This window comes from Tamandua tetradactyla, chromosome 2 (assembly GCF_023851605.1).
Source record: "Tamandua tetradactyla isolate mTamTet1 chromosome 2, mTamTet1.pri, whole genome shotgun sequence".
Taxonomy (NCBI): domain Eukaryota; kingdom Metazoa; phylum Chordata; class Mammalia; order Pilosa; family Myrmecophagidae; genus Tamandua; species Tamandua tetradactyla.
Genome location: NC_135328.1, coordinates 123,314,316 through 123,365,318, shown reverse-complemented (window position 1 = coordinate 123,365,318; position 51,003 = coordinate 123,314,316). Strand labels below are relative to the sequence as shown.

General features: G+C 40.1%; 1 protein-coding gene across 1 annotated transcript; it reads left to right on the top strand.

Annotated features, from left to right (window-relative positions):
- The first annotated feature begins 692 nt into the window (after positions 1–692).
- On the top strand, positions 693–38,574 carry HSD17B3 (hydroxysteroid 17-beta dehydrogenase 3). The gene is made up of 11 exons (XM_077148719.1): positions 693–971; positions 4,567–4,613; positions 19,770–19,845; positions 22,311–22,418; positions 23,897–23,964; positions 25,296–25,331; positions 28,195–28,229; positions 29,243–29,324; positions 30,017–30,082; positions 31,848–31,997; positions 38,309–38,574. The coding sequence occupies exons 1-11, from the start codon at positions 815–817 to the stop codon at positions 38,414–38,416; spliced, it is 933 nt and encodes a 310-aa protein (XP_077004834.1). The 5' UTR covers positions 693–814; the 3' UTR covers positions 38,417–38,574.
- The last annotated feature ends 12,429 nt before the right edge of the window (positions 38,575–51,003 follow it).

Genomic DNA, 51,003 nt, shown 5'->3' with positions numbered 1-51,003 from the left:
CCCATCCCTTTGCCTTGGTCTTACTCCTTCCCTCCTTTGCTCTTTCCAGACCCATCCCTCTCCTGTGCAGTTCTATTTATTCCTCAAGTACATTGATGATTTCCATCCCAGGGCTTTTGTACTAGCTATTCCCTCTCCCCCCCTCATCATCTCAGTGCTGGCTCCTTTTCATTCAAATTTCAGCTCAAAATACCATTCCTTCACAGAATCTTTGCTGAACACCTTCTGTAACATATTTAGTGACTAGTCCCTCTGAAGAGATCCCTCCATAGAACTCGTTTTCATAGCATTTAGATCTGACACTTATTTATTTGTTTACAGTCTGTCTTCTCCACTAGAATCTAAGCTCCATCATGACACTGACCCTGTCTTGTTCACTTCTATTTTTCCAGTTAGGTGAACAGTAGCTATCACCTAGCAGGTGCTCAATAAATACTTGTTGAAAATTGAATGAATGACCTCGATTTCATGTTCTCTGTAGTTTCCAAATTGTGGAGGAGGGAATCATTGGGCCGCCTATTTTCTTTGTCCGGGCTTTCTTTATCTTTCTTCATTTTCACGTTTTACTTCTTCATTAGCTCCCCTACAGTAACAAAAGCTCAACAGTGTTATAGAGATAGGAGAAAGAATACTTCATTCAAAAGCCCATGAATCAGAAGATTGTGCAAGGAAGTTACTCTAATCTAAACACCCCCAACTTAATGGAATGCAGCCAATGACTCAAGAGTGGTGCTAAGACAGGCCTCCGGAGCAGCTATGATCTAGAAGGTATTTGAAGGGTGGCCAGGACAAAGCTTGACACAGCAGTCTAGTCATGGGGGAAGTTATACCTGCACAGCTCTTCATTTTTGTAGGGGTGTTGGTGTGCCTGGTCTACCTGGTGAGGTTTGTGAGATTCTCCAAATGCATTTTCCTGCACTTCTGGAAAGTTGTGCCAAGTTCTTTCTTGCAATCAATGGGACAGTGGGCAGGTAAAGAAAATTTCTATTTCTTCTTTGCTCTTGTTCCTGGCTTCTTACTTATGTCTAAAAATTTATATTTCATCTTTTCCCATGGAAATCAAAGATGCAATTCCCTTTGATGGTTATATTTGTGGGAACAAAAGTATGAGTGAAATTAGAATTGTCAGGAGAACAAAAAGTGGGGCAGGAAGGACATAACTAGGTGGGAATGCTATTCAAATTCTCATCTATATGTTTGTCTTTTAAAACTGACAAGCTGGCTTTCTCTCTTTCTGTAGTTCTCTGATGCTACAAATAATATTTAATGCAGACATTTTTGTAACTTCTCTAAATTTACAAAACCTCGGTGCACTCATTTTATTAAAAAGCATTTAAAAATACTCAAATCTAAATAATTCACTTTATTAAAAAGAAACACCTGCAAACCCTTTTATGAAGTGAGGATGTTACAAAATCAAGGCAGCAAAGATCTATATGAAGTCACATTTTCACGATTGCTAGATATGGAATTGGGTCTGGTATGTGTCTCAAATCTGTTAAATATTTCCCGAAGACAGTTTATCTACTAGAACCAGCAGGCTATATTTCAGAACCCATAACTGGGCTAAAGGTAAAGGAGATGAGGATGTGGTTTAAAAATCTTGAATGAAGTGTGAAGGTCTTTGCAGGGGCTTACAATTCCTGATTGGACACCAAGAAAACCAGTGACTTAGGGAAAAAAACAAGAATTTAAGCTGCTTTAAAAAAATACCACCCCATACCAAGTAGGAGAGATTGTAAACACCTTTATAGGGCTTCCCAAAACAACAACAACAGCAAAAGAAAACACAGAACAGCCAGTTAAATTTGCATTTCAGATAAGCAATGAACTTTTTTTTAGTAAATTATATCACCGATATTCTGTGGGACATACATATACCCAAGGTTAATGGTTGTTTATATGAAATGCAAATTTAACCAGGCATCCTGTATATTTAATTTGTCAAATATAACAACCCTACAACCTTAGCAAAGGAAATTAAAACATTACTGCATGAGAAATAGTTTGGAATGAAAAAATGAATTTTTTTTGTATGCTGTATGGCAGGGGTCACACTACCTTCTTCTTCCGTGTAAACATCCTGTTATTGCAGCACCATTTGTTGAATGTTTGTTTGCTTGATTTTTCTTTCTTTGCTTGCTTGTTTGTTTTCTGGGAAGTGCATGGGCCAGGAATTGAACCCAGGTCTCCCGCATGGCAGGCAAGAATTCTACCACGGAACTACCCTCACACTCCCTGAAAAAATGGATTTTTAATTGTCACATTTGCAGTGTGTGTGTTTGAATCCCCCAAATAGGTGTTTTCAGTGAACTTGCTTAATAGCTTGAGTGTTCTAGCTCCAAACATCCCGCTCCACCAGCATTCAAATAATCACATATTGCGTGGACATAAAACTTTGCAAAACTGCTGCCTAACAGGTAGGGCAAAAAGTACCCACATTCCAAAAGAACTTAAATGGGGCCAGAGATTGAGAATTTGTTGACTCAAATTAAGGAAACAAACAAACAAACATAACCTTAACTTGTTTTTCAGTCAGTATTGAATAGAGTTATTATTGACAAGAGTAAAATGTGTTTGGGCATAAGCACATTTCAGAGAGAAAATATGTTTGAGTGGGGAGCAAGAAGAAAATCTGATAATTAGAGTCTAAATCTATAACCACCCGAGAGAGAATACCCTGAGCTCTGTGGTCAACTTCCTAATTATTTCATTAGTGTTTCTTTGCAGACTTGGGATCTCAAAGTCTGGGTTCAAGTCTTGTTGTCATCATTTTTTTAAGACCATTTTTATTGTGAAATATAACATATACACACAAAAGCAATACATTTCAAAGTACATTGTAACAAATACTTATAGAAGAGATTTCAGAGTTTGGTATGGGTTGCATCTATGATTTTAGGTTTTTCCTTCTAGCTGCTTCAAGACACTGGAGACTGAAAGAGATATCAATATAATGATTCAGCACTCACACTCATTTGTTAAACCCTATCTTCTCTGTATAACTCCTGCATCTCCTTTGAACTTTCTCCCAATCTTTAGGGGATATTAGGGCTATGCCCATTTTAACTTTTTCATGTTGGAAAGGGGTGTCCGTAATATGGAATAGGGGGATGGAACTGGTTGATGTTCTTGGAGAGACTGGGCCCTCTGGGTTTCAGGACTTGTCTGGCCTAGGAAGCCATCTGGAGGTTGTAGGTTTCTGGAAAGTAATCTTAGTGCATGAAACTTTTGTAGAATCTCAGATAAAGCCCTAAGTGTTCTTTAGGGTTGACAGGAATGGTTTTGGGTGGGATTTGGCAAACTGTGGTAATTAGCAATATCTAGCTAAAGCTAGCATAAGAGTAGCCTCCAGAATTGTTATCATTTTTAGCAATTTGACCTTGATCAAGTTAAGAACTTTCTCTCCTTTGATTTCCTTTCTATAAAATAAGGATAAGGATGGTTTCTGTGTTAAAGGATTGCTTGGACTTTAAATGAGATGATGGATATAAAACATTTAAAACTGTATGAAAAAAAACAGTGTATGGTAGAAAAGTAATTACTTAATAGTGGTCAGCCATTATCATGGATATTATTATCTTAACTATAGTACAGGCAGCATATTGGATGCTTGTGAGGATTCCCCATAATGCAGGGGAAAGTGAGCTGGAAAATAACCCAGAAACAATAGTATTCAAGGATCAATTTATAAGCACATAAATAAACAGCTAAAAATCATTAACAGTTGATATAACAAGGGTGTTTCTGATATTGCTTAAAGCTTGTACAACTTGACCTGCACTTATTCTTAAGTAAGCTTATTGCATTGTTTGTTCACAGTTTTTCAAAGCACACCCTTTAGTTGTTGGTGCAAAGGTAAATTGCAGCTTCATATATAATGGATTGTAGGGAATTTTGAAATTGTTCAATTCACACAGATGACACTTATATTAGGCTCTGAACCATTATATATGTATGTAATGTTGGATGTACAAGGACTGGGAGACAGATTTGATTGCTATGTAGCAACTGATCGATGTAGCAAGTAGAAATTTTTTATGTTCCTCCATTTCATCACATTCCTTGTTTGCATTTCTTCATTTTCCTCTTGGCTGACTTTCCTATCTCCATAGGCTGTGATTGCTGCAGGTCCCTGGGGGTGGGAACAGGAAGGAGGCCTAACATGACTTTTAGATGGAACCTTGAAATGTCCCAGCAATGATGGTGTATGCCCAGGGAGAGGGATAATAAAGTACACTCCTTGCCCTTGAGGAATTAAGACTGACAACTGTCTAAATCTTTACGGGGTCTCAGTGAAATGTTTCCTGGCTGTGGTATCATTTTGGTGTGTCTTTTCCATGTCCTAACCAATTCCTCAAAAAAAAAAAAAATGCTTAGGAAGGGGTTGTCAAGAGCCAGTAGGTTCACTAGTTCAGTGGAGTGAGGCATGAGAAAGGAGCATGGCTTTATAATATCACGTGTCTTGGACCCTGTATCCGCAAGAAAATGTGGCCAGTGAGAAAGAGAAGTTTAAAGATCAATCCCAGCATTTAACACCATTAAGAACATTTCTTCTTTTTGCAGTGATTACTGGAGCAGGAGATGGGATTGGGAAAGCTTATTCCTTGGAGGTAAGTTTTGTTCTTGGAGACCTTGTACCCCCATTGTATTAAACACACCATAGCCATTGTAACATGTACCCCCAAAACTGGTTTTCTTATTATAAAAGTAATATATACCCCATTACAGAAGAAAACCTTTTTCTAAAAAAAAAAAAAAAAAAAAGACAGTTAAAAAACATCATAATCTCAACTCCCTGGACACCACTGATTAATATAGGGATATTCAAATGGCACGGTCCCTAGGGACTGTTTTAGGAATTTTTTGGGGGGGAGGTGCATTGCTATTTCTAGTGTCATTGTGCTATATGCTTACACATAATATTAAAAACATTATAAGTTACTGTTCTTATATTTCTATTTTACACTATAGTGAGGTATATAGTGATTAAAAAAATGATTTGGGTAGGCAGGACATTTTATCTGTGACTTTCATTTCAAGAAGGTTAATAAGTATTGCAAAATATTATATTATAAAAACTGTCTGACAGAGCTGAGAGTTACTGGAATATGTTTAGTATCTTTGGGTATTTCTCTGCAGGCATGATCCACTGCATATCTAGAAATAGGCAGATGGTGTTATGGGTTGAATTGTGTAACCCTCCCAAAAGACATGTTGAAGTGCTATTCCCATGTCGTGCAAAATGACACAGGGCAACCCACATGGTAGACACTTGGCAGAACCATTTTGGATGTTAACAAACCTGAACCATGACAGCAAAGAACTCTTTAGCTTAAAAAAAAAAAAGCAAAGTTGAAGCAGGATGTCAGTGCCAAAATATTATCAGAGGGTAGAGGATGGTTGACAGACCTGAAATACCAGCACTGAGAGCTTTGTTAACTGGCATGGTTCAGGTTTGTTAACATCCAGAATGGTTTGCAGCTAGTTCCAAAGCAATATGTCTTTCATAACAAAGCAATATCTCTTCAAAAGAAGGAGATCTTTTCTAGCTGCTTGCATTGAAACTGCAAGAGCCTTTTTTCCCACCTTAGATTGAGTTTCTGGAAAGGACCTAATACCTCATCCTAAAGGTCATGACCTAAGTTCTCTGGATTGCTGAGCAATTCAAGTTCCTTCCAATTATCCAGATTCATTCTTCAGATTCATGCTGACCCCTTGATAACGCAAGCCTCAGCTACTTTTCTATTTAGAGAAGATCCCCATGTGGATGTTCTCCTTAGCTAGTCATTTCTTTATTTTTCTTTTTCCTTAGGAAAGCAATGACCTGGGAATCAGGAAATGTGGGTTTCAGTTAATAATTTAAACCACTCTGACACAAACTGTCTGGAGATTTTGGACAGGTTATGTGTCCTTTTTGGGCTTCAGAGTCTTTACCAACACAAAAGATACTGCCTAACAGCCTTCATGTTCTAAACTTCTATTTCTGTTCCAAACTAATTCTTGCTTGGTTTTTCTCTTTATAGAATCTTCTTTTCTTTTTGTTTTTTTCCAAGACTGTGTTAAACAATTTTATGAGTTTGTTGTTAGACAAAGGTTCGTGGATTCTTTTGTCTAATGTGCTCGATAATCAATTCCCGAGACACAGGGGTTCAAAGAGAGAAAGAATCTATTACTGCATGCATTGTGGGAGAGCAGATGGCCTGGTGGCCCAAATGGGTCTCCCTGAACTGCAGTAATTTGGTTAGTTTTATTCGAGAAAAGATGGGCAGGGTTTAGGATCACGAGCACAGTGGCCCCAGATGATGTAATTAGAGGTGATCTGATTATTGAGCATGCGCGGATTGATTACATGCCTAATCACAGAATGTATGAAAGAAAACGGTGGATTGAGGTGTAGGTGACTTGTAGGTTAAAGTCTAAGCTACTGCGCATGTCAGGTGGGCCCATTTTTTGCTCGATCTAGTCTCAGTTATCAAGATAACTTTAGATTTGGGTGGGTTAGTTCTGAGCAGACCCAGAACCCATCATTAATAAACATTAGGTGTTGTCTTAAGCGATCACAAGATTCTAAAGTCGGAAAACTGGGTAACTAGGTACAAATGAAGGTTAGTCATGAGGTTTTTACAGTCACAGGGGCAGAAGATGAGGGGTGTACAATCATTGTCAGAGATCAAGCATCTCATTACCATTTAGAAATTTCAGGAGTTTCCCTCTATCTACTCCAATATGTCAGAAAGCAAAAAGGAATATCTATATAATGATTCAGTAATCAAAATCATCCCTTAAATCCTGATTTCTCAGTTACAGTTTCCCAACCTCTCCTTTATACAGACTTTCCTCCCTCCCAGAGGGCCTGTTCTTTTCTCCCTGCTAATGGCTGCTACAAGGGGAGCAGTTCAGACTTTGGGAGGCTGTGAACTGTGACGTTGGGGGTCAGACATATGTTTGTTCAAATCCTGTCTTGGATGCTCACTGGCTCAATTTCCACATCAAAAAACTGGAGACAATGATAATTCCACTTGGGATGTATAAGGACAAATGGGATGATGGCTGTAGAGTAAGAATTTGGCCTCCAAAATGAGATTCGGCCTTTGTCCTGACGCCTTAGGTATACTTTCCACATCCTTGGGATTTCCTGAGTGATAGATTTGTCTTCGTTATTCATGACATGCACAGACTACAACTGATGGTTTGTGCTAATGAGGCTACTCAAAGTGGGATCTCGTCGCACTGTCAGTCATAGGGTGGGGGCCGGCCACACTAGAAAGGTCAGCCATGTAATTAAAGGATTGGGGTTTGACCCTGACCTCTGGGTAGGGGAGAGGGCCTGGAGACTGAGTTCAGTCACATTGGCATTAATTCAATCAATCGTGCGTACATAATGAAACTCCAATAAAAACTTTGAACACCAAAGCTTGAGTGAGCTTCCCTGATTGATAAGACACATTAATGTGCCTGTTGGGAAGGCATCCTGACTTTGCAGGGAGAAGACACTGAAGCTTCATACTTGAAACCCTCTTAGACCTCGCTCTCTGTGTCTTTTTTTTTTTGGTTCTGTGGAAGGTTGAATTATGCACTCCAGAAAAACAAAACGAAAGAAACCGTGTTCTTAAGATCTTAATCCCATTCCTGTGGGTGTGAACTCATTGTAACGAGGGTCTTTTGAAGATGTCATTTTTAGTTAAGATGCAATCAATCGAATAAGATGGGTCTTACTCCTATTCCTGGAGGTCTTATGGAGAGGAAGCCACCAGGAGGAGTCGCAAGCTGGAAGACAAAGGAGAGAACACCACCCTGTGATGGGAAAGCCAAGGAACCCAAGGATTGTTGGTCAGCCAGAAGGCTACAAACTCTGAAACCATGAGCCATTGCTATCCATTGTGGCTGGGAGGGTCAGGAGTGACTCAATATTGCTCCCCAGAAGTCCTCCAAGGACACTCAGGTGATGGGAGGGCTGTAGCCTCGTTGTTACAGTTGATGAAAGTCTTGACTCTCCACTAGGCCTTCTCTGTTATCATGGGGTGGTGGTGGTGGTGGAAGAAGTAAGAACAGGGAAGGGTGCCTTGTTCCAGCCAAGGGAGGGGGTTTAGATCTCCATTGACATAGGAGGGGAGTGGCAGGGATGACCCAGCTCTCTCCTTGGTCTTCTTGGACACCATTCTAGCAGGATTTGGGGCTCATTATTGTGTGAGGAGAGAAGGAAGGAAAGAAGTCCAGGCTCCCCCCTCAGCCTTTGCTGCTGGAGTCAAGTAGGAGACCCGACTTTTTCTGAGATGCTTGACTAGAGTAGTGTAGTCATTGTCTAAAACTTTTTTATCTTGTTAGGTTGACCCTTTCCTGGTTCTTTGATTAGTGAGAGCAGGCTTTACTGGGACTTTTTGCTTTTTGGTACCTGTTGTAGTTTTTGGTTTGGTGGCTTCTCCAGCACAAGTCTGAGAGATATGATTTCAAAAGAAAATTCAGGGAACTCTGTCATCGTTTAGGTCTTGACACCATCCACCTTTTTCTCTCTGCCTCTCAGGGTTTCCTTATGTCTGTTTTCTATATAGTGTCCAAGTGTTTATTTGCACTTATTGGAAGGAATAGGGAAAAGAAGTACTTCTATAAAGCATTTTAAAGCTAATCTATATTTATCATCAGAGTTGCAAAGAGGCTTTGCCTCCCGATAAAGGAATTTCAAGCATTACTCAAAGCAAGTGGAAAAAAGTGTGGAGAGAGGTGGGTGGGCAGAAAGAACAAGAATGGGCCTGGCCTTCCAACCTCTGAAAACACTGCTCAAACCCCACCCTCTTTCCCACTTCCTTTCCCCTCCTTTTAGCACCTGAATTCAAGTACTTTCTTTTATTCACTGCTGAGCAATGAAAGCCCTGTCTCCTCTCCTGTTCCCACCACCCATTAGCAGCCACAGGGACCTTCCTTGACCGAACAGCTAAAGGACAAACAAGACCTATTCATGACAACAGCCGTCCTTCTTCTTTAGATGGAGGCTGCTAGTGAATTCTGGGAAAGGGAGTGCTTCTGTAGGCTTAAGTATTTGGAAAGGGGGGGATGGAAATGTGTATGAAACCTCTCAGCTTGGACATTCTGTATATAAAATTGAGTCCTGCCCAAACAGACAAAAGGAACAGTGGCCACCCAGACAGTCAAGGGTTGGCCATTCCCCTCTTTTTGCCCATACCACTTCATGTGGAAACTTTGAAATGTCTATGGCTCAATTAAAAAGAAGAGGCTAGAAGCCCACTAGGCAGAGAACATCCTTTGTGCTGAAAATGCAAATTGAATTGTGAGACAAATGTGCCTACTTCTTTAGCCATCCTTTTGCTTGACTCCAAATGAGGGCTGGCTGCATGGGTAGGGAATTTTCCATAGAGAGAGAGAAAGTGAACGAAAGAGAATGAGAGAGAGAGAGAGAGAGAGAGAGACAGAGAGAGACAGAGAGAGAGAGAGAGATAGGACTGGGCAGGGTTCAGCCTTGAGATGGAGCAGCCCTTGATTATTATTATTATTTTGTGTGTGTGTGTGGTGGTTGTTTTTCAGATGAAAATGTGAGACAGGCAAAACTGAAGGTGTCTTGCTTTTAGGGAAATTACTTCCCACCACCCCCTCCTTTTCTTAGTCTGGTCAGAATGAAAGTTATCTCGGGTGTTAGGAAAAATAGCGTACACCAGGACGCAGAGACATGACTGCAGGCGGGAAGTTTATTGAAAAGCTCTCTGGGCAGAGGAGGTCTGAAGAATAAACTTCAACCCACCCCTGGGAGGGTCATACAGCATTATATATACTGTGTTATGTGGGGCAAGAAGGAGTTAGTATAGCTGATGGGTTATATTATGATTGGTGGGGAATTAGGTAAGGAAAAGTGGCCTTTTAGGATAGGTAGCAGTACTTGGTTTTAGACGGGGGTTGGGTGGGGTGGGTTTGGGGCCAACAGAGAACCATAGTTTTCTTTCTTCATTTCTTTGTTCACTGATGGGTTACATTCAAGCACGTGGGCTGTGGTTTGCTCAGGCAGCCTTGTAGGTCAGTGGATGGGGGTTGTTGTCATGGGGGGATAAGTCACAGCTTGTTAGTCATTGCCAACTTTGTGAGGAGGTACCTCTAAGATTCCTAACTCTTTGATAAATACATATATATGATGGAAGACCTGAGTATTGAAAGCATAAGGTGTTGGGCTGGATGGGAGGGTAAAGGGATTCAGGTGCGAGGTGTGGCTTTGGTGGGCATGGAAAGTTGGGGATTTAGCAATTCTTATCGGCAGCCGCTATAGTGTTGGCAGGCACGGATCCAGAATTAACACAGGAATGCAATTGCCAAAGGGTGAATGCTGGGTCAAAGGGTTATTGCAGGAATGCAGTCTGCAACTGCTGTGTGGAGACATATCTTAAGGGCTAGCTACATCATGAGAGTGGGGGGTGGGGGGCTGAGGGTCCTGGGGAATTCTAACAAGGGTCAATCAAATTGACATGCAAATCTTTGAGAGATTTTTCTGTGGGCTCATTTTCATTTGAAATCATAGCTGGGTACCAGCTAAACTGTCAGTAGATAGACTTTTTTATATGTCATGTTTAAATACACTTAGAAAATCAGCTATTGAAAAGGAACAACAGATGTAGAGTATCACCCCCAATTATATCTTCTATGTGTCTGGATATTTTTTTATTGTCTTTTTATAAAGTGAAACCTCATTGCACAGATTCCAAGCCAGGGGTGGAACTTGTCATTGTCATAGGCAATGTCATAAGCAGTCCCAAGTTGTAGCTGAAGATTACTATAGTGAATGAAATTTACTTTAAAATACCTCAGCCTAGATGGTATGGTACACATGTGGGTTAACTTTATGTCGAACAACTTTATTGGGGTATAATTTACACATCATAAAATTCACCCATTTTAAGTGGTTCAGAATGTTTTTGTGTTTTTAGTTAAATTCAAATAACTGAGTTGTTTACCCTCAGCCAGGTGAGTTAATGCCTAGTCCCATTCTTAGCCCCAGGCTACCACTAGAGGTTTCTGGATATGTCAGGTAAGAGTACCATACAAGGTGACCTCTAAGTCTAGCTTCTTTCACTTAGTGTAATATTTTTGAGGTTCATTCAGACTAGAGCGCGAATCAGTACCTCTTTCATTTTTATTGTGGAATAATATTCCATTGCATGGATATACCACATTTTGTTGATTCATTCACCAGCTGATGGATAGTTGGGTTGTTTTCTTCCTTATGGCTGTCATGAATCATGCTGCTATGAATATTCCCGCATGAGTCTTTGTTTGGAAGTAAGTTTCTACTTGTCTTGGGTAGATTCCTTAAAGAGTGGAATTACTGGGTCAGTGATAAATTTATCACTTTTTATTTCTTTGCTTTGCAGATATGTTATACTGTACAATAAAAAAGTCAAAAACAAAAAAACTCCCATCCAGCAATACTGAATGAGGATTAAAGGATATGTCTTTTTCTGGGGTCCACAAATTCAAACCAGCACACTTGCTCATATTGTAAGAGCATCTGGTGGCTGGGTTCTGGGGAAGGAAACCTGAAGGTCTCATCTACCTCTAGGTACTGTAGGCTACAAGAGAAAACCCAATAATTATGGACAACCAAATAGTATTAGGTCAGGAAAAGGTGTCATCAAATTTATGGCCTTGCCACTTAGGTCTCCCGGTCAGTTCTGCCCAGTCTTAGGCAGAACTTCCTAAGGGAGGATGTGCCACTGTTCTGGCCTGTGGGCAAAGAAGCCCAGTAGGCTACAGGCAAAGTCGGTTCCACAGCCCTCCCAAAGCTGGGCTTCCATTCACCCTGGCTAAGCCCCATGCCATGCCTACCTGTTCCACCCACATTCCCCCAACCCCCTTTTAAAACCACTGTCATCTAATTTCTATGGGTTTATTATTTTTTTTTAACTTTTGTTTATGGTTATACTTTTTATTTTGAGATAATTTGTAGATTCACAGGCAGTTGTAAGAAATAATTGGAAATCACCAGTTTCCCCCAGTGGTACAACTTATAAAACCATAGTACAATGTCACAGCCAGGATATTGACATTGATTCACTCAAGACACAGAACATCCTGTTGCCACAGGGATCCCTCAGGCTGCCCTTTTATAGCTACATCCACTTCCCCCTGCCCACCCCTTTTTCCACATCTGGCAAACAATAAGCTGTTCTCCAATTCTCCAATTTTGTCATTTTAAAAATGTCATGTGAATAAAGTCATATAGTGTATAATCTTTTGGGATTGGATTTTTCTACTCAGCATAATTCTCTGGAGATTCATCTAAGTTGTTGCCTCTATCAATAGTACATATGTATATATTTTTTTGCAGAGTGGTATTATATGGTGTGGATGCACCACAGTTTGTATAACCATTCATCTACTGAAGGACATCTGGGTTTTTTCCAGTTTTTGACATTATGAATAAAGTTGCTATAAATATTTATGTATAGGTTTTTGTGTGAACCTTAGAGTTATGGTTAGGTTCATGTGTCAACTTGGCCAGGTGATGGTGCCCATTTGTCTGGTCAAGCAAGTACTGTCCTAACTGTTATTGAGAGGACACCCTATGGGTGGTTAATAAAAGAGAAGGCTGGTTTATTAAATTGACAGCATGTTGATTGCATCCATGGCTGATTACATATGCAGTCATCAAGGGGAATGTCTTTCCCAATTGGTGTCATTTAATCTAATCAGTTGAAAGCGTTAAACGAAAAGTCAGAAGAGAGAATCTCTCTCTCCACTTCAACCAGCCAGCAAACACCAGAAGCTAGAAGAAGCAAGGAAGGATTCTCTTCTACAGGTTTCAGAGAGAACATGACCCCGCTGATGCCGTGATTTTGCACTTCTAGCCTCAAAACTGTGAAACAATAAATTTCCATTGTTTTAAGTACCTCCTGGTTTGTGGCACTTTGTTACAGCAGTTCCAGGAAATGGAGATATCCTCCATCTGTGAACAGGACAGACACAGGCCCCTTGTTCTCATAGACCTTATATGCCAAGAAAGGAGGTGACACCTCTACAACTGATGCCTAATGAGCTACTTGATTCTTCACCAAGAACCTCTCTGTTCCCCTTTAAGGTTGACCTCAGAGAATCCTTCATTTTCCAAGCCTGAACAGCTCTCTCCTATATATTCCCCAGTGGTTTCATAACTTCCCATGCTTCCTCATTTATTCCTGAGTCCTTACGAATCATATTTTGATTATTTATTTTTGCCTTTCTCCTCATCTGGTCTTTGGGGCCTTCCATTCTAGTGTTTTTACTGCCCCAAAGGTGTGCCCTTAGATGCTTGTATTAGACTGAAGATGGTGGCAAGTTCTTTGCTACTTCTTCCACTTGAGAAGTGAAGTGGAATAGTTCTTCTGCGAATTTGGATTGGTCTTGGTGACTTGCAAGAAAAAAAGTATTGGTGAGTACAAGATTCCGAAAGAGCTTCCGTGCACATCACTTGGACCATCCACAAGAGCCCTGGGCTGTCACATACAGTATGACTATCCCAAGATCACCATGCTGAAGAGGTCACGTAGAGGTGCTCTGGTTGAGTTCCCAATAGGCTGCTTTCCAAACCAGCATGTGAAGTCTTCATTTCTCTAGGGTAAAAGTCCAGGAGAGTTATTGGGCTGAATGGTTGTTGCATGTTTAGGTTTTGTTTTTTTAAAGAAGTTTTCCACTATTTTAAATTCCTACAAGCAGTGTTATGAGTGGTTCAGTTTCTCTGCATTCTTACCAGCATTTGGTATCACCGCTATTTTTCTTTAGCCATTTTGAGAGTTGTGCGGTAATATTTCATGACAGTTTTAATTTGCATTTCCTTAATGGCTAATGGTATTTATTCACATATTTTTAATTCAAGCAGTATAAAGAAGAAAACAATGAGGAAGCCACCATCTCATTGCTCAGATAATTCCTATTAAAGTTAAAAATAATGAGGGTATAAAATTAGAAAATCTAAACAGTGCAGAAAGGCACACACACACAAAAAAGAGAAATAAAGGCCTCTTTTTATCCCTGCCCTTAACGTATCTGTCTCTGTCTTGAGATTCCTTGCAGAAGAGATAAAGAAAAACCAAGGCTATACTTCACTCACACATATTGCTATAGACATCAGAAGTTGATGGTACGGTGTGGCTCGCTTGTAGTAACAGAGTCCTAACGATGATGCAAGGACTTCAGAGGACATGAAAGTTTTTCTGGTTGGTGGGCAGCTATGCCCAGGTTCCTTCTTTGTTTCTCATTCATCATGCAGGTCTTTGCTCTCTTCGTCATGGTTGAAGCCGGTTATAAGCATGTCTCTGTTTTGACTTGTGAGAAGGGGAAAAATGGAAAGGAAACATGGCGCACCCAGGATTCCCATGTGGGCTCACTGACCTTCAGCTGGACAGGACTCAGTCCCGTGGCCAAACTGAGTCAAGCAAAGCCGGGCAATGTCATCTAGTCATGTGCCCATGAAGGAGGGGAGAAAGAATGTTAGTGGCCCACTTGCAATCTCTATCACAGTATACCTACATATTTGATTTTTGCCACACTAGCACAAATGGGGTCCTACTTTATACAGTCACTAGCCTAGTTCTAAACTTCCCTTCATTTATTTAATAATCCAGCATGGAGAGCTCACCATGGCAAAGGCATACAAAGACCTTCATTCTATCCCATTGTTTCAGGGTAATCCAGCCCATGGGTGCACTATGCCTCTGTCTCTGAACCATGAAAACTTAAGGTTGACTTCCATTTTTGCTATTACAAATCACATTGTAAGGAACGCCTTTGAATATATATTTGCGCATATGTCCAAGTGTTAGTCTCTATTAATGAGACTGCTGGCTCAGTGGGAATGCGCATTTTTACTATCTGATACTATTGCTAAATTGGTCTCCATATTACTGAACCAATTTGTAACCTCCCAAGAGGATTTGAGACTGTCTTATTCACTAAACACTTGTCAGCTGGAACTTTGAAAAATTTTACTTTTTGCTACTTGGATGCATGTAAATACATATTGTTGGCTGCTAACACCCAGAAAATGCTAGACCCTAAATCCATGACTAACGGCTCTCTGATTCCATTCATTCACATCTGGGCAGTTTTAGTGCCACCCCCCAAAGTCTTGGATGGCCTGGATGCAGCCCTGCCCTCCACCCCAAGCACAGGCCAGGACAGCTAGGCTCCTTCTCAGGGTCATTCTCCTGGCAGCAGCAAGTCAGAACACAGAATCAGTCTTTGGATTAACATCCCTTTGCTAGCTTTGCCTCAGACCAACCCAAGAAAAGTAACTGCCTTGAACTATTCTGAAATATCATTACCCACTTACTTGGCAATACATGGAAATGTCTTGTGCCAGTTTCAGCAAGGAAATTCCACTTCCTAATGTCTCATGTGTATTATTCTAGCTGCACTCAAAGCTTGCTCTCTTTCATCTTGCCTTAAATTATTTTTATGTTCCTGCGGATTTATGTTTTGTCCCTGTGCTGCTTGGCTTCCATCCTACAATTTCTGATCCAGACTTTGAATATCTTAGATTCATTGTAGCATGCTGTAGTTGTGTGTGTGTGTGTGTGTGTGTGTGTGAGAGAGAGAGAGAGAGAGAGAGAGAGAGAGAGAGTGAGAATGAGAGAGAGAGATAGTGTATATTTATATATACATATATATATACACACACACACATATATATATACATATATACTGGGTCCTTTCTCACCCAGCTTAAGGGTTAGAATGTCATGGTGTAATTGAAACTGCTGGCATGCCATGCCTTATGGCTTTAAATTTTCTCTCCCTCCCCCAATGAAATCAAGCAGGAGTGATATGTATCACTTCTGCGTAAAGGTGGTTGCATTTATGTCTGGGTAAAGGTGGTTAATCTTTGAGCTGGCTGGATGTAAGCGCCTAGGGCAGTCTTAGAAGCCAACTGTTGAAGATGGCAAAACTTCTTTCAGTTGTGGGCCCCAAAGGACTATAGAATAGTCTTCAGATAAGATGATAAGCAAACATCCATTTTATTAAGCCACTGGAATTTTATTTACTACAGCAGCTAATGTTATCCTAACTAATGCAAATCTAAGAAGACGTGTCCAAACTTCATATAAAGAAACTTTTAGAAGGTTTTAGGAAGACATATGAGATCTGAATAAATGGGTAGCATTTTTATGGACGAGACAATCAATTACTACAACGAGGTAAGTTTTCCCCTAAATATCTCTGATTTCAATCTAATACTCGATGAATAATTTTTGTCATTTGTTTGGAAGAGTCAATGAATAAAATAAAACAAAAATATTTTGAAAGAAAATACTAAATGGTAGGGCTTGCTCTATCAGATATCAAAACCCATTATAAAGTTATGATGATCAGATCAGAAGAAACAGTGGTACAGAATTTGACACATAAGTCAATGGAACAGAAGAGATAAACCAGAAACAAACCTGTGTATAAATGATAATTTAGCATATGATGAGTTTAACATTTCAAATCACTGAGGAAAGAAAAGACATTGAAAAATATTGTCAAGACAATATTAGCTGCCTATTTTGAAAAGTAATATTTGATAATTTCAAATATTCTAAAAAAAAAGAAACAGATGAGCAAACCAAAGAGGGTTAGATGAAAGCATAGACAAATGTATTTATTTATATCTTTGAAGTTTGGAAGGAAAAATACCCACAAATTTTTGATAACAAAAGTAATATATAATGTATGATTAAGGACACCATAAACAAAGGAGAAAATACTTGCTATATACATAGTAAGCAAATAATGAGTACACAGAATAATTTTTTAAAACTCATTAATTTATAGGAAAATGATAAAAAAAAAAAAAGCCAGTAGGAAAATGAGCAATGGGCGTGTACTGGTAATTCATGCATAAACATACAAAAAAAGATGCACAGCTCCACTGATATTTGGAGAAATGCAAATCAAAAGACAAAGAGGATATCATTTCTTGATCATCAGGTTGGAAAATTTTTTTAAAGTTTGCTAATATCAGACATCGATGACAGTGTCGCAGTTACTCAGAAAGTTAAGTATAGAATTATCATGTGACCTGGCTGCTCCACTTATAGGACTACACCCCAAAAAATTGAAAGCAGAGACTTGTACAGTCTCATACTTATGTTCATAGAGGAATTTTTCACAATTGCCAAGAGATGGAACCACCCCAGTGTCCATCACCAGAGGAATGGATAAACAAAATATGGTGTACACATACAATGGGATATTATTCAGTTGTAAAAAAAGGAATGAAGTTCTGATACATGTGACAACATAGGTAAACCTTGGAGGCCACATGTTGAGTGAAACAAGGTAGATAGATCTTACTGATATGAAATAATTAGAATAAGCAAACTCATAGTGTCAGAACCTATAAAATAGGTTGCCAGGGAATGAAATGGGATGGGGTAGGGAATAGGGAGTTAAGGCTTAAAGTGTACTGGAGTTTCTATTTGGGTCAATGGAAAAGTTTTGGTAATGGAGGTAGTTAAAAGGGGGAAATTATAGGTTGCATATATGTTACTAGAATAAAATTTAAAAAAAAAAACCATATAATTGCACAACACAGAGAGTGAACCCGAAGTTAAACCATGACTCTAGTTAATGCTACAATTATATGCACTTTCATGAATTGTAACAAATGTACCACACCAGCACAAGGTGTTAAGAATAGGGTGGTAAATGGGAACCTGTATTTTTAGGCATGATTGCTCTGTGAACCCATAAGTTCTCTGAAAAAAAAAGAGTATTGCAAGATGATACTTTTAATGACGTTTATATGGGATAAGTAGAAAGAAATCTCACATATTTCTATATATGCTTACACCTGTGTGAAAGTGCAGCGAGAGAGTTGGGGGGAGGTACAAACACTGAAGGCAGCAGAAAAGTGTGGGGCATTTGATATTGGGAATATTTTTTCCCTTGGTATTGTTCAAATATAATGAAAATGTACTTGTCTACTGGGTCATGTAACTTCATAAATCAAAATTAAAAAAATATATAAATGGAGGCTTCAACCTCAGAGATTTTTATTTGGATGTTTTGATGGGGAAGGGGTTCCTGGGAATCAGTGCTTTTTGAAACACAGCCCTGTTTGAGACTGAAGAGTGAATGATTGGCCATTGGGGACCATAAATTACAGTCCATAATTCAACTTCTTATGTATTTTTGTAATATATAACTTCCGATTAAAATAACAGTATAAATCATTTAACTAAAACCACAGAGAAAGAGTTCAATAAGCCTTTTTCCTGAACTCAAATGTCATCAATCTGTCTAAATACATGCTGGGTTTTCCTTTGGTCTTTCAGGGAAAGCTTTCCTTTTTCTCCCCTGTAACATTGCTGGGAGTAAACAAGTCTCAGCCTGTCCCTGACCTCCCAGCACACTTGGGGTTTGTTCTTCCCTTGTAGAATTGCTTCTGTCACCGTGTTGATTCAGCCAGACTTCTCCACACTGTCGCTGAGTCCCCAGAAATCTAGATGTTTGGGTTTGCTAAAGCTGTTGCAATGCAATATACCAGCAATGGGTTGGCTTTTACAATGAGGATATATTAGCTTACAATTTTAGAGTTCTAAAGCTGTGAAAATGTCCCAATTAAGGCATCAGCAGAAGACACCTCTGAAGATGGGTTGCTGGCATTGGAGGTCCTCTGGCAGATAGCAAGGCACACAGCTGTCCTTTGCTCTCAGGTCTTGTTGCTTTCAGCTCCTGATTCCAGTGGCCTCCTCTCTGAGCTTCTGTGGGTCTTCTCTTCGCATCTCCCAGGTTTTTCTCTTTTTAAGGCCTCCTCAAGCTTCTCTGGGTGTTTCTCTCTGAGCTCTCTCAGCTTTTCTGTCCTTTATCCTCTCATAAAGGACTCCAGTAAAAGCATTAAGAGTCACCTTGAATGGGGTGGGTCAGGTCTCCACTGAAATGACCTCATCAGATGACTCCACCCACAGTAGGTCTGCACCCGCAGAATGGATTAAAAGAACATGGCCCTTTCTGGGGCACATAACAGCTTCAAACCAGCACACTTGGCATTATCCATTTTGAAGACGTCAGGGAAAGCATCTAACTCTGTTTTCCTTGTTCTTCTTATTCCGTTTTCTTCCCTGTCAAGAGTCAGAAGACAGGGTGGGGGACTGAGACCCACGACCATGTCCAAGTCAGTTGACCCACAGGAATAACCAATGTCCTTGCGAATACGAAGTAACATACAAGTTGCTTGAAACACTGTTTTTATTATTATTATTATTATTATTATTATTATTATTATGGGGTGTTGTCCATACCCCGTTGAGGCTGCTCCCTAATATATGGGATAAGCAACACACTATTTTTCTAAAATCCAGAAAATTCTGCATTCTGACACACCCCAGACCCCAAGCATTTCTGATAAACCAGCTTTCAGATTGTGAACCTATATAAGGACCTCAGAATAGTTCCTGGCACATAACAAACACACTGAAGTATTAGCTACTATTATCATGTCACATGTTACTTGGTCCACATGGGAGTTTTGGGATGGGAGATGGATGTGGGAGGTGTGGGGCTGTTCAAGCACAATGTGCTCTTTTGCTTGTTGCCCAGAAACCTTTGTCCCATTGTCCTCATTTCAACCCAGGTGAAGATTGTCTCATCACTGTGCGAGTTCAAATGTGTACTGCCCCGATTGGCCTTTAAAGTGCAAGCAACTTGGTTCGATTCCCAGCCCATGCACTCCACCCCACCCTTCCCCCCAAAAATGCAAGAATTTGCTCTTTTGTTGGTTCTCCCCCCACCACCCCCACCCCCAACCACAGCTGGCAAAACGTGGACTCAACGTTGTACTCATCAGCCGGACCCTGGAAAAGCTACAGGCCGTTGCTGTGGAGATCGGTGAGTAAACCCAAGAGATGAGACAGGTGCTTGTACAGCCCACTGGTCAAATCTGCTCCTGTCTGGCCTGCTGATGCTGGTCAACAATCCTACACTTGTTCTCTGGAGCTGGAGCACCAACCCCAGCGAAGATTACAAAATTAAGAGCGGGATGGGTGTCAGTTTTGGTTCACCAGGAGTTCTTCAGATTAGGGGAAGCAGGAATTAGGGAGGCCCACTTTCTTCTCTGGGCTGGTGTTCTCAGCTCCCCCCGCCCCCAATCCAGAGACCCCAGCTGCCTGGCTGTTTCTGCTACTCTCTTCCAAAGAAGGCTCTGTGATTGGGACTTCACATCCCTAAGTCTCTGCTCCTTGCAAGAATATGAGGGGGCTGCTCACTGGTTTTGCAAAAAAAAAAGATACCCAGGGCTGCCATAGAAGGTTGTACACTGTCCATTACGAGTCATGATTATGATCCCCTCTGATTTGTGATAATGATCATAATATCCTTTTTGGGGGGCTTTAACTTCAAGTTCGACTCCTTGATTTCAAGGAATATATTTTCAATTATGAAGACCCATGAAGATGCGGACAGTCTGCCTGGGGGACTTGGTTTCCCTGGGGAGTTTCGGGATGGGAGATGGATGTGGGGGGTGTGGGCTGTCTGAGCGCTCTGTGCAGGCTCAGTGCCCTTGGTCTGGTGAATTCTGCCTTTGTTCCGTATCTGGTTATCAGAAGAAACTGACTTCTAGGACCAGGACATTCTTCGGGGGGTTCCTTCCACCTCTAAAATGTGCTTTTTATCACCCTCTTGGAAAGCAAGTAGTGTCCTTGGAGTGAAAGCATCCTCCTTCCAACTCTGCCTCAAGATCACCTGACCTAGCAATATTGGGTCTAACTGCAAACTTAGGCAGGCAGCAGCTATTGAAATCTGCTTGTGGCCTGTATATTTGCCTGGGAAGAGCTGCAGAAGGCAGGTTAACAGAAAAGTGGAAAGAGCTTGGAGTGAGCAGATCTGGTGGAGGCTGTGTGTGGGTGTCCTTGGACGAGCCAGTTAGCATTTTTGAGCCTTAACTTTCTCTTTTGTAAAAGAGCAATAACAAAACCTACTTTCCCAGGTAGTAGAAAAGATTAAAGTAATAAGACCATTTATGAAATTGCTTTATGAACTGTAAAGTATTGTACAGAGAGTTGTTTTATCTCTGACAAAGGGAACCTGACATTTATTGAGCAGAGGTTGCATCAGACTGTGTTTTTTCATCGTCAATCCACATGACCTTAAAGTTGAGCCTGCATCAGAGCCACCCAGAGGGCACGTTAAAAAAGGATCACTGGTGACAAATACTGTATGGTCCCACTGATGTGAACCGACATTCGAGAATAAACTTGGAATATGTCATTGGTAACAGTCCAGCAGGAGTTAGAAACAGGGTAAGATAATGGGTAATTGGAGCTGAAGGGATACAGACTGTGCAACAGGACTGGATACAAAAACTCAAAAATGGACAGCACAATAATACCTAATTGTAAAGTAATCATGTTAAAACACTGAATGAAGCTGCATCTGAGCTATAGGTTTTTTTTTTTTTTTACTATTATTATTACTTTTATTTTTTTCTCTATATTAACATTCTATATCTTTTTCTGTTGTGTTGCTAGTTCTTCTAAACCGATGCAAATGTACTAAGAAATGATGATCATGCATCTATGTGATGATGTTAAGATTTACTGATTGCATATGTAGAATGGTATGATTTCTAAATGTTGGGTTAATTTCTTTTTTTCCATTAATTAATAAAAAAATAAAATAAAATAAAATAAAATCAGAAGAGACAAGATAAAAAAAAAAAGGCTCACTGGGGGGGAAAAAGGGATCACTGAGGAGAAGCCTGAGAATGTGCATTTCTAACAAGTTCCCAGGTGATGCTGATGCAGCTGGAGTGGGGACCTGACTTTGAGAACCAATGCTTTCCTCTATCTCAATGCATACACTTGCTACCAAAGTAGCTCTTAGAAGCACATAGAAACCATCATTCACAATCCTTTAGCGCCTCCTTTAGCATTTACACAGGACTATTCCTTATTTGTAATTGGGGCCACAGGCTTGTCCTCTTCAGTGTTTGCTTGGGTAGAACAGGGATATTGTGGGAGCTCCGTGGGAAGGCAGGATTTGGATGCTTGCACGTTAAAAAGCAACCGTTGATAAATTCAGTTTGAAATAGTGGTAGGTGAAGGTGAGGGGTAAGGGGTATGGTACGTATAGTTTTTTTTTTTCTCTATATTATCGTTTTATTTCTTTTTCTGTTGTCTTTTTATTTCTTTTTCTAAATCGATGCAAATGTACTAAGAAATGATGAATATGCAACTATGTGATGATATTAAGAATTACTGATTGTATATGTAGAATGGAATGATTTCTAAATGTTTCGTTAGTTAATTTTTTTTAATTAATAATAAAAAAAAAAGCAACCATTTTCTGTTATGCAGAGCAGACCACAGGGAGTGCTGTGAAGATTATACAAGCAGATTTTACCAAAGATGACATTTATGAGTATATTCAAGAAAACCTGGAAGGCTTAGAAATTGGAATTTTAGGTAAGCAAATTGTGGAATGCAGAGTTTGTTGTCATACATTCGACGTTTGATTATTTCATGGCAGCTTTAACTTAATCCATGTCTGCTTTAAATTGTGGCATTAAACTGAATATTAAAGCTCAGTGTTTTGTCAAAAGGCAATACTGTCTTTAAAAATGTATCTATGGCTTTGGAATGTATCAAACTTGCATATTTTGGCCTTTCCAGATGTATTTTCTAATATTAAAATGAATTGACATTTGGCAGGAAATCTTGGCCTAAAGGAATTCGTTTAGCATAAAAGCATGGCTATGGTTGATCCAGGAAATAGGACGCAAGTGTGGTTATTTGAGAACTGACCCTCTTTCTTATTCAGAAAACAATATAATATTTTTTGTGTGGTGATGTATAGACAAGATTTTTTATACCCTAATATACTGGGTAGTATTTGCATTGATGTGGAAGGAAGTAAGTTTTGATTTATAAACTTCCTGCTGAATTTTAAAAATAATTACATTCTTTACTAATAAAAATGTCAGACATCATTGCAGAAAATTGAAGGAATAGATGAACACATAAAAGAAACCCAAATTTCTTAAAATTTATTGCTGCCTATCTTTGAAGACACATACAATCACATATACATATTTTCAAATCTGAGATTAATCTTATAGTTTTTTTAATTGAAAATTTTATTATGGTTATATATATATGTGTGTGTGTGTGTGTGTGTAAAACACAGAACTTGCCATTTTAACCATTTTCAGTTTACAATTCCATGGCCTTAATTACATTTACAATGTTGTACTACCTTCCCCTACCACCCATTTACTAAACTTTCCCATCACCCAAAATAGAAACTCTGAACCCATTAAGCAATAACTCCCCATTCCTCCTTTCCCCAGCCGGTGTTAACCTCTAATCTGTGTTCTGCTTCTGTGAATTCGCATATTTCTAGCTATTTTGTATAAGTGGTCTTACAGTATTTGCACCTTTGTGTCTGGTTATTCCATTCAACATAATGTTTTCCAGGTTCATGCATGATGTAGCAACTTACATACTGTTTTGTGACTTTTTAATGAATTTACAATGCAAATGTTTTCCCATGTCTTCCAATTTCTTGGCAGTACTAATTTTTAATGATTGCATTGCACTCCACAGTATGGATGCACCCAGACTCATTTAATCTGCCTCCTGTTATTGAACAATATTTTCCCTCCAATTTCGTCACTGTTAACAAACTGCGTTATAGAGAACAATCTTGTAGACAAAACTATTTGTTGCTGAACAGCTTTTGGTGTGAGGCAAGTACATATACAAACTCTACAGTTTGGGGTATTGTAAATTCAGCAACCTTGAAAATAAATCTATTTGTACATATTTCCTTAGGCGAACTTCCTGAGAGAGTTTCTGGGTTGACTGTGAACATTGTTAAGCCTTTCAAAAAACATTTGCCGACTTCTCATCTGATATATTTTTGTTTTACTTCTCTCTGCCAGTCAACAATGTTGGAATGCTTCCAAACCTTCTGCCAAGCCATTTCCTTAATGCATCGTTTGAAATCCAGGTAGGACAGCGTTCTTAAGTACGTAGTCTCCTCTCATCCAGGTACCAGCCTAGTTACTGCATCCCCTGGATGGACAGTCACCAGGCCTGGTCTGGTCAAAATTCTGTATTCCGTGCATATATGTTGACTACTCTCTCTCTCTCGCTCTCTTTTTTTCATCTCGGTATTTGATACACAGTGAAGTGTCCCATCCTTTGTGACCATCTCCAGGATAATGAGCATCAAACTTACCTCTTCACTGTCCCATCTATTCAGGGCTCTGCTCTCTGCTTTATAAGAGAGTAATTCTGCCTCACAAATGCAGAGCTGTGACTGTAACTGGGAGAAGGTCAGCTCCCTCAGCTTCTCTATCTTCCCAGCTGATAAGATTTGTTCAACTTTTGGTGCGAGACAAGTACATGATAGAAACTCTATGTTTTGAAGTATTATATGTTCACAGCAAGCTTGCCTAGACCATGGCTGCTGTTGTTGGTCATGACTAAGATATCTTATACATTTAACAGTCGTTGAAACATTATTTTTTGCCCCTTCTCCAGGTCCTGACCTTTGAGGCCTTGGGATTATACCAATTCTGAAAGGACTGCACTGATTACATTGCCCAATTCCTGGTCATGTTATCACTTGCAGGTGTTCCTTTGGTCCTACTTAAGCCCAGGGTCTCCTGCATTGGTGTATAATCCCAAAAGGCTCAGACGTAGCTGCAAATCCTGACCAGACTCCTCTCTTTACAACACATCCCAACCCATAGCTCCTATTTAAAATGCTCCCAGTTTCTGGCCCAAGGCTGTGTCTCTTCATTAATAGATCATTGATGTTCCATTCTCGCTTCTCTTTCACTATGTCTGTCTGTGTGTCTGTGCTTATTTCTGTGTCTGCTCCTTTTCCTTTCTCTGTCTTGGGTAGATTTAATTTTTTTCATCTGGTCTCTCTAGTCCAAACTCCCTACCTTGTATTATACAACTGTTTGCCTTTGCATTTTCTATACTATTTATCATCCTTTTGACCTACATATGCTAACTCTTTTGCCTCCAGCTAGAAATTGAACATCTCCCTTTGAAAAACTCTGTCCATAGTCATTCCTAAATTTTCAAGGAAACTTTTACATTGACTTCTTTTTAAGATTGCATACAGGTAGAATCATAGAATGGAAGGCAGATGTTACCCAACTCTAGTGCATACTCACCAAGCATCAGTTAAGGACCTACTTTGCAGGCTGAGTGGGTGATGGCCTTGCTTCGACTCATTCTTCACGAATCTTTAGCACTGACAACTTCCCAGGAGAATTCCTCCAATGACTGGGCTGATTCTTGGTTGTGATTTTTTTATTACAGAACCTCATTCACTGTAACATCACCTCAGTGGTCAAGGTATGTGATCAACATATGTGCTAAATACATTAAAACGTAGTAGCTGTTGGAATTTGGTGACTCATGAGAATGTTCTGTTCCACTGTAGAAGCAGAATTCTTTGAAATTGAACTACTCTTGATTGCGAGGTCATGTGGCTGTCTTTGTAAATCTCTTATTCCACTTTCATCAAGAAAATACAGTGATGGATTCATTTTCCCTAGAATCAGAATCCTATTGTGTCAGAGCATAGGAGGCCCAACAGTGCTGAAACTGATTCAAGATTCTAAACTAACTTTTTTTGGGACCTAATCCCTTTCTCTAATTTCAGTCTTTTTTAATAGAAAAAAGCCCTCACTCTTTAGAAAAATGATAGGGGCATGGCTTGGATTTTCTGGATTTCTATTGTACAGTAGACAACAGCGAGTTGAACTGAAGCTTAAGTTCATTTATATTCTAATCCAATCTTAGCTACTGATTAGTTAGTTGGGCAGTTTTGGGCAAGTTATTTAACCCCCTTGAATTTCAGGTTCTTCAGCTGTTAATAAAAGAGCTTGGACTAAGTCTTAGGTGCCATTTAACATGTAGGTCCTTTGATTGGGATCAACTGCATAAGCGTTTATTCCGTGACTCTCCTAAAGCTATTCTGCGCTATGCTTTTGCCAGGTGCTCCGTAGAAAAAGAGGCTGCCCGAGTTGATGATTAGAGGATGCTTTTGTATGAACAAAATGTTTTCTGTTCCTCTGAGTGGATACAGACCTTTACCTCTGTCAGGGTACATGGCCTGTGAATAAACCTTGGACTTTAGTGCTCACTCGCCCCCACAGCTTGGGACCTTGTTCAGTACACATAGTTCACAACTGCCCCTGGAAGCTATAGTGACCGCTCTGGAAGGTCTAGTGGAACCACAGAGATGAATAAAGTATGATCCCTGATTTCTGGGAGCTGAGACCCTGACTGGGGAGCAGGGGAGGCTCAGTCTCAACCAACAACATGGATTGACAGTGGAGGACTGGTTTCCCAAAGGAAAAGTAGGTTGCTGTCAACATATGAAGAGATGGATTCCTAGCAGACTAAAAACAAAAATTATTTTCAGGTGAATAAGTTGGGCTGACAACAATTGTTTTTCTTGTAAGTATGCTGGTACTTTATAGTTTCCTGCTAAGTTAGTATCGGGTACAAACATTCTCTTTGTGCTGAGCACTCAATGGCTTTTTAAAGTCTCCAGCTGATGCAGTTTTAAGTTTTATATGTCCAACTCTTGTCTGCAGCCTTACCACTAAAATATTTCATATTATTTTACACATTGATCTTTTAGTCTTGTTCTGTTTGATCATAGCAATTTCCCAAATGTATTGTCAACCCTCTGACTCTTTTAGCAGAGAAATGCTTTGATTTGCAAAAAAGAAATTTTTTAAATGTATTAGTAGACACTAAATGTCCTAAGTAACAAAGAAAATAAATGGAAAGTTAGCTTTTAAGTATGTCATGTCCCAATTAGCCACGCTGGTTGGACATATGACTAGCATTTCTTAATTATTCTCAAGGAGTCATCTGGGACTAGTAGAGTTCTCTTTCAAGAATGGAGATGGTAGAAAGAGTTTGAGGGCAGAGGAAAGGTGGGATAAGACACTAAATATTGGAGGCTTTGAGACAGGGGCCTACAAAGTCCATTGCTTTCTCTCTAATTGAGATCGTTCAGCCAATAAGCCTAGTTGAATTCATTTGGGAGATCTTTGAGGACATTCTGGTACCTATGATGAAATTGGGAGAGTCAGGGAAAGGTATTGACATAATCTAGTTGTTCACCTTTCTCTTACCTCCTTCAAAAGCCCGTGTTCCAGAAGGTAATTCCCATGGTTTGCAGAGATCTCTTATACCCCATAGCAGTGAAGAGACTCTCGAGATAGGCTAAGGGGGCCTGGCCAGATGATGTAGGGAGGAGTGGAGGGACAGAGCTTACTGAGAAGCTATCGAAGAGGCCCTTCCCTAGACAATGTGGAGACGTAGGCACAGTTTGTCTGTTCATCCCGTCTCTTTTAATTCTCTCCTCCCCACCCCCTTCCTTTTGAATCTTCTTGGTCTCAACCTGCTCCCAGGATGGGGCCTGATTCTAGTCAATTAATAACTTAGAGAACATTTCAGTTCATGGATTCACTTATGGGTACTCCTCCTTAATGCTTAAAATTTATGCCTTATTTGTAGTTGCATAGTGTAAAGCTTTGATAATGGATTATCTAGGTTCCAAAACTGGCAGGGAAGACTTTTTTCAGAGGGAGGGAGTTTGGAAGTGGGAAAAGTCTTCTCAAAACTATTGTGATTTCAACAGGCAGTCCGTGGGAGCATGTTCTGTCCACCAAGCTATTACATAGATCCCTGGAGGCTTCCTGTGTGCTACTTTTAAACTGACCAGTGTCTTTCTCCATCTCATACCTTGTACATGAGATGCTCATAGATGCTGGTTAGGTTTCCAAAAGGTCCCTTAATTCATATCGTGGATAGGGTTTATGATGGCCAGTCAATTTTTGTTTGTCCCCAGTATAAAGAGCATCTTGGGCACCTTAGCATTGATCCCAAATCATGACTAAATTTCCACAGCTTTTCTCTACCCTCCTTTTCCAAGAAATCTTTAGTTTTATGGGGAAGAAAACAGAGACCTCTGACCAGCTTCTTGTTTGTCTAGGTTGCCTCCTATGGGTTCTAATCAGGCTCCAGTGTTGCCAGAATTAGCTCCAATGAGTGTTGGCAGATTCTCAATGCCATCTGAGAAGATTAAGACGAAACTCTTCCCAGTTTCCTCCAGCACCTCCCTCCCCAAGCTCCTCCCCTACCCTCATTGCCACTTAGCTCCTTTGTCAGTGCTTAATTTTTGCTTCTTTTATAGATGACACAGCTAATTCTGAAACACATGGAATCAAGGTAAGATCTCCTTTTCAAAAAGTGTGGGACGACGTGGTTTTCCTACCCTGGCCGTCAGCTGACCTGGGGATGGAGGGATAGAGTTCATTCCGGCTTTAACAGAACAATAAAATCTATGATGAAAGAAAATGAAGATTATAGGAGAAAACATAACATTCTGGGCCAGGCCAGCTTTGCAAGCAGATAAGCATATTTGTAGGCCAAAATGTAACATATACTCAAGGGAGGAAGGGAATAGAAGTTTTAGCACACATTGGATAAAAAAAAAATTAACTCATGTTGAGCATAAAAGAAACTTCAAAAGTTGACCTGAGACCAAGACTATCTCTAAGTGCTTATGATTTTCAGCTCAGAATGAATAATCCAATTTAGTGGTAGAACTACCCACCCTGTCAATTTCTCCATTTATCCCACTTACATCTTCCTCAGGCTATTATGACCCGCATTCAGAAGTTGGTTTTCCTCAGGTGATATTCATTAAAAGCAAATGGTGGATAGTCTTGTCTTCCTTAGAGGAAAAAGGGCCTTGGCTTTGTATTCTAATTAGCAGTTTCTTGTTTGTTTCTCCCAATTGAACTCATCTAATTGGGAAGAATTAAGAATTCTGAACTTCAAAAGGAAAAGTAAGAATCCTGGTGGCTGACTTCTACCATGTGACATTTTGTCCCATGGTGGATCAGAAGGGACCCTTGAGCACATGTGGTCCTATTTGAGAGAGAAGGATTCTTCCTCGAATCTTGCCCAAGCTGAGATGGTTATCTGTATCTTGGTGGGGAAATCTCTGTGGGACCAGGGCTTCTCTTTCCAGTAACAAGTGCTTGCTATGGACATCAAGAGTGATATCATTGAGAAGATTTCTTAATTGATAATGTAGAAGAAGTTCGAGTCACAGTTGTCAGAAGTTGAGCCCTTAGCCTAGAGAGAATGAAGTTTTCAAAGAGTTTCCATGAACCTCTTGGCCATGGTGTGATCCTGTAACAAACCAATGGAAAATTTCCTTATTTGCCTTTTAGGCGGAAAGGTCTTATCTTGAACATTTCTTCTGGAGCAGCCCTCTTTCCCTGGCCTCTATATTCTGTGTATTCAGCCTCTAAGGTGAGCAATATCATGTAAAACAGTCTCTGTCTCCTTCTTCCTATTATTTTTCCTAGTTGGCATTTTCCTGGGGATCATCTGTCACATTTTAGTGGAAGGTTTGCTTGGGGCCACTCTTATATGTTCAAAATGGAGCTAGCTGAAACTGTGTCTTTGTGCAAACTAGAATAAGCTGCTCACTCTGGACAGATGAAGCCCTGAGCAACACAGTTCAGCAAATGCAGCCTGTGGGGTTATAGCTACCATCCACCTCCTTGGCTGGGAACCCTTCTTCTCTTCCTGCTGACAAGTAACTGTAGGTTACTTCCAGTCCTGGAGGCTTACTTGGTGTCTCCATGCACAATCATATAAACAAATCCTGATGGAGGGGGAAAGGCAGGGGCAGGTGGTGCTCTAGACAAGGAAGAACTTCCCTGGGTAGGCTAATCTGTATGCAGTGGCCCTAGGCATATATTTATCACAAAATGCACGTTCCTGCTGATTGAGGGAGCTCTTCCCAGACAAAGGTGGGGGAAAAGTGAATTTTTACATCTTGGTAAAAATGAAGTACTAACTCCCATCAAGACAAACTGATTCTTTTAAGGTAAAGCAGCTATGTTCTCTGTGTAGGCCTTTTGAAATCTGAGTAAGTTGGCTTTGATGGGTGAAAGCCAGTATTTGGTTCTCAAGTGTCTTTCCCCTTATTACTCCAGGCTTTTGGGTACGTGTTTTCCAAGGCACTCCAAGCAGAATATAAAGCAAAAGGAATCATTATACAGGTGAGATCAATAGTTTTGAGTTCTTAGGCATAGGACCCCTTAGATCCCTGTGGATTGGGGTCACTGTCTCTTGCAGGCCTGGTTAGGTGTTATGCAGCCAGCAGTGGGGCAGATGGTCAGGATGTCACCATGTAAATTTCTGGGACCAAGGTGGAAACAGCTGTAGCCGCCGAAGTTCTGGCTGATGCTGTTGCCTCTGCTCTCACCAGGGCCCTGGGTGCTGGAGGAGGGCATGGCATAGAGTGAGTGAGTGTTAAATTTCATGGGTCAATATGGCTAGTTATGGTGTCTAGTTGTTTGGTCACACAATGGCCTAGATGTTGCTATGAAGGTACTTTGTAGATGTGATTAGCAGTTGACTTTAAGTAAAGGAGATCACCCTCGATTATATGGGGGACCTCATCCAATCAGTTGAAGGCTTTAAGAGCAAAAACTGAGGATTCCCAGAGAAGAAGAAATTATGGCTCAAGACTATACCATCTACTCTTCTTTGAGTTTCCAGCCTGCTGGCCTCTTCTGCGGATTTTGAATTCAAGACTTTAACAATCACTTTTACTGGAATTTCTATCCTGCTGGCCTGCCCTACAGATTTTGGACTTGACAGCCTCCACAATTGTGTGAGCCAATTCCTCAGAAAATCTATTCGTTCAAAATAGGGACTCAATCAGTAGCCAAAAAAGGGATTCAATAAACATTGGTTATTAAACATGTATGATTGTTTATTTCATAGGTCTTCACAATCATCTTGAGAAGTAATCATGTATTAACCTATGGGGGAACTAAGGCTCACAGAGGCTAAGTCAGGCTAAGATCACTCAAATGCTAGGTGGCAGAGCTGGGATTTGCAAATCAAAATTGAGTCTACAATACCTAGTTGCTGATTCATTTAACAAATATGTATCTATTTTTCTTTAAAAAAATGTTCTATGTAATTTTTATTGAGCTATCTCCACATACCATATAATTCATCCAACATATACAATCCGTGGTTCCCAATATCATCACATTCAACAAGAGAATTCTTCTCTCAAGCAAAACCAATTGCGTCTGGGGTCTCCTGTCACAGGATAGGCATATGGTGATGTCTGCTGGCCCTCTCTTCCAGCCTCTGGCTTCAAATGGCTCTCTCAGCTCCTGTTTCCAGTGGCTTTCTCTCAGCATCTGTGGGTTCTCACTTAGCTTTTCCAGAGCAGACTCTGGGTTTCATCTCTTAGCTTACTATCTCCATACGTCTGTGTCTGGTTTCACCTCTCTGCTCTCTATGTCAGCTCTTCAAACAGCTCTAAATGTCTGTGGCTAGGCATCTGCTGTGTGAATAAATCAGAATAAATTTTTTTTTAGTTCCATACTCTACCTGGGACACACGTGTGCTATAAATTTATTTGTTAATCTGAAATTCAAATTTAAGTGGTTGTCCCACATTTTTATTTTCTAAATCTGGCAACCATACTCTCAAAGTTAACTCAAGTCCTCACAATCATCCTGTGTGGTGGGGAGGTTAGCTGGACCCCCTGTTGTGTGGTTAAGTTAGTGGCAAAGTCAGACTCAGAAACCAAACTTTCTGATTTCCAGCTCTGTGCCTTTCCACTGCTTCATAATCATTTAGGATCCTGAAACGTTTCACAGGAAGAAAAGAGTTGGAAAATGGGATGGGAATGGGGGGGTGGAGGGTGGGGAGGAGGGAATGCCAACTGGTTATTAATTTCTCAGGGTCTTGCTCTGGGAATGGTGGCTCCTATGCTGAAATCTTTATTTCTCATTGTAGGTGCTGACTCCATATGCTGTTTCAACCTCAATGACAAAGCATCTCAAAATCAACGTGATCACCAAGACTCCTGATGAGTTTGTTAAAGAATCACTGAATTATGTCACGAATGGAGATGAAACCTGTGGCTGCCTTGCCCATGAAATCTTGGTAATTTATTACTTACTTACTTTCTTGAAGCAAGTGAGGGCGAGTGTGCAGACAATCCTAGCAGAGCTTGCTAGCTCCTCCTTGCTCACTGGAACACTCAACAATTCTCTTTGATGGCAAGGATAGTGATACCAGAGGGTATGCTGTGGAACAATAATTTTGTGAAACAGGATATGTAACAAAGGGTTTGAGAAGCTGGAGGCCTGAGAACTCAGCCCATAGATATCTCAAAGTTGGCAGATCTCATCCTTGACTGCCCCACTTCTCTCCTCAGAAAAGTAAAGTGTCTTCCAGGAGAACAAGATGCCTGGAACTTCAGTATGAGGAGTTCTACCCTTGTCTTCTTTGGTCCCCTATCCAATAATGTGATGGCAACTGTTAAGCTATTGGCTCTCCAGGAAACAAACAAAAAGCACCACCTCGATTTGTAATGTTTGATTATTCTTTCCATGGTGTAAATACTCCCAGCATGTCTGATTTTACTGGTGTGTTGTCATTGAACATGCAATTAGGAGGAGATACCACCCAATTGGCTCCTGTGAGCTAGCCCAACTGGCTCCCACAGGTCAAGGACTCTACCCAATAGGGGATGTGAGGGTCAGTGACACATAGCATGAGAAGTTCTTACTAGTTCTGTGCTGCTTTTAAAAACAAGCACAGCCAGCAAACAGGTAGACTTGAGCATTGTACACCAAGATATGAAAAAGATAGTATTATAATAGTTCTGTTTCCCGAACCATTGAAGAACTATAGATGAATCGTCTTCACTTACCCTTCTCATGTCAACTTTTTCCTTTGCCTAATAAGCTTTTCTACCATGAAAATTCATGAGGGAATTTCTCTCTCACGAATGCTAGAAGGATTTCTGGCTCCATGTACTAATTCTTTCAAAGCATTCGATTACTTCCTGAGATTTACTGAGACTCTGGCAGGTGATATTTAACTTTCTAGGTTCATTACTTGCTGTGTTTACTGTCAAACCTCAATGATGCATAGAATTACCAATTTAACTCACACTACAAACTGGACTCACAGAAAGAATACAAGAATATCATCTTGCTTATAGCAGATCTTGTCTTTCTTCAGATCTCTACTTGCTGGTTGGTAGGACAACAAATTAGGTGAATGTCCAATGAGTTCAAATTTCTCTCAAGGTCTGTTGTGTCCATTTAGGAAATTTATTTGGATAAAAATGTTCAGTTTTTCTCATGCCTTTCTCACTAAGATAGCACTGGAGGTGAGTCCTGTGATCTCATGCTGGTCTTTAAGTGTGCGTTGTCTTGTGTCCTTCATCTCCTTAGGTAGTTGCTCACCTTACTGGGGAAGGTGAACCTTTTTGTTCTTTTGTCTTGGCCAGTAGACTCCTTGTCAGTAGCCTTCTCAGTTACTGATGACTGCAGAACCCTAAATCCCTGCCATATCCACCCTCAGGCCACAGGCCCCACAAAGACAAAGCTGTCTTCAGCTTTGGTTGACAGAAGTCCTCTGGCTCTCATCTCTATATCAACACCTCTGTGGATCTTTGGGAAGCTGGGGAAAGCCACATCTCAGCACCCAGCTCACCATGCCGAGCTAATTTTCTGTGACTATATCCCAGAAAAGTGGGGGCATATTTTAACTTGCTAAAGTGGTTGAAATGCAGATACCATAAAATTGGTTGGCTTTTACTATGGGGGTTTATTATCATACAAGTTCTGAGGCCATGAAAATGTCCAAATCTAGGCATCATCAAGATGATACCTGAACTCCTCTGCTGGATGGCAAGGCGTGTGGTAGTGTCCGTTGGTCTCTTCCTTCTTTTCTGAGCTTTGTGCTTTCAGCTTCTTGAGTCACTGGCTTCCTTTCTGTTTCTGTGGCTTTCTTTCTCAGCTTCGGTGCATTTCTCTCTGATTCTTTCTCTGAATTTCATCCTCTTATACAGGACTTGAGTAAGAAGTGTAAGACCTATCCAGGGCATGCCTCAACTGAAATAACCTAATCACAAGGTCCCACCCACAGTAGGTCTACATGCACAGTAATGGGTTAGCTTTGAGAACATGACCTTCTGGGGTCCAGAAAGCCCCCAAACCATCACAGAGCAATTATCTTGTTCTTTGTATCATCCTTATTTATTTAACACGCAACCTATTCTAAACCCAGAGGACACACATAATAGAGGACATACATCTGACTACTTCTCCCCTTTTCCCTCTTTCCACTTCCCACCATCTCCAGGACAGAAAAGGTACAGACAGTTTGTATACCTTCTGTGTGTCTCATTCTTCCATCTCCTATGGGTTTAGCTGTCCCTGGTGGGTATGACGTCCCTTTCACCTCTCAGGAGAACTCTGGGATCTTAGTTTTCCAGGATATTGATGACTTAACGTCATTTAGAAATGTTTTCTTGAGACAGTAGCCTGGCTTGCAAGGCTCTCGATTTGCTATAAAACCCAACACTTGATGTCAAAAGTTGAATATTTCCTTGATCTTTCTCTTTCGGTCTCTTAAATAACAAATTATAATCTCTTCAGGCAAATAGACTTCAAGAACAAACAAGGAAAAAAGATTTTTTGTGTGTGGTGAAGCAAAAGAGAAGAGAAATGAAAATGCCTGGAGACATAAATCATTAAAACCATTAAAATCCATTTGGGAATTTTCTGGGATTCAGAAAGATCATTGAATCTAAAATTATAGCTAATGAAGTAAGATCATGATGAAGTAAATGAAGTAGAACTGATAAACAAGCAATCTTTCCATTTCAAAGAGACAAGGCAAAGATAACACATTCTCCACCCGCAAGGAGTTTAGGGACAAGAGACAGGGGTAGGAATGAAGCCTCTACTTGTAGAGTTAATGCCATGTTTAAGGGCTTCACATATGTTACCGTGCTTAATCCTCCTGATAATCTTGTGAGATAGGTCATATGGTCGACTTTTTATAATCGAGGAAACTGAAGCTCAGAACTGATTGTCTTGTCCAATTGGTCACCCAATTGGCAAGTTGTTAAGCTTGGATTTGAGTATACATTTGCCTGTTTCTACAGTCTTTCCCCTTTCTCCTATATAGCCCTTTATATGGGTTTGCTAATGCTGCCAGCAAGAAATATACCAGAAATGGAATGAGTTTTTAAAAATGGAACTTAATAAGTTAACACATTCCACCCTCTGGACCCCTCCAAATGTATGTTCCTTCCATATGCAAAATACATTAATTCCATTACAATATCACAAAGCCTTAAACCATTTCACAAACAATACAAATACAATACAAGGTCAAAACCAGTACAAAAATCTCATCAAAGTCAGCTACAGGCATGTTCTGTCCTAAGGCAAAATTCTTCTCTGGCTCTGGAGCTGTGAGACTTAGCACAAATTATCTGCTGCCAATATCCAAAGGATGGATGTCATAGAATACATGTTTCTATTGCCATAGGGAGAAATCTAAAGGTAAAACAGGGGTCACCTGACCAAAACAATTCTGAAAACCTACAGGGCAAACTCCATTGGATTTCAAAGTCAGAGAGTCATTTATCCTCAGGGCTTTAGAAAGTGACAGTCCCACCCCTTCCAAGGGCCTATGCAGTGGCCTTGCTCTCTCTCCAAATGCTGGATGAGTTGCAACCCTGCGCCACATTGGGAGATCCAACTGTCTCTTGGTTCCACCCTTTCCAAGCTTTGGGGCAGCACCCAGGACCTCTGCCATCTCTGGGGCACACACACCCAACCCCTCCAGAACAATAGGGCAGCAGCCAGACTCCCCCCAATCCCTGGTGTATGTGCTCTATCCTCGCCGAGGTCTGGGGTGGCAAAACTTTTCCTGAACATTGAGACATAAGGCCTGCCCTGTGCCTTTGGGGCAAACTCAACCTCTCCAAGTACATGGGTGGATCCACTCTCCTGGCCTAAGTTTCTTGGGTTCAAACCTTAGCTTCCATGGTTCTGCCTCTGAAGTCATTTTTTTTTCAATGTCTCCCTTTTCTGTCCTTTTAGTTCAAGCTGGCAGTGGTTCCATTTATACAGATTCTGCAACACTCTTGTCCATCTTTTATGCATGGATCATAACCATCAGACAACAGGACTTTCCATAAATTTTTTTCTGGATAATTCCATTTCCAATCCTGAATTTTCTTGAAATGGATGACTGGTTCCATGTTTGGTCAAATCTTCATGTGGGGCCCTCTTCACTGGAGTCTCACTTTCTGGAAGCCCAGAAAATAGAAACCATCCATTTCTCTTTTCTTTGTACCCAAGAATTCAATTCTCAGCTTATCTCTTTCCTCTTACATTTGACTGTAAGCTGCAAGGGACAGCCAGATAGCATTTTCCACATTTAGTTTGGAAATTTCTTCTGCTAAATATCCAAGTTGATCACTCTCAAATTCTGCCTTTCATCCACAAAGAATGCTTTCTTTCCAGTTTGCAACAACACCTTCACCATTTCTGCCTATATCCTTATCAGAAGTATCCTTAGAGTCCACATTTCTACTAACAGTCTCTTCAAAGCATTCTAGGCCTGCTCTATCAAGCTCTTCACAACTCTTCTAGAATCTTCCCTTTATTCATGTAAAAAGCTGTTCCAACATGTTTGGTACGTGCAAACTGCAGCAGCACCCCACTTCTCCAGTACCCAAATCTGTATTAGTTTGTTAATGCAAGCAATAAACCAGAAATGGAAATGATTTTAAAAAGGGAATTTAATAAATTACAAGTTTACAGTTCTAGTGCTCAGAAAATGTCCAAATCAAGGCACCTACAAGAGGTTGTGTTTATTCGAGAAAGGTTGATGGTGTCTGGAACACATCTGCCATTTGGAAAGGCGTGCAACTGGTGTCTACTGGTCCCTTGCTCATGAACTCCATTGCTTTTAGCCTTCGTTTCCTGGGGGGGTTCCTCAATCAGGACTGTGGGCCTTCACTTAGCTCCTCCGGGGCACAACTCTGAGTTCTGACTTGCTTAGCATCTCATGGGAAAGCTCATGACAGTGTTTGTTGGGCCCTGCATCTCCAAATGCCTGGGTCTCATGTTGGCTCTGTCAGCTCTGAAGCAACTGTTCTCCAAGGGTCTGCATCTGCTATTTCTCCAAAATCTTCCCCCTTTTAAAGGACTCTGGTAAACTAATCAAGACCCACCCAGAAGGGTGGAGTCACATCTCCATCTAATCAAAAGGTCACACCCACAGCTGGGCTCAGCACATCTCCATGGAGATAATCTAATCAGAAGTTTCCACTCCACAGTGTTGAGTTAGGATTAAGAGAAATGGTTTAAAATGTGGCTTTTCTGAGAGTGCATAATAGCTTTAAACACCCTCAATCAAATTTCCAGCTTAGGAAGGAGTAGGCAAGGATGGGGAAGGAAGAGGCACCATTTTAGAACATTGTCTAAGGGTCTGGAATTTTAATATTTTAAAATTGTATTAACCTATGATTTCACTAAGCCAAAACATTTAGTTTTAGACATGGTTAGTGGAACAAGAGTTCTGCTTGGTTTCCCAGAGTTGTCTTTAGTCTCTTGCTTGAGAATCTTAACACGTAGCGCAAGGATCTGAGCTGCCTGAATAAATACAAGCAGCACTCTGAAAAGTTCAAAAATTTCCTCTGGTTAAAATTCTGTTGTTTTGCCAGAGTAGGTAGATTGAAAGATGTGGGATTAACAACTTAAATATCTGGAATCCTGGATCTGCCTTACAGGACAGAGGTGTAGCTGATAGTAAGAAATCTTCTAAGCCCCATGTCACTTGAGGTAACATTTAACTAGGCACTTATGCCTTGACTTAAAGCTTCCCGTCTTTCCAAAATAATTTGCTCCTTACTGTGATTGACTTTCCCACATTCATTCATTCATTCATGCATTCAAATATTTTCTGAGTGTCTACTGTGGGTCTGATATTGTGCTAGGTGATGGAAACCATTTCCGATTCTTTCTTAGAACCTTATTTTAATAGAAACCTGGTGAAGAGAACATGAAGACACTGGGAAATCAAGCGCAAGTAGAAAAAGTGCTCATAAATGGAAGGAGGAATGGGGAGATGGGGTTGGGGTGAGTTTACCACAGATAAAGTTCACTTAATTTAGAATTTCCCTAGGGCTGATCCTGCCAGCGTGACACAGGAGTTTGAGGTGACTGATTTTGTGTCCGAGAATACATTATATCCTGAGAAAGTATCCCAAGGCCTTTAAACTTTAGCAATTACTTAAAAGGAAGATATTGGGACTCCGATGGTCAGGAAAAAAACCTATTTTAAGGTCATCAATATAAACTGGGATGTTCTTAGCTGTGATTTCTGTGCTCCTCTTTTCTCCCCGACACTCACATTTTTGTCTTTAACGTGTGAAGGCAAGCCTCCTGAACCTGATTCCATCGTGGGCCTTCTACAGCAGCACATTTCAGAAGATAATCCTGACTTTCTATGTGGATTATCTAAAACAGAATATGAGCAAGTGATCCAAGGAGGTGTGAGGGCTGGAATCCAGCCTTTCCCTTCACCGAGTTTCGTGTTGACTGAAGAGGATGAGATGCACAGACCAGCGCTCTTCACTCCCCTCAAACTGGAGGGAACCTGTGTTAAAGATATTTAGAATAAAAATGGTTTTGCCACTTTACTTGAATCTGAGGATTCTTAGGGGGAGCTGTATTGTGTAAATTGGTTGTGCAATGGGATATCAGCAACTTGTACTGTGAAAAAATGTGGGAGTCTGTCAGTTTGCCAGGACTGCTATGCCAAATACCATGCAATGGGCATTTGGCTTACACAGCTCGTGTTCAAAGCTTCATGGTTTTAAAGACTAAGAAGTTCAAAATGAAGGTGTTGGCAAGGCTACACTTTCTCTCGGGGTCGGCAGCATTCTGGCGATGACTGCCTCTGTTGTGTGGCTCTCTTTCTCTGGCTTCTTCTGACTTCTGGCTTCCTCCTGTGGCTCTCTCTGCCTGACTGTGTTCAAATTTCCTCTCTCATGAGGCCTCCAGTCATTTAATTTGGCCTAATTTAATTTGGCCACACCTTGTCTAATGATAACATCCTCAAAAGATGGGCTCCAGTCCACAGGAATGTGGATGGAGATTAGAACATGTCCTTTGTAGGGTACATGAGTCAATCCTCAAGAGCATCTATGGGTAAAATTTGAAGAATTTCTCAAGTGCCTTATTAAGAAAATGTCGTGAGGAGAAAGCCTTTGTGTCATTGCATATTGAGAAAAATTAAACCAGGGAAACTACTCTCATGGCAATGCACAGAAGTCAAAAATTGAAAGAAAGCCTGAGGTTGCTAAACTTTATCAAGACTTGATATCCTGATTCTCAAACCGGTTCCTCAGAGACCTAGGAAAGATAGGGAAAAGTTTGGGGCCAATAGCTATGACAGGCCAGTTTCTGGGAAAACCCCCACTTAATTGATGAAATACCACTTTATCTATTTTATTTATATGTGAACAAATGTGTAAGACTGTGTTAGTAAGAATATAAACATAAAAGGAAAAGTTGTTTAAGATAGTTTTAAAACCATTATTCGAATGCAGGAGCCGATAAATGCAGAAAGGAGTGTTTTTCAGATCTCTAACTTGGGGTGTTGGACCGAGAGATTTAACTGTCAGTCTCTCTAAGATGATATGTCAGGCAGGGAATCATTAACCTTCAACCCTTGAGAGTGCCGAAGGAGGAGCACACCAGCTGTCAACACTGTCTTGACTGACAATAGCCAAGAAGTTGTGCTTCTCCAGAGACATCGTCCTTGCAGCCGGCTCTCAGAAATGCTCATCTCCAAGACCATCCTTGGTTCTCAGGGTGTGAGCAAAGAATTTATGTGCACTACCCCAGTTATACAAGGAATCTGGAAGATGCTGTTGGATTTTATGGAATATTTTGATGTTTTTATGGGAACATCAGGGCAGAATATTTAAAATCTTGGTAAACTTGGAAAATGTAAGCAGTAATATCATACCATGAAAAATCTGCTCTGAGGACAGGGTGGATCGAGTCATTCATTCTAAGGTATAAACATCTATTTATATTTTCTCAGTTACGGGTAACAATAACAATTATAATTTAAAAAATAATTTTACGGTGCCCATATGTGTTGGTTATTTGCCTGTTGCCTTTCAGTCCCAAGTCCTGTCTTTTAGACTCTGATTTAGGATGCTGGGGCTGGGAGGCTTCAAGGTACTTGTCCTAAGATACTCTGGCCGTCTGGCTCTCTGTTGAGTTCAGCCAATGGGAGGCAAGTGTGGAAGAGTAAAATGAGATTGGTAGGACGGGCTAGGGAGTCTCTTCTGTTTTCAGACTCTTTGCACAAAGGACAGTTTCATCCTGAACCTTGGGCTCCTCTTGAGAGTCTTAGCACCAACCGAGGGCCAGTTCCAGAGGCCTGACCATCAGCCCACAAGTCCCCCTTTACAGATCTGACTATTAACCATGGAAGGCTCCTTCCTCCGAACACATGGTTCCTGGAAACCCCACCTCTTTCCTGATGTTTCCCCAGCGAGATGTCTGAGGCACCTCTTACAGCTGCTCTTTCAGTTTCCATCTTTGATGGTACCAGTTCCATCTATTAAATTCCCCTTTGTCTGAAATGCTCAATATACTTTTGCTTTTTGTGACTGAGCCTAACTGTTATGCTGTCACTTCCACTATCTGGCTTGATCTTTAAAGTAGGTCATATGGGTGGAATCTCATTTTTACATATGAAGAGCCAGAAGCTCCTTATCCGAAAGAGAAGGTACACTTCACTTGAGTGATTTGAGGATTATTTAATAAAGTGGTTGCTTACAAATGTGTGGGAAAGGATGGAGGGAATAATGAGAGCAAGTAATAGAGGGGTAGTAGGTTAAATCATGTATACCAGAAAAGCATGTTCTTAATCTTAACCCACCCCGTGGATGTGAACTCATGTGTAAATAGGACCTTTTGAAGATGCTATTTTTAGTAAAAATGTGGCTAACGGAATCAGGGTGCTACTTAATCTTATTACCGGAGGCCTTGTAGAGAAGCCCATAGGGAAGAAAACACAAGGAAGAGAAGCTGGAAATCAACGTAAACTTGAAGAGCAAGGAGAAGCCACCGCGATGTACACTGCCATGTGTCAGAAAAGTCAAGGACCCAAGAAACACTTGCAGCAGCCAGCCCTAGAATGCCACAGTCTTTGGGGAGAAAGTATTGCCTTTTTGATGCCTGGATTCCGTACTCATAGTCTCAAAACCATGAGCCAATAGATTCCCATTGTTAAAGCCCACCCATTGTGTTGTATTTGTGATCAGAGCCTGGAATTTAAGGTGCCATCCTAAAGTCTAAAGGGATTGGGAAGGGGGCAATTACTAGAATGCGGTGAGAAAGAGGGAGAGGGAGAGGCAGAGAGAAAAGGAGGGAGGGATGTGTAGAGAAGGCTAGTAGGGATGACTGTGACTCGGTTGGAAGAGGCATCCAGGCTATAGCCCCCCAACAGAAGGTGAGAGGGAGGGGAATAAATCCCCAAACTTTGTTCTTTTGCTGTCCTCTGACTCTCCTGCTCATGGATCCCTTGGCCACACCTAATTGGAAGCTCCGTGAGGTAATTCATGAGGGTCCGTGGCCTTGGGCACAGGCTGGGGAAGGGTGGGGAGTGGATCTGGATCTAGGGGGTCAAACAGAAGAGCTCTAGCCTAAGACCCACGTATTAGATGATTTGTCCAAAACCATTGATCACTGGTAGCTCCTGAATCAGGACACTGGGCTTCCTGCTTATAATCCTCCCTATGCCCCATTGCATGTTCCAAAAGGGGAAAAACTGTAAGCCCAGAGAGTAAATATCTCATTACACAGGTTAGGTGTCAGTAAAGGGATAGGGGTACGGGCCGTGTTTTAAGAACATTAAAGTCTAATCTGCTTAAGTGTGAGGCAAACTGCTTCCTAGCTGTTCTAGTTACTATTGCTTTATAACGTGCTATCCCAAACTTGTTGGCACAAAATGATAACCATGTTAAGATACTCTCAGATTCTGTGGGGTCAGGAATTTGGAAAGGGCACAACGGGGAGGGTTTGTTTTGCTCCATGATGTCTGGGGGCTCAGCTTGGCAGAGACTGAAAGGCTGGAAGTGATTTGGTCTCTGGGGTAGACATCATCTGAAGGCTGCCCCACTCACACGTTGATGACTGATGCTGGTTGTTGGCCAAGGTCCCAGAAGGGGCAGTGGGCTGGAACACCTACATGTGTAAGCAGTAGCTGGGCCTCCCTTACAGCATGGCAAGAGTGAGCATCCCAGGGCGGGCCATGGTGGCTCAGCAGGCAGGAATGCTTGGCCTGTGATGGCCTGTGATGCCAGAGGACCCGGGTTTGGTTCCCGGTGCCTGCCCACGCAAAAAAAAAGAAAGAGTGAGCATCCCAAAGAAAACCAGGAGCAAGCTGTACTGTCTTCTGACACAATGTCATTCATAAGTCCTCCCAGAGTCAGGGGGAGGGAACACATACTCCATTGCTTGTTGGGAGGAGTCACACATTATGGGAGATTATTTTTATGGCCATGTTTGGAATATATAATGTGCCACACTAAGTAATCTTGATAGAGCGTTTGTCCTAGCATATCTCTGAAGTATGACAAACTACCTGCCATTTCAACCAGCGGTGGGGCAAATCATAAAATTACAGGCTTTGTGTTTCCCATCAAACCTTGGTAAATTTTCCTTGGGGCAGAACACCTACAACCAAGAGCAGAGGCAAGAGAAGGAATGCACTGTGACTTACACAATCCAGGGCAGATTTTTAGATAAGATTTTCAGTTTTGTGATTTAAGAGTTTTAAGAGATTTGTTTTTTCCAATGTACTAATCTGGGTTCATCTGAATGACTGATCATCAGATAAGCTTCTTGAGAGTCTTTGAAGTAAGGGAGAAGTTCCTCAGAGTAAAGACCCCTTGTAAACCTATGTCTGTTCTTAAAAAAAAAAGAGAGAGAGATAAAAAAATATATTTCAAAAAAGATCCCAAGATATAGCACTGGCTGACAAAAGGAGGATAGAAAAGCTCTTTATTTCAAGCTCTTTATTCACCCTCACCACTAGTTCCAGACATTTGTTGAGCCCTGACGCTATGCAGGATCTATGTAAATCCTCATAAATATTTAGGAATTTTTATGGACAGTGTTATTATTACCTTTGTAGATGAAGAAACAGAGGCAAAGAAAAGTTAAGTGACTTGCACAGGACCATGCCTCAGTCCCACGGAAGCTTGGTCATCTCCTCCACCATCTCTAGAGCCTTAACTGTTGGGTTAAGATGATCTATTTGGACTTAAGGGCAAAGGGTGAATACTATATCCCTGAACTTTGTATTTTTCACTTTCACATACCGTGGAGAGAAGGGAGCTGGGGCTCAGGCTTCCACAGCCAAGCCCCCAGGGCTCGATTTCAACACTGATCACTTTCCAAATTTGCCATCATCTGGGAATCATTCAGGGACCTTGAGGCTTGCCAAGGCCTCCCTGAAACTGCTTCTTCTGAAGAGCTGGGCTGTTGCGCCTCACCTGATTCTCTTGTCTTAGTTGGGAGGGCGTTGGCACCCAAAGGACAGCATCGGAAGGAAGCATATCATCCTGGTAGAAGCATTTCCTTGGTCTTCTGTCAGGGCCACCTCCCAGTGCGCGAGGAGGCCGAAGCTCCCTCTGATAGCCCTTCAGAGTGGGAAAATTAGGAGATTATGGGCTGCAGCTTGGAAAAGAGTTGCTTGTGGGGGATGGTGGTGGTTGGGGCCCATCTTTTTCTTGCTTTTGTGGAATGCGGATCAAAAGCCAGTCAGTGCTGGCCAGAGAAAGCTGAAGACGGTCAGTCCAGGACAGAATGATTTTTGTGGTGTTTGTGTATTTCTGAGGTCCAAAATGAGAAGTATCCTCACCATAGCTTAGCTACTGTACTTAGGGCTCAGCCAGGATTGACTCGCTACTGCCCTCTAACGGTTCGGGAATGAGGCTGTAGGTCTTTCCTACCTATAGGAATTTTAGAACAGAATCCTATTTGGGGAAAGAAATTCCTCATTTTTCTTCCTTCCTCCCTCCCTCCCCACATCCCTCCTTTCCTTCCTTCCGTTTGTGTGTGTGTTTTAAAAGAACTGGAAAGAGGAGAAGAAGAGAAGAGGAAATGCCCTGTTTCAGTTTCACTCACTCTCATAAGATGGCTAATTAAGGGCTAACTCTCGCGTTCTGGTTGCCTCATCAGTAAAATTAGAAGGCTTGACAACATGCTCTGTCATTTTCTACTCAGCTCTAAACATCTCCGAGTCTCAAGCAAATTTTGGAAATCAACTGTTTTTTCTCAATCTTTAAAAAATAATTGTTCATGATTGTAAACATATATTCAGGGTAGGAAATACAGAAATGATAGAAAAAAGAGAAGCAGCAAATAAAAATCACCAGTTATCCCACCAATAAGAATTAGCCACTCCTCTCTAATAATGATTCCCTTTTATAATTTTTCTACATGTATGTGTGTATATGAGTCTAAATGAACACCTCATATTCTGTCTTTAACTAAAGAGTGCAGCATGAGATTCCTTGTGTTATAAGTATTCAAATGACGATTTACAAAGGTTATTTAATACTTGTTCATATGACTGAACATAATTTATATAAAATTAATTTTATCACTTTTGCTTTCTGAATTTAAAAATATTATAAATAACTTATAACCATAATGACCATCCTTTTATGTGTATCTTTTTGTTGCATGTTTTAACTATTTTTATATAGCTTTATTAATTCATATATTATACTATTCTATACACTTTGCCCATTTAAACTGTCCAATTCAATTTTTTTTTTAAATGTTTTTATTATAAACAGTGAACAAGCATACAAACATTCTCGACATACAAATTCTTGACATGGTTACAATTAACGACTCACAATATCATCACATGGTTGTGTATTCATCACCATGATCATTTTTTTGAACATCAATTCACTGTTTTTTTTAATTCAAGAAAACGTTATAACAATTATAAACATATATGCAACTGATTACAGTGCCCACAAATTTATGATGAAAATATTGACAAATTTGAAGGGAGAAGTAGAAGGTTTTATGTAAATAATAGGAGAATTCACTGCATCACTTTCAGTAATGGATAGACCATCTAAAGAGATCAAACAGAAAATAGAAGACTTGAAAGATACTATACATTAGCTAGACATAAGAGGCATGTATAGGATATTTCATGCAACAACAGCAGAACACACATTTCTGTTTAATGTGGATGGACCATGGTCCAGGATTGACTATATGTAGGACATGAAGTTTCAATAAATTTAAAAATATTGAAAACATGCAATATATCTTCTTCAATCCTAATGGAGCGAAGCTAGAAATCAATAACAAATGGAGAACTGGAAAAGTCACAAGCATATGGAAATAGAACAGCACACACTTACACAGTCAATGGGGCAAACAAGAAACCACAAGTGGATTAGTAAATATCTTGAGGCAAATGAAAACAAAACCAAAACATGCCAAGACCCCAAGAAGTGTGGGGTCTAGCAAAGTCACAACTCAAAGAAAAATGCATAGCTCCAAATATTTACACTAAAAAAAGAAGGATTCTCTCTCTTGGAGGAACTACAAAAAGAAGAATAAACTAAACCCAAAGTGATCAGAAGGTTCCAAAATTCAAATGTATAAAAATCAGTTATAAATCTATGGTTTTGGACATACAATGCTTAAAGGCATCAATTGTAACAAGTAAAATAAAAAGTTGGGGGATGGAGGGGCATAGGAGGATACTTTACAATATTTTTTTTATTATGTAATATACCATGGATACAAAGCAAAGAAAGAAAAAAGCAATAGCTTTCAAAGCACTCTTCGACAAGTAGTTACAGGACAGATCCCAGAGTTTGTCATGGGCTACCATACCATCATCTCAGATTTTTCTTTCTAGCTGCTCCAGAATATTGGAGGCTAGAAGGAATAATTTTTAATTTTTTTAAAGATTTTTTAGATCCTCACAATCTATTTTTATTTCTTTTTTTTGTGAAAAATAACACATGTACAAAAAAGCAATAAATTTCAAAGCACAGTGCAACAATTAGTTATAGAACCGATTTCATAGTTTGGTATGGGTTGCAATTCCACAATCTTAGGTTTTTACTTCTAGCTGCTCTAAGATACTGGAGACTAAAAGAAATTATCAATATAATGGTTCAGTAATCATATTCATTTGTTAAACCCTACCTTCTCTGTAAAATTTCACCATAACCTTTGATCATTCTCCCACTCTTTAGGGGTATTAAGGCTATGCTAATTTTAATTTTTTCAAGTTGGAAGGGGCTGTCAATAATATGGGGTAGGGAGATAGATGTTCTGAAGAGATTGGTCCCTGTAGGTTTCGGGACTTATCTGATCTGTGTACCCATCTAGTGGTTGTAGACTTTTGGAAAGTTACCCTAGTGCATGGAAACTTTGTAGAATCTTATATATAAAAATCAGCTATAAATCTATGGTTTTGGACATACAGTGCCTAAACGTATAAATTGTAACAAGTAAAATAAAAAGTTGGGGGATGGAGGGGCATAGGAGGACACTTTAAAATATATTTTTATACATGTTACTATAACAGGTATACAAAGCAAAGAAAGAAAAAAGCAATAGCTTTCAAAGCACTCTTCGACAAGTAGTTACAGGACAGATCCCAGAGTTTGTCTTTAGGATTAGCTGAAATGGTTGTGATTGTGGTTTGGCAAGTTATGATAGGTAACAATGGCTAATTGAAGCTTGCGTAAGAGTGACCTTCAGAGTAGTTTTTCAACTTTGTTTGAACTCTCTCAGCCACTGATACCTTATTTGTTACACTTCTTTCCCCCCTTACGGTCAGGATGGAATTGTTGATCCCATGATGCCAGGGCTGGACTCATCCTTGGGGGTCATCTCCCATGATGCCAGGAAGACTTTCACCCCTGGATGTCATGTCCCACATGGGGGGAGGGCAATGATTTCACTTGCAGAGTTGGGTGTAGCGAGAGAGAGGCCACATCTAAGCAACAAAAGAGGTCCTCCAGAAGTAACTCTTAGGCACACCTACAGGTAGGCTAAGCTTCTCCGCTACCTACATAAACTTCACAAGAGCAAGCCTCAAGATCAAGGGCTTGGCCTATTGATGTGGGTGTCCCCAAGGTTTGACACAGTATCACCAATTCTGTGGTTTTTAATATAGAGAGAGAGTTGTGGAACTAACATTGCAATCGATTTTTGAACATTTTCATCATCCCCAAATGAAACTCCGTTTTTCTTGAGGCAAAATGTACATATATTTAAAAAAACATGAGTCTTAACTATACAGTTTTTGACAAATGGGAATAGTTGTGTGATCACAACCCTATATAGAGCATTTCCATCACCTCAGCAAGTTTCCTGGTGGCTCTTTCCAGTCAATTCCCCTCTTTAGAAGCAACTATTGTTCTAAAGTCTATTACTGTAGATTGATTTGCCTTTTGCTAGAATTTTATATGAATGAAATTCTGCAGTATGTTCTGCTCAGTGTCTCACTTCTTTCCCTCAGCATCCTGTCTGTGAGATTCATCCATGTTCATTCCTTTTTGTTGTTGTTGTTACTTTTTTAGGTGCATGGTCTGGGAATCGAACCCAGGTTTCCCGCATGGAAGGCGAGCATTCTACCACTGAACCACGTTCATTCCTTTTTATTTCTGAGTGTTGTTCCACATAGGAATTCACAATTTGTTCATTCATTCTTTTCTTGATGGTCACTTGGTTTTGCGTTTTGAACTATTATGAAACATGCTGCTATGAATGTCTTGGCATAAGCATTTTTGTGGACATATGTTTTCATTTTTCATAGGTTTATTCCCAGGAGTGGATTTACTGGGTCAAAGGTTTGGTGTATTAAACATTTTATTTTAACTTAAGACATATAAAAGTATATTCCTTTGCCAATCTTTTGATGTAAGGCCAAGTCCTTTCCTTCAAGTATAAGTCTGCTGATTGGAGCTGCAGCTTGTCTTTCTTACATAAATCACACCCGTATAATGCATCAACTAAAACATGTAGTTTTGATTTCTTTAAGGTGGAATGAGTACTTAAAGACATTTTCAAAGCAATCTGAATACAGACTCCTTTTAGATTTTTAAAATATCCCCAATAATCTTTTTTTTATTAATTAAAAAAAATTAACTAACACAACATTTAGAAATCATTCCATTCTACATATGCAATCAGTAATTCTTAATATCATCACATAGATGTGTGATCATCATTTCTTAGTACATTTGCATCGATTTAGGAAAAGAACTAGCAAAACAACAGAAAAAGATATAGAATGATAATATAGAGAAAAAAATAAAAATAATAATAAAAATAAAAAATAAAAAATACATTAAAAAAGGAAAAAAACAAAAAACACAAACAAATAAAAACTATAGCTCAGATGCAGCTTCATTCAGTGTTTTAACATAATTACCTTACAATTAGATAGTATTGTGCTGTTCATTTTTGAGTTTTTGTATCTAGTTCTGTTGCATAGTCTGTAACCCTTCAGTTCCAATTACCCATTGTCTTACCCTGTTTCTAACTCCTGATGGTCTCTGTTACCAATGACATATTCCAAGTTTATTCTCTAATGTCGGTTCACATCAGTGGGACCATACAGTATTTGTCCTTTAGTTTTTGGCTAGACTCACTCAGCATAATGTTCTCTAGGTCCATCCATGTTATTACAAGCTTCATAAGTTTATTCTGTCTTAAAGCTGCATAATATTCCATCATTTGTATATACCACAGTTTGTTTAGCCACTCGTCTGTTGATGGACATTTTGGCTGTTTCCATCTCTTTGCAATTGTAAATAATGCTGCTATAAACATTGGTGTGCAAATGTCCGTTTGTGTCTTTGCCCTTAAGTCCTTTGAGTAGATACTTAGCAATGGTATTGCTGGGTCGTATGGCAATTCTATATTCAGTTTTTTGAGGAACCGCCAAACTGCCTTCCACAGTGGTTACACCATTTGACATTCCCACCAACAGTGGATAAGTGTGCCTCTTTCTCCGCATCCTCTCCAGCACTTGTCATTTTTTGTTTTGTTGATAATGGCCATTCTGGTGGGTGTGAGATGATATCTCATTGTGGTTTTGATTTGCATTTCTCTAATGGCCAGGGACATTGAGCATCTCTTCATGTGTCTTTTGGCCATTTGTATTTCCTCTTCTGAGAGGTGTCTGTTCAAGTCTTTCTCCCATTTTGTAATTGGGTTGGCTGTTTTTTTGTTGTTGAGTTGAACAATCTCTTTATAAATTCTGGATACTAGACCTTTATCCGATATGTCGTTTCCAAATATTGTCTCCCATTGTGTAGGCTGTCTTTCTACTTTCTTGATGAAGTTTTTTGATGCACAAAAGTGTTTAATTTTGAGAAGCTCCCATTTATTTATTTATTTCTTCAGTGCTCTTGCTTTAGGTTTAAGGTCCATAAAACCGCCTCCAATTGTAAGTTTCATAAGATATCTCCCTACATTTTCCTCTAAATGTTTTATGGTCTTAGACCTAATGTTTAGGTCTTTGATCCATTTTGAGTTAACTTTTGTATAGGGTGTGAGATACGGGTCCTCTTTCATTCTTTTGCATATGGATATCCAGTTCTCTAGGCACCATTTATTGAAGAGACTGTTCTGTCCCAGGTGAGTTGGCTTGACTGCCTTATCAAAGATCAAATGTCCATAGATGAGAGGATCTATATCTGAGCACTCTATTCGATTCCATTGGTCGATGTATCTATCTTTATGCCAATACCATGCTGTTTTGACCACTGTGGCTTCATAATATGCCTTAAAGTCCGGCAGCGTGAGACCTCCAGTTTCGTTTTTTTTCCTCAAGATACTTTTAGCAATTCGGGGCACCCTGCCCTTCCAGATAAATTTGCTTATTGGTTTTTCTATTTCTGAAAAATAAGTTGTTGGGATTTTGATTGGTATTGCATTGAATCTGTAAATCAATTTAGGTAGGATTGACATCTTAACTATATTTAGTCTTCCAATCCATGAACACGGTATGCCCTTCCATCTATTTAGGTCTTCTGTGATTTCTTTTAACAGTTTTTTGTAGTTTTCTTTGTATAAGTTTTTTGTCTCTTTAGTTAAATTTATTCCTAGGTATTTTATTCTTTTAGTTGCAATTGTAAATGGATTTCGTTTCTTGATTTCCCCCTCCGCTTGTTCATTGCTAGTGTATAGAAATGCTACAGATTTTTGAATGTTGATCTTGTAACCTGCTACTTTGCTGTACTCATTTATTAGCTCTAGTAGTTTTGTTGTGGATTTTTCTGGGTTTTCGACGTATAGTATCATATCGTCTGCAAACAGTGATAGTTTTACTTCTTCCTTTCCAATTTTGATGCCTTGTATTTCTTTTTCTTGTCTAATTGCTCTGGCTAGAACCTCCAACACAATGTTGAATAATAGTGGTGATAATGGACATCCTTGTCTTGTTCCTGATCTTAGGGGGAAAGTTTTCAATTTTTCCCCATTGAGGATGATATTAGCTGTGGGTTTTTCATATATTCCCTCTATCATTTTAAGGAAGTTTCCTTGTATTCCTATCTTTTGAAGTGTTTTCAACAGGAAAGGATGTGGAATCTTGTCAAATGCCTTCTCTGCATCAATTGAGATGATCATGTGATTTTTCTGCTTTGATTTGTTGATATGGTGTATTACATTAATTGATTTTCTTATGTTGAACCATCCTTGCATACCTGGGATGAATCCTACTTGGTCATGATGTATAATTCTTTTAATGTGTTGCTGGATTCAATTTGCTAGAATTTTATTGAGGATTTTTGCATCTATATTCATTAGAGAGATTGGTCTGTAGTTTTCTTTTTTTGTAATATCTTTGCCTGGTTTTGGTATGAGGGTGATGTTGGCTTCATAGAATGAATTAGGTAGCTTTCCCTCCACTTCGATTTTTTTGAAGAGTTTGAGGAGAGTTGGTACTAATTCTTTCTGAAATGTTTGGTAGAATTCACATGTGAAGCTGTCTGGTCCTGGACTTTTCTTTTGGGAAGCTTTTGAATGACTGATTC

What these genes read in the sequence shown, in the direction of transcription:
- HSD17B3 (XM_077148719.1), top strand. Translation starts at nt 815, where the DNA reads ATGGGGGAAGTTATACCTGCACAGCTCTTCATTTTTGTAGGGGTGTTG. An exon ending in CTGAAACACATGGAATCAAG is followed by an intron (nt 28,230 to 29,242) that starts GTAAGATCTCCT and finishes TTTGCCTTTTAG; the next exon opens with GCGGAAAGGTCTTATCTTGA. An exon ending in GCCTTGCCCATGAAATCTTG is followed by an intron (nt 31,998 to 38,308) that starts GTAATTTATTAC and finishes TAACGTGTGAAG; the next exon opens with GCAAGCCTCCTGAACCTGAT.